This window comes from Zingiber officinale, chromosome 6A (assembly GCF_018446385.1).
Source record: "Zingiber officinale cultivar Zhangliang chromosome 6A, Zo_v1.1, whole genome shotgun sequence".
NCBI lineage: Eukaryota > Viridiplantae > Streptophyta > Magnoliopsida > Zingiberales > Zingiberaceae > Zingiber > Zingiber officinale.
Window position 1 is genome coordinate 97,293,382 of NC_055997.1, and position 72,089 is coordinate 97,365,470.

Consider the following 72,089-nt stretch of genomic DNA (forward strand, 5'->3'; position numbering starts at 1 on the left):
TAAAAATCTTTTCAAAATCATTTTAAAATCTTTTAAAATCTTTTCAAAATTAATTTTCAAAATCAATTTCAAAATTAATTTAAAATCTTTCAAAATCAATTTAAAATCTTTTCAAAATCATTTTAAAAATCTTTTCAAAATCATTTTAAAAATCTTTCAAAATCATTTCAAAAATCCTTCAAAATCATTTTAAAATCATTTTAAAAATCTTTTCAAAATTCTTTTAAAATCTTTTCAAAATTATTTTAAAATCTTTTAAAATATTTGAAAAATCATTTCAAAATCATTTTAAAATTATTCAAAATCTGTTAAAAATTTATTTCAAAAATCTTTTAAAAATCATTTCAAAATCATTTTAAACTTAATTATTTCAAAATCTTTGAAAAATCATTCCAAAATCATTTAAACTTTTTCAAAATATTAATCAATTAATTTCAGAATATTATTCAATTAATTTCAAAATATTAAAAGGGTTTAAAAATCTTTTCTTCTCAAATCATATTATGACTGCAAATGTTAACTCCAATTAATTTTCACTATAGTCTTCAAGTTTAATATTTACTAATTTGAAATTCAAACTTATATTTTCAATAATCTTAATTGACAAAGTTTATTTTATCTGACACTTACTCATAAGCCAAACATGCCTGAAAACCTAGAATGGGTGAGATGAAAAATTCAACAAAATATAAAAGACCCATTATATTTTTGGACTCTAGGAATCTAGGACTCATTATAGGGATTCATGTTTGCATTAGTTAAGGGGGAGTGAACGGAGTCAAACTAATTATCAAGTTTCTATTGAAGAGCTTTTCAAATTTAATTAAATATCTTTTGAAAAAACTTTTCAAATAGAAATATTTAGATTTAGCATGCTTGTAATTTAGGGCTCTGATACCTAATCAAATCAAATTTAAAATTTAATTAACTTGACTCATACTTGGACTTAACGACAAACTGAATTTAACTTAACTAAACATTTAGCTACTCCCTCTTTGCTAACAAAAGACTTTAAACTAAATATCTTTCAAACTTGAGAATGTTTTTAAGCTAAAATACTTAAAACTTTAGCTACATTTTCTAACTTTTACATCTTTTCAAAATCACCCTTGAAGACTCCTTCAAAAGTCAAGTTTGCAAAAGGCTTAGCTAAGTGATTTCTATGAAAATTAAAAGCTAAGTCAATGTTTCAAAAGAAAAATTCTTATTTTTTAATTTTTATTTCACTTAGCAAAAAGTTAAACAATGAAAATTAATTATAACAAAGCTAAGTGTTATAAAAGCTATTTCAAAATTTTCTAAGTATTACTAGTGTTTAAAAATTTCAGATTTTTTTTAAAAAAAAGGGTGATAAATTTTCAAATGTTGTCTACTCTTATCCCTCTTTAAAAAGTTAAGCATCAAACTAACTTGCTCTTCTGAAAAATTCAGACTTCTTTCACACTGGTATATTTTGATATATGGCAAAGGGGGAGAGTAGGAAAATTCAAAAGTAGGAAAATTCAAAAAACAAAAAGGAGGGCTTTTATTAAGGGGGAGTTTAGTATTACAAAGTTAAAAGTTTCCAGCTTAACTGTGCTTGCATTTAAAGTTTACTTACTTAAGCTTGGTTAAAACTTAATGCATCTATTTGTTATCGCATGTTTTTTTACTTAACTTTGAATTTGGGTTGTCATAATCAAAAAGGGGGAGATTGTTGGTGCGGGAAGCATCTAACGATCGAACCTGAGTTTTGATAATGACAAAGGATTCAAAGTTAAGGTGTATTGTGATCTAACATGTTGAATGAGTATTTCAGGAAAAGTCCTAACTGCGGTTAGGCAGGTGAAAAACCCTAGGGGGTGGTAACCCTAGGTCCTAGGGGGTGGTAACCCTAGGTGGAGAAAAGTCCTAGCTGCGGTTAGGCAAAGGGAAAAACCCTAGGGGGTGGTAACCCTATGCGGAAAGTCTTGGCAGGTCGGTGGCTTCAGGCAAAAGTCCTAGGGGGTGGTAACCCTAGGTGGAAAGTCCTGGTGTCGCGAACCAGGTGAAAGACTGGACTAGCCGGGAAGCGGATGTCCAGCAGAAAGTCCGGAAGCGTCGAATGCTGATCAAAAGTCCAGTCGATCTGGAGGATCGCACTGGCAACAGGTAAATCTCCTGAGTGGAGTAGGTGAGGACGCGTTCCCCGTAGAGGGAACAGTAGGCGTCGAGTCGACCTAGGGTTTTCGGTTGGAAACCCGAAGTCAGGCTCGGATAGTCCGGAGACTATCATTATCACTTCTATTATGTTTCTGTGCTAACTTTGTTTTGCAGGGTATGTGTTTGGGACTAACACATTTTGCAGGAACAAAGGAGCAAGTTACAACTCGGATGAACAGTGTCCGAGGCGCCTCCATGGAGCTTGGAGGCGCCTCGGGTGGAAAAGCTGAGGGTTGGAGGCGCCTTAGATGAAGTTCAAGGCACCTTGGGTCGAAGGTTGAAGGCGCCTTGGGTAGGTGAAGGCGCCTTGAACTGGATGAAGTTCAACCAAGTCTGTGCTGATCTCCGCGGGTGACTCGGCTGTTTAAGGCGCCTTGAACTTCCACCAGCAGCTTTGTATAACGAATTCCAAGTCTTCTTTCTTCAACGTGCTGCTCCGAAAGACTCCCGGAAGTGCTGCTACAAGTCTCCGACGACCCAGAGCTCCAAGATTTCTCTTTTCGTCGTCGGTATAGATTTCTTTTATCGCATTTCTTGTAATACTTAGTTTGTAATAATCGAGCTTATAGTTGTTGCCCACTGGAAGCGATCAAGGATCGCGGGCCTTCGAGTAGGAGTCGCCTTAGGCTCTGAACGAAGTAAAAATCTCTTGCGTCTTTGTGTGTTTGTTTTTATTCCGCTGCATTAACTCTTACGCTTTTTACGATTCCGATAATCGAACGAAATAGCCACGAGCGCTATTCACCCCCCCCTCTAGCGCGTCTCGATCCAATAGTTTGATCCAAAACTTAATCTATTCGTTCTTTTAGGTTTTGACTTGGGTCTCCTGCGGAACTTAACACATTCGACCCAAATCACCTTAAGTTATTAATTCCATTAAATATTAATTTCCATAATTGGTTCCCAGTACTGACGTGGCGAGGCACATGGCCTTCTTGGATATGGGAGCAACCACCACCGACTAGACAAAACCTTTTATAGAAAGCTAATATTTAATTTCCTAAAATAACTTTAGGTTAACTGAAAAGAACAATCAAATCACAAGGAAAAATAAAACAAAAGAACACAACATCAAAAAACATATTCGAAATACTAGAACGTAAGCCTCTTGTATTTGGTATTATTTCCATAAATAACTAGTATGATGCGGAAAAGAAAAAACTACTAGTTATACCTTCTAGAAAGACATCTTGATCTTCTACCGTATTCCTCTTCTAACTTCGGACGTTGTGTGGGCAACGATCTTCCGAGATGAGAAACCACCAACCACCTTCTTCTCCTCCTAGCTAGGTTCGGCCACAAAAAGCTTTACCAAGGATGAAGAACAAAACACCAACCAAGCTCCAAGAGATGCTAGCTTTCTCTCCTTCTTCTTCTTCTTCTTCTCCAAGTAGTATCCGGCCGCCACAAGAGCTCCAAGCCTTTGAGAGTTTCGGCAACCACAAAGAGGGAGAGAGGAAGAGGATGGCCGGCCACTCCAAGGAATAAAAGAGGGAGAGAAATAATAGAGGTTGTCTTTTGAAGGCACCCTCACCCCTTCTTTTATATTCCTTGGCCTAGGCAAATTAGGAAATTTATTTACAATAAAATTTCCTTAATTCCCTTGAAATGATTTAATTGAGAAAAATAAAATAAAATTTCCTCAATTAATCTCTAATGGCCGGCCACATCAAAAGAGATAAATTAGACAAGTTTTAATCAACAAATTAAAACTTCCTAATTTGTTTCCGGAAATTTTAAAAATAAAATTTCTCTTCAAAAATCTCTTCATGGTTGATAAAAAGAAATTTCTATAATTTTAATTTTATCAACATGTGGATAATTTTTAAAGAGAAAATAAAATATCTCACCAATCTACAAATAAGGAAAGAGATCTAATCTCTTTCTTTAATCTTTTGTAGATCTTTTACAAGAGAGATATTTTAATTTTAATTCTCTTTAATAAATTATTTCTTCCACATAATTAAAATTAAAATTCTTTTTTAATTTTATTTGGCCGGCCCCCACTAGCTTGGGTTCAAGCTAGGGCCGGCCACCCCAATTTATACCTAGGCCGGCCCTAGCTTGGTTCCCAAGCTAGCTTGGTCGACCCCCTATTGGTGGGTATAGAAGGTGGGTATAGGTGGGTATAGTACTCTATAAATAAGAGGCTACGATAGGGACCGAGAGGAGGAATTGGTTTTGGTCTCCCGATAAAATTAAGCATTCCGTGTTCGCCCCGAACACACAACTTAATCTTATCAATAATAATTCATTCCACTAGAGAACTATTATTGAACTACCGCACCAATCCCAAATTACATTTTTGGGCTCCTTCTTATTATGAGTGTGTTAGTCTCCCTGTGATTAAGATATCGAATGTCCACTAATTAAGTGAGTTACTGACAACTCATTTAATTAATATCTTAGTCCAAGAGTAGTACCACTCAACCTTATCGTCATGTCGGACTAAGTCCACCTGCAGAGTTTAACATGACAATCCTTATGAGCTCCTCTTGAGGACATTATCAACCTAGTATCTCTAGGACACAGTTTCCTTCTATAATCAACAACACACACTATAAGTGATACCATTTCCCAACTTATCGGGCTTATTGATTCATCGAACTAAATCTCACCCATTGATAAATTAAAGAAATAAATATCAAATATATGTGCTTGTTATTATATTAGGATTAAGAGCACACACTTCCATAATAACCGAGGTCTTTGTTTCTTTATAAAGTCAGTATAAAAGAAACGACCTCAAATGGTCCTACTCAATATACTCTGAGTGTACTAGTGTAATTATACAGTCAAGATAAACTGATACCTAATTACACTATGACCTTCTAATGGTTTGTTCCTTTCCATTTTGGTCGTGAGCTACTGTTTATAATTTATAAGGTACTGATAACATCATCTTCTGCATGTGACACCACATACTATGTTATCTACAGTATAAATTAATTGAACAACTACAACTAAATGTAGACAATTTGATCAAATGTGATTCTTTATTCATAATGAATGTTTACAAAGCTTAGACTTTCAGTATACATTCCAACATTATATTCTTTGGTGAATCCAAAAAAGGAAAGTTTTATAACAAAAATAAAACTTCCTTTTATTCCTTTATATTGGCCGACCACCTCTTGTAAAACCAAACAAGGAAAGATTTTAAACAAAAATTAAAATCTCTCTTTTATAAATCCCTTTTGTGGTTGGCTATAAAATGAACGTTTTATAAATTAAAATGTTTCTCTTTTAAATCCTTTTATGGATATCTATAAAAGATAAGAGATAAAAATAAAACTCCTTTTATATCATGGTTATAAAAAGGAAAGTTTTGTCAAAAAATTAAAATCTTTCATTCACATTATAGGAAATATATATAGTCTCTCTTTTAATCCTTTATAGAAAATCTATAAAAGGAAAGATTTTAAAATTTAAAACTCTCTTTTAAAACCATGTGGATGAAAACATAAAAGGAAAGATTTTATCAAAATTTTATTTTTAATAAAATCCCTCTTCCCTTTTCACACTTTTCCGACCCCTTGCTTGGGCACCAAGCAAGGCTTGGTCGACCCTAGCTCAAGCACTAAGCTTGGCTTGGCCGGCCCCTTGCTTGGGCTCCAAGCAAGGATAGGGGCCGACCCCTAGCATGGGCTAAGAAGCTAGACTTTGGGTGGATATAAGGCTATATATAAGAGGCTACAATAGGGATCGAGAGGAGGAATTGGTTATGGTCTCCCAATGAACTTGAGCTTCCCGTGTTCACCGCGAACGCCCAACTCAAGTTCATCAATAATAACTCATACCACTAAAGAGTTATTATTGAACTATCGCTGTGAGATCTCGGAAAATTTAAATAATAGGGTTATTTGGGAAATAGTCTTATAAAATTTTTCCGGAATTTTAGGAATTTTCTGAGAATTTTTCGGAGCTCGTACGATGGGTTTTGAGGGGATCAATTACGGGTACGGATAAAACCTGTTTGGAATACCCGTTTAAGTGAGGAAAAGTTTTAATATAAATACTTTTCTTTTCTTATTTCTTTTCCCTAAACCTATCGCCGAACCCGAGCTTCCCTTCTTCCCCGTTCCCTTTCTCTGTTCTCTCCATCTCTCGCGGATGAAGCAAATCCGATGGACTTCCGGCGATCGTCGATCTCGACCCAGGGGAGCAGTCGCCAGTACAGATCCGGACATGGGTGATATTCTCCAGCCCTAGGTGAGAGCGCTGATCTTCTCTCAGCGTCGTCGGCGCAGATCGGAGCTCGGAGCATAAGGGTTCCGATCCTCTCCTCCTCTGGTTTCCTTCAATCTCCGATTTCTTTCTTCTCAGCCGAGTCTGCCGATCCTTTTCTTCCCCGATCGACGCCACTGGATCGACTCGGTGCCAACCCGATCGTCGACGAGGGGCTTCTACCGAAGGTTCAAGATAGGGGCTAGCTTCACCTGAGTCATATCCCTTGCATAACCGTGCCCTAGAGCTCCTCTGTCAGCTCCGATCAGTCATCGCGAAGGCAAAGGTGTGCCCTAGCCATAATCCTGAAGGTAAGGCATCACCGATTTTTATTGATCCGATTGATTCCAATCTTGATCTCACCTTGATCCGAATGGTAGGGGAGAAATCCAGCAGGGAGGTTGTGTTCTGGAGGTGAGCGATAGGGATCTTGGACCTTATCTTCCTTGCTGCTGATTAAGGTCACGATTAAGGTAAGATTAGGGTGTGCGATCTTTGATTTCCATGGTTTGATCTACTATTTGATCCAAATGAATCTACCAGTGAGGTGAAGTTCTGGATTGTGAAGTGAACCCAGCAGAGAGGATCAGTAGGCTGTGAGCTATCCTGTTTCTGTGGATTTAGAATTGGGTGCTGTGGTGTTCTTGATCCAACATCAACAGGGGCTGTGAGCTTGAGGTATGGTGTAAGGATTTTCGATCTTAGTTGTAGATCATGGTGTGATTTGAATTCTAGATGATCTTGTTCTAGATTGGAATTAGGGTTTTACTTAGTTATTTATGTGGAGGGATTTTGATACATGTTGTAATTAGTTGTTAAATTGCGTAGATGTAATTGTGTAGAATAAATCCAATGAAATGGTTAGGGTTAAGGTAATTAACCCTAATCAACCTTTGGATTTCTAATCTAATTGGTGATTAGGGATTAGGTAACTAACCCTAATCGACTATTAGATTTAAATTGGTAAGTTGTGATTGTGGTGATTAGGATTTTGCCCTAATTTAGTTTTGGAAATTTTATTTAGCTATTTCATTTGAATTTAGCTAAATAATATATATATATGGTTTGTTTGACACAGGACTCTGATTCGAGACGGGCGTCTCGACTTTGGATCGCTTGATTGTACCTTCTATTTGAGGCGGGTACCCTCTGACTTATCTTTTGATAATGTCTTATGATATGTGTAGCTTATATATATTTACTAGTGGCAGATAGTAGATTATTTTCTTCCCTGGTCTTAGCTAGTTGATACCTATCGCATGCTTCATCTGCTAGTTGCTTTACTTCAGGATTGGATACTTATCTCTTGCCATGTATATATCTGTTCATAGAGATGCATATCTATAGTGCGCTACTCTACTGGATTAGTTGCTTTACATGTGTGATACATGCTCTTGGATTCATGATACTTACATCATTGTTATATGTGATGTCTTTGGATTTATGCTGTTATATCATGGTTATATATATGCGTTTACCTTTTGGGCACACACATATATGGAGGAGGCTATGTTCAGGTATGACATACTGTAGCATCATGCACCATCCTGCATGATTGCATGCTGGGCGATTGACGACTCCATTATTGTTGAGCTCGTCGGCTGGCTACATGGACCTCTGACCCCTGCATGGGTAGTGGCACAAGACGAGGGTGTGTATGGCAGTAGCTCTGTAGTGCTCCACTGGTCCGCTCATGGGTAGTGTGCTGCGTGGTAGCAGACAGGATCCCTCCCCTCGTACCGGGAGTTGAGAGCATGCGCTCCCTCACTATGTTTGAGGTAGGAGGATAGGTGTACTCCGACAACATCCCGCCCACTCGGTCACTCTTCAGGGGTAGTGATGCACGGTTGTCATCACCCTACCCACTCGGTCTCACCATTGTGTGTGAGATGGTTTGGGGTGACCATGTCATATTGCATCATATGCACGGATTGCATTCGTTATGATTGATGCATTTTGGTGATTGCATATGATTGACATGCATACAGGATACATGCTTTTGCTCTGACTATTTTTATCTCTGTATGTTGACAGTCAGTTGCCCAAGCCTCGCAGGTGAGCACAGTTTATTTCAGTTATGCATTTCTTATTATTCTTGCTGTAAACTGTATTACATGCTTCTGGTTACTCATTATCGTTTATTCAGCTATGCATACCTGTTATATTGTTAGGAGACTGTACTGTAGGTCCTATGGTTTAGGAGATTGTACCTTAGGATATTACTGGTAGTTATATGTTGCTGTACATATCTATTGGATTACCAGCTGAGTTCTTTGAACTCACCCCGTTGTTACTACTTTTCAGGTTGAGGCCGTCAGGAGAGATCCCAGTCGCTAGCCCCGTTATCGCGAGGATTTTCTTTGTCGGATTATATTTTGCTTTTGCATCTTATATACTTGTATTGTGGGTTTGTATTGTGGACTTCACATTGAACATTAGGGTTTGCTACTTTTGTTTTCCGCTGCGGTTGTATTGTCATTACTTCGTGGATTTGTTTTCTTCGTTGTAGTGGAGTAGGCTGTTTGCATATATCGTCGAGGTTCTATATCGTCTTTCCTTATTGAACTGTGTGGATTGATCATATATTATATCTGTGTGGAATGTTGATATAAACTGCGTGGCTTGTTCTTTTGTATTGTATTATTCCAGCCGTGTGTGGCCGAGGTATGGAGATGTATGTATACTGAGCTTCATATTGTCCGCCGTACAGGGGAGATGCTGCCGAAATTTCTTCGGACAGGGACTACCTGGGGCGTGACAATTTTTGGTATCAGAGCTAGGCTCACGATACTTGCTCTTCGTTTTGGATTTTCGAGGTTTATCTGATACCAATTTATTTGGTATCAGAGCAAAGTTTTGCGATACCTACTTGTCGGGTTTCGGATTGTACAGATTTTCGTCGATTTTATCGTTTCGGAATTCCAAGGTATTTTGACGCGGTTTTATTGGTTCTATTTGGGGCTAAGCAGCGACAGGATATCTCCAGACGGCAAATAGGTAATTTGGGTAATTTTTCAGCTCTTATACTTGTAGTGATATCTGGGTAACATTTTTTTTTACATATATGATACGTGTTCTAGTACTTAAACGTGGTTGCACATGTATGAGGGCGATCGATTCTCTAGAGACAGAGTCTCCAGAGAGTTCTATTAGGGTTGAGCCTGTCCGTCAGGGATAGACTCCTCAGGGTATTGTGACCACGTTAGACTGTCAGATCCTGACGGTTCCGACTTCAGAGGTACTTACCTCGCCTGTATCGCCAGTAGTACCTACAGGGTACTCGGCACCTTCTCTAGTCGTGCCTACTGCGTACTCGGTACCACCACAGACATCTGTGCTGGTTACTACATACTCGGTACCTGCACCAGCAGTACCGGTTACATCTTACCCGGTACCGCCCATCGTACCTTTAGTCGTCCCTACTTATGCCTACTCTGTAGTTCCACTAGTGGTTCCTACCCTGTTTATGTGGCAGCACCAGTGGTACCTCTTCCAACCTATCCATCAGTACCACCCATAAGATCAACTCCAGTGATTCTGCCCAGTACCGCAGCGATATCTACGGATATGGTTGTGGCACGAGCATGGATCCCAGCCTTAGCGGAGTTGGTGAAAAGCCAATTCACGCTATTTCGCGGGAAGACTGATCCGAGCGTGGCTCAATCTTGGATAGAGTCTATGGAGCGGACATTCTTTTACATGCCTGCTCCGAGTGGGAGAAGGCTGAGCTGGCTGCTTACCACTTACGAGACGGGGCAGAGATCTGGTAGGATACGCAGCGCTCGATTATAGGTGAGCAACATATTACCTGGACGAGATTTATGGAGACATTTGAGAGTCAGTATTTTCTCCGCGCTTATCAGATGACACGTCGGCAGGATTTTCTGAGTCTTCGGTAGAATAACCGCTCAGTGATAGAGTATAATACTGAATTTAATCGGTTGGTCAGATTCTGTCCTGAGTTGGTTGCCGATGACAGATCTCGTATGCTTCAGTTTGTCCAGGAATTGGATGGACATCTTCAGGTGAAGATTGTCGGTCTTGATATAGCATCATACACGGAGGCACTGGATATGGCTCATATGATTGAGTCTGCTCAGCAGAAAGTGAATGCAGATAAGACGAGGAAGTAGACCGATCGGACTTCCGGACAGATTCAGCAACCACAGACTACTGGACAGCAGCAGAGCAGTCGCACTCAGACGGGTCAGAGTACTTCTGGGTCATCTAGTCGACCCCAGAAGTCCGGACGATCTTCATCAGGATGTTCCCGGTCTTCTTAGCAGAACCGGAAATAGTCCACCGGTGACTCTCACTGCATCCGATGCGGGTCTCGAGATCACATCATCTCTGCATGTGCTGTGGGACAGTCAATTTGCTATTATTGCAAACTGCCTGGACATTTGAACCGAGGCTGTTCGCTGAAGGCTCAGCATGTAGCTTCCGGAGTTTCTGTTCCGGGAGGACAGTTTGGTCAGTCCGGGACTCAGCGAGGCGGGCCGAAAGCCCAATCTTCGCATCGTCATCAGGGGGCAGCTCCTCCTGCAACAACTGGATATGGTATGCACGGGCAGGAGCATTCCGGTGTCCTTGTGGAGAACGCCATGGTATTCCGCCTTAGTGCTCTCCTGTACTATTCGTCAAGAAGAAGGACGATACTCTGAGGTTGTGCATCGATTATAGGCAGCTGAATGCAGTGACTATCAGAAATAAGTACCCCTTGCCACGGATTGAGGATTTATTTGATCAGCTTAGAGATACATCAGTGTATTCCAAGATTGATCTGCGGTCTGGATATCATCAGCTGAGAGTCAGAGATTATGATATTCAGAAGACAGCATTCCGCACCAGATACGGACATTACGAGTTTTTGGTAATGCCATTTGGGCTTACCAATGCTCCTGCAGTATTCATGGATCTGATGAACCGTATCTTTCTAGAGTATCTAGATCAGTTTGTTATTGTGTTTATCGATGATATATTGATCTATTACCGTCATGATAATAGTTAGAGTGGTGAAACCGTAATCCTAGGATTGTTTTTATCTCTTAATATTTTCGTTGATTTTCGTTCGCTTGAATTGTTGATTTAGAGTTCAATTTCTCATTAGATCATTCGTTTGGATAATTGAAACTCGTACATTTCTAGTACTTGACCCAGTCCCTGTGGGATCGATATTTTATTACTTGACGATAAACCGTGCACTTGCGGATTCAAGCAATCAAGTTTTTGGCGCCGTTGCCGGGGATTGCTTGAATCCGCAAGTGCACGGTTTATCGTCAAGTAATAAAATATCGATCCCACAGGGACTGGGTCAAGTACTAGAAATGTACGAGTTTCAATTATCCAAACGAATGATCTAATGAGAAATTTTACTCTAAATCAACAATTCAAGCGAACGAAAATCAACGAAAATATTAAGAGATAAAAACAATCCTAGGATTACGGTTTCACCACTCTAACTATTATCATGACGGTTCTCCGATAATGACTACTTATACCTAGGTTGGCTTCTTTTGTTTGAATGCAACTTTCTTTATCAAGGTATCCGAATTAGATGATCTTTCATGCTTTGAAATCCTGTCACTAGATTCCTGCAAACCTATCTATACGTCCACCAGATTCGTAAGTTGATTCCTAAAATACCAACGGCCACTTTTGGTGATCACGCTGATGTATCTACTTTGATCCGTCCCCAATCTTATGGCATACGTACACAGATGACTCTTACTTGCATAGGATCCTGTCACATAAATCCCGCAAAGCCTATCTAGTCAATTACCACTTTCACAGAAACCAATCAAAGCATCATTCAACAATTTAAACAACCAACGAAAATATGCATAATCTAAAACCAGAGTTAACAACAAATCATGAACATAGTTAGGGGCTACTCCCTTAACCTAAGATTCAAACAACTACTCCATTACACCAGAGAATTCGACAATAAGATAAGGAAAAGACATTACTAATCGTCCTTGCTGATGTCGTCTATCTCCAAGTCTCAATTGCCGCCGTTTTTCCGACCCCCCAACCACCCCCCATGGTTTTAGGTTTTCTCCCCTTTAATAGAGCCTCCTCTCCTTGATAGTCGGTATCACCATTGGATTGACCCTTTCCATCTTTTAAAATCATCGCCGCAATAATAGCAATCTCATTACACGGCCTGATCATGTCCTCCACTGCTTCCTGCGTCGCTCTTCAACATCTCCGCCACGCCCGTGTTCAATAACACGCCTTGAGCGTGTTGGTCGCTGAAAACCTCGACACGCCCGTGTTTATCAACAACACGGCCGTGTTGTTCTGATACCCTGGGTAATTCGGCTGGTTTTGTGCATCCTGTCATCAGAATTCAACGCAAAGCAGTATCCTTCGTCCAAATATGTTAAACCAAATAAAGACTAACAAATATGCTTCTAACAAGATAAAATGAGATGAAATGCATATATGTTTTATGCTCAAAACTGTACATGAGTTGCACACATCAAAAATCCCCACACTTGAACATTTGCTTGTCCTCGAGCAAAGAAAAATAAAGACAATCTATGTGTGGAAATCATGAAAACAGTTATTGGCAATTCATCCCAAGGTATAAAATTGGTCTTAATTTTCTCAAGTCATTCCCTGCAGCTTAGCTCAAAAGATCCCCGTTTAGTGCATGTGAAGAAATCAACCCCCCAAGGTTTTGGATACCAATCTAGATTCATCACCCCTATTACCGTGTTCCTCTCCTTTCTAGTGTAGAGGCACTTACCTGCCCTAACACTTGGTTCATCCCCTCAATATCACACAAGGTCTCAAAGGACCACCCTCGAGAAGAAAAGAAAGAAGGAATTAGCAGTGGTCATTTCCCCAGTAACTAGTTGACCTCAAAAGGACACCTTCTTTAGGTGTTTCCTTAGTAGCTACCTAATCTCAAAGGGGTGAGCCAAAAGAAATTCCATCTCCTTTTTTTTTTTTTTTTTGTTCAAAAACTCCTAGGAGAAGTGTTTATCCAGTAACCAAAATGCTCATGAAAGTCACCATAGAAAATTGAGTACTAATCCGGTAAAGAAATTTAAATCTTTTTCAAATGCCGCCACCTTAGGGGTTGTGTGAAAAGTGAAACAGGGTTCTTAATGAATAAGCCACAAAGAATTTCCTAGATCCAACTAATAATCAAGTTATACTACAAGAGATGAGAGGGCAACAAAGTATCAAAGACTCTTGAACACATAGTGTCTATATCAATCAAAACAAGAGGTATATATAAAAAAAAATATAAAACTGAAACCGAATTTAAAACAGGAATGCAAAAACTTAAAAACGAACAACCAAAGATAAAGAAAAATAACTAGAAAAGAGGTCACCTAATAGTTATGGCAAGGTAAAGCCTAAGATCTGCGATCATCTTCCTCTTGCCATCTTCTCCTTTGCTCTGCACGAAATTCACTTTCTTCTTGCCAAAATTTTTCCTCACGCTCTCTTCTAGCGGCCTCAACTACAAAATACTTCTCAGTATTAGAAAAAAAACAGTTAGCCCCTTCTATATACCTGTCAACTCGCTCATAATGCTCCTCTGAAGTATGAGCAAACTGCTCCCACATGTTTCTATCCGCAGTATGCTTTTCTCTGAAATCCTCAAACGATGTACGGAATCCTGAAAAATCAAAAACAGAGGGTCCTACAGAAACATCATCAGTAATAGTCCTAGGGGACTCCGGTATGAAGGAAGAAACCTGGGGTACCGGTACATGCGGTGGAATAGATGGCTCTCCTACTGTGGGTAGATCTTGGGTCCTAACATCCTTAAAAAGCCAATTACGTGTATTGCGAATGGTTGTAAGGCTATTATTTGGAAGAGGGATTTTAATATCATTTTGTAACATCAAACAGTATCCCTCCTCTAATCTCCCAATCATCTTCATATTTAAACATGCATCCAAATCCAATCGCGGACTAACCGGGCAAGTCTCCAATCCATCCAACTCACACCCTAAAGCTAATGCAATCTTAGTCAAAAGTCCTCCAATAACAATTACTCCAGTCGAGCTATTCCCAATTTTCACAAAATGTCTAACTAGGTGAGCTCCAGAATCAATTTTAACATCATTAATCATGGCCCATAAAAACTGCAATTCACTTAGCCTGGCTACCCCAACACTGTCCCCTCTCCCAAAAATAGTATTCGCCATGAATCTATGAAGATAGCGAAAAATTGGATTAGGGATATTAGATGATTTGGATCTAGAGGCATCATAGGGCATAGAGTCTAAGGCAATTTCTCTCCAAAATGTATACACACAAAAATTTCGATGTATTTGCCTCTCCCCTCCAACAGGAAAATCGAAAATTTCATTAAACTCCTTCAAATCCATCCTATAATCGATATTCCTCAACCGAAACTTAATCAATCCTTCCTCACAATTTCTTCCTTGAATTATTTCGGCCGACATGGAACTAAGGAATTCTAAAGTTATACTAGGGTAGGTAGGGTAATGGCTAGTCAAAAATTGTCCCCATCCCATCCTATTTGCCATCCAATATATATCTTCCTTAATACCTAGCGCAGCAATTGTATAAGAGTCCATATATCTAGTGGAAACTATTTTTCGTTTTTCAAGCTTGTCAAAACGAGATTTATGAATATCATCACGAAAGATTAAACCAAAAGGGTTATCAGACTGATCACCTTGGTCTTGCGCTTTCCGTTTTCCTTTGTCTTTTGAAGAAGAGGGTGCCTTCCCCGTTTTCACACGCTTGCTCATCTTTGCCGGAGGTAAATCTTCACCGGTGCACGTTTTAGAATTGAATGAGAAGAACGCAGACGATCGGAAACTGCTCTGGAACCAACGGCGAAAACTTCGAAGAGTCACGGGCGTGTTCTGACCTAAAACCCGTCGCGCCTATTTAAAAACCCTACGGCACGCCCGTGTCTCCTGACACGCCTAGAGTGTGTTGGTCGCTGAAAACATCTCCACGCCCGCGTTTCCCGACATGCCCTGGGCGTGCTGTCTTCTGGAAAACCCGACAGCCACCCACATACCTGACAGCAACCAACACGGGCGTGTTTGAAATTTGCACGGCCGTGTTCTCCTCTGTTACCTGGGCAGTTGTTCTGCAAATAAAATGAAAAATAAAATGAAAAAGAAAATAAAAGATAAAAGTATAAGGTAAGAAATTGGGTTGCCTCCCAACTAGCGCTTGTTTACGGTCATTAGCTTGACCAATATGATGTTACTCAAGTGGACTCGAGGAGGTTCTGCTCTCCTCCCTTAGGAGTTGGTTCGCTCAGATATGTTTTTAGCCTTTGCCCATTCACTTTGAAGACTCCGGTGGTTTCATTCGATATATCCACAGCTCCATAAGGATAAACTTTCTTTACTTCAAAAGGACCCGACCATCTGGATTTAAGCTTTCCTGGAAAGAGTTTCAATCGAGAGTTGAACAATAATACAAGATCACCCTCTTGGAATTCCCTACGCATAATGTGTTGATCATGCCAACGCTTAGTCCTTTCTTTATAGGATTTTGCATGCTCATAAGCGTCAAGTCGGAGTTCTTCTAGTTCATCAAGCTGGAGCCTTCTTTTCTCTCCGGTATTCTTTAGATCGAAATTCAATAATTGTATTGCCCAGAAAGCCTTGTGTTCCAACTCTACAGGAAGATGACAAGATTTCCCATACACCAAGCGAAACGGCGTCATACCAATAGGAGTCTTGTAAGCTGTCCGATATGCCCATAGAGCGTCATCCAATTTTTCTGACCAATCTGTTCGTGAATGCTTCACAGATTTCTCTAAAATGCTTTTGATTTCTCTATTTGATACTTCCACTTGTCCACTGGTTTGGGGGTGATACGGAGAGGCAATCTTATGAGTTACTCCATACTTTTTGAGAAGATTTTCAAATTGTCTTTCAATGAAGTGTGAACCTCCATCGCTAATCACCGCTCGAGGAATTCCAAATCTAGGAAATAAGATTTTCTTAAAAAGTTTTATCACAGTCTTCGCGTCATTCGTTGGAGATGGTATAGCTTCAACCCACTTTGATATGTAGTCCACTGCTACCAGAATGTAGATATTGTTATGAGACGGGGGAAATGGTCCCATGTAATCAATCCCCCAAACATCAAAAAGTTCAACTTCTAGAATTGAATTCAGTGGCATCTCATGTCTCTTGGAAATGTTCCCCGTTCTTTGGCATCTATCACAAGTCAATACATAATCACGAGCATCTCTGAAAATATGTGGCCAATAAAATCCTGCATGTAAGACTTTAGCAGCTGTCTTCGAAGTACTTGCATGACCGCCATATGATGAAGAATGACAATGATAAAGTATATCTTTTATTTCATCCTCCGGTACACATCTCCTGTAAATAGTATCAGCACACTTCTTGAAAAGCAGTGGATCATCCCATACATAGCTCTTGACATCGCAAAAAAACTTCTTTCTCTGTTGGTAACTCATCTGATGAGGTAAAATTCCACAAGCAAGAAAATTTGCGTAGTCTGCGTACCATGGAGAATCAATCCTTTTTATAGCAAGGAGATGTTCATCTATAAAACAGTCATCAATTGGAAGATCTTCCTCCTTGGTCCCACTCTGTCCCTGATATAGTCTTGATAAGTGATCCGCTACCACATTCTCAGTTCCCTGCTTATCCTTTATTTCTAAATCAAATTCTTGCAAAAGAAGTATCCATCTTATGAGCCTTGGCTTAGCATCCTTTTTGCTCAATAGATATCTTATGGCCGCGTGATCTGTGTAAACAATAACCATAGAGCCAACGAGGTATGATCTGAATTTATCCAAGGCAAAAACAATTGCTAAGAGTTCCTTCTCCGTAGTTGCGTAGTTCATCTGAGCATCATCCAGAGTTCGGCTAGCATAATAGATCGCATGTACCTTCCGGTCTCTTCTTTGTCCCAAGACTGCTCCCACTGCATAGTCACTCGCATCACACATGATTTCAAAAGGTAAAGTCCAATCGAGAACTTGCATTATCGGAGCTGAGATCAAAGCTTCCTTCAACCTGGAAAAAGCATCCAAACAATTTTCATCAAAAAGGAATTCAGTTTCCTTAATTAACAAATTTGTCAAAGGTTTAGAGATCTTTGAAAAATCTTTGATGAATCGCCGGTAGAATCCTGCATGTCCTAAAAAACTTCGCACTCCCTTAACGTTTGTCGGTGGAGGTAGATTTTCAATTACTTCCACCTTTGCCGTGTCTACTTCAATTCCTCGTTCTGAAACCAAATGTCCTAGCACAATGCCTTCTCTTACCATAAAGTGGCATTTTTCCCAGTTTAAAACCAAGTTTGTTTCTTCGCATCTCTGCAGAACATTAACCAAATTGGACAAGCAAGTATCAAAGTTAGTACCATAGACTGAAAAATCATCCATAAAAACTTCCATAATATTCTCAATCATATCAGAAAAAATAGCCATCATACAACGTTGAAAGGTAGCTGGTGCATTGCAAAGACCAAAAGGCATTCTCCTATAGGCAAAGGTACCATAAGGACATGTAAACGTGGTTTTTTCCTGGTCATTTGGATGTATAGGGATTTGATAAAAACCGGAATACCCATCTAGAAAACAGAAATAGGAGTGTTTTGCCAACCTATCTAACATCTGATCAATGAATGGAAGTGGGAAGTGATCTTTCCTAGTTTCTTTGTTTAATTTCCGATAGTCAATACACATTCTCCACCCCGTAACCGTCCTAGTGGGAATCAACTCATTATTTAAATTTCTAACTACTGTCATCCCACCTTTCTTTGGCACAACATGAACCGGACTTACCCATTCACTATCAGAGATTGGATAAATTATTCCTGCATCTAGTAATTTCAAAACCTCTTTCTTGACCACTTCTTTCATGTTAGGATTAAGCCTCCTTTGTCTCTCAACTGAAGGTTTAAAATCTTTCTCGAGCAAAATTCTATGCATGCATAATGAAGGGCTAATCCCTTTTATGTCTTCAATGGTATATCCTATGGCTTTAATATGCATTCTAAGCACATGGAGCAGCTTTTCGGTATCTACTTCATTTAAACTTGCATTTACAATCACGGGGAATGTAGAATTATCACCAAGAAATTCATACCTGAGTGTTGATGGAAGAGGTTTAAGTTCTACCTGCGGTGATTCATGGTTTTCACTTTCCAATGATTTTTGTTCTAACCTCGCTTCTTCAGTCATATGCCGCACAAGGTTGATTTGTCCTCCATCTTCACTGCTCTTTGCAACGTCTTCATCATCCGAGTATGCATCCAGTGTATCGCTGAATCCGAGAAACGGTTCTTCCTCTTCTTCAACCATCTGCACCTCATCAATCCTGCAACACACATTCTGCAGGAAGGGTTGTTTAATAGCTTTAGACAAATCAAACTCAATTTTTTCGCTACCTACGGCTAACGACAGCTTGTGATTTTTAACATCAATTACGGCTCCTGCAGTGGCCAAGAAAGGTCTTCCTAGTATAATAGGTATGTATGGATCTTCATCCATTTCTAGAACAACAAAATCTGCAGGAACGACAAATTTCCCAACCGTGACAGGTACATTTTCCAATATACCTAAAGGATATCTCACAGAGCGATCAGCAAGTTGCAAAGCTAGTGTTGTAATTTTCAATTCACCCAAGTTTAATTTCTTACACAGTGAAAATGGAATAAGATTGACACTAGCTCCTAGATCACAAAAAGCTTTATCAAAGTTATGATTCCTAATCATGCATGGGATTGAAAAACTACCTGGATCCTTGAGTTTAGGAGGTAACCTGTTTTGAATTAAAGCACTACATTCCTCCGTCAGTGCCACCGTTACGCTCTCCTCAATTTTCCTTTTGTTTGTCAATATGTCTTTCAGAAATTTTGAGTATGTGGGCATTTGCTGCAAGGCTTCTGTGAATGGAATGTTAATATACAACTTCCTTAGGACATCAAGAAACTTACCAAATTGTTCATCAAGTTTGGCCTTAATTATCCTCTGAGGGAATGGAATCGGTGGTACGTATTTTTCTAAGTGTGGGGATTTTTGGCCTTCAGATATTTTTTTTTTTCAGAAGTAGAGAATGACACGGGCGTGCTGTTCATTCCAACACGGGCGTGCTGTTCGCTGGAGGATCTCTCGCTAATTGGCACGGGCGTGCTAATCACCACGTCCTGGTCGTGTTCTTCTCTGTCCGGAAATAGCTTTGGGTTATCCTTGAGCTCATTTACTCTCTTTCCACTCCTCAAGGTAATCACATTACAATGCTCCACAGGATTTGTTTCTGGTCTTCCCGAAAATCTCCCTGGTACTCTCGAGGGCGAATCGGCGACCTGCGCAAGTTGATTTTCCAACATTTTAGTATGATTCGCTAAATTATCTATCTTACCGGATATTTGGGAGATTGCTTCGGCTGTCTCTGAATGCTTCCGATTAGATTCCACCATGTGTTGTCGATATTCATCATTTTGTTTCGATTGGGTAGCAATGAAGTTTTCCATCATAACTTCCAAGTTAGACTTCTTCTCTTGCTGAAATCCTCCAGACGCTCCATAATTATTCTGCCCGGATTGATTTTGATTATTTCTGTAGGAAAAATTTGGATGATTTCTCCATCCTGGATTGTAGGTATTTGAATACGGATTGTTGTTTGGCTTTTGAGCATAGTTATTTATCGCATCAACTTGTTCTACCTGCGCTCCAGTAGGTTGCGTGACCATTATTTGGCAATTCATAGCTGAATGTCCTGTCACTCCACAAATCTCACAGATGATACTAGAAACAGCATTAACATTAAAATTTTCAAATTTATAGGTTAATGCATCAACTTTTGCCGCAAGACTATCTAAAGCGCTCACCTCATACTTACCTGCCAATCGAACAGGATTCTCTCTCTCTATCGCCCATTGGTGATGATTCAATGCCACGCTTTCGATAATATCGAATGCCTCCTCTAAGGTTTTGTTCATGAGCGCACCACCTGCAGTAGAGTCTAAAGAGACTTTAGTAGAGTAGGAAATTCCGTTATAAAAGGTATGGATTACGAGCCATTTCTCCAGTCCGTGATGTGGGCATTGCTGCAGTAGTCCTTTAAATCGGTCCCAAGCTTCGAAAAGAGATTCTCCATCTTTTTGCGTAAAATTTGTGATTTGGTGACGGAGTGAAGCAGTCTTGCTTGGTGGAAAATACTTATCTAAAAATTTCTGCTTGAGTTGCTCCCATGTTGTGATACAGTCCGATGGAAGCGAATGTAACCAAGCTCGTGCTTTGTCCCTTAAAGAGAAAGGGAAAAGTCGCAATCTGATCGCATCTGCAGAGGCTCCATTATATTTAAGAGTTTCACAGAATTCCAGAAACACTTCCATATGAAGATTTGGATCCTCCGTAGGTGCTCCTCCAAACTGATGTTGTTGGATCATATTCAGTAAAGCAGGCTTCAGTTCAAAGTTATTTGCTTCAATTGGAGGCCTTCTAATACTAGATCTCAGGCCTCTAGCACTTGGTGCAGCATAGTCTCTCAACAGCTTGTTCTCTACCTGATTGTTCTCTTCTTGATTGGCCATTTCTCGTTGTTTTTGAAGTCGTCTCTGAGTGTGAAAGGTTCGTTCTATTTCGGGATCAACTTCAAGAAGGACTCCTCCTTGACCTGACCTAAGCATTCAACGAGAAAGGAATACTTCCAAATATAGAAAATCGAGTTGCAAAATTGGAAAACACAATTATGGAAAATGAATAAGAAAAATTACATAGAAATCTGGATTAATCAAACTGCAATATTCTAATATTGACACAGTCCCCGGCAACGGCGCCAAAAACTTGATTGCTTGAATCCGCAAGTGCACGGTTTATCGTCAAGTAATAAAATATCGATCCCACAGGGACTGGGTCAAGTACTAGAAATGTACGAGTTTCAATTATCCAAACGAATGATCTAATGAGAAATTTTACTCTAAATCAACAATTCAAGCGAACGAAAATCAACGAAAATATTAAGAGATAAAAACAATCCTAGGATTACGGTTTCACCACTCTAACTATTATCATGACGGTTCTCCGATAATGACTACTTATACCTAGGTTGGCTTCTTTTGTTTGAATGCAACTTTCTTTATCAAGGTATCCGAATTAGATGATCTTTCATGCTTTGAAATCCTGTCACTAGATTCCTGCAAACCTATCTATACGTCCACCAGATTCGTAAGTTGATTCCTAAAATACCAACGGCCACTTTTGGTGATCACGCTGATGTATCTACTTTGATCCGTCCCCAATCTTATGGCATACGTACACAGATGACTCTTACTTGCATAGGATCCTGTCACATAAATCCCGCAAAGCCTATCTAGTCAATTACCACTTTCACAGAAACCAATCAAAGCATCATTCAACAATTTAAACAACCAACGAAAATATGCATAATCGAAAACCAGAGTTAACAACAAATCATGAACATAGTTAGGGGCTACTCCCTTAACCTAAGATTCAAACAACTACTCCATTACACCAGAGAATTCGACAATAAGATAAGGAAAAGACATTACTAATCGTCCTTGCTGATGTCGTCTATCTCCAAGTCTCAATTGTCGCCGTTTTCCCGACCCCCCAACCACCCCCCCATGGTTTTAGGTTTTCTCCCCTTTAATAGAGCCTCCTCTCCTTGATAGTCGGTATCACCATTGGATTGACCCTTTCCATCTTTTAAAATCATCGCCGCAATAATAGCAATCTCATTACACGGCCCGATCATGTCCTCCTCTGCTTCCTGCGTCGCTCTTCAACATCTCCGCCATGCCCGTGTTCAACAACACGCCTTGAGCGTGTTGGTCGCTGAAAACCTCGACACGCCCGTGTTTATCAACAACACGGCCGTGTTGTTCTGATACCCTGGGTAATTCGGCTGGTTTTGTGCATCCTGTCATCAGAATTCAACGCAAAGCAGTATCCTTCGTCCAAATATGTTAAACCAAATAAAGACTAACAAATATGCTTCTAACAAGATAAAATGAGATGAAATGCATATATGTTTTATGCTCAAAACTGTACATGAGTTGCATACATCAGGCGGGTACCCTCTGACTTATCTTTTGATAATGTCTTATGATATGTGTAGCTTATATATATTTACTAGTGGCAGATAGTAGATTATTTTCTTCCCTGGTCTTAGCTAGTTGATACCTATCGCATGCTTCATCTGCTAGTTGCTTTACTTCAGGATTGGATACTTATCTCTTGCCATGTATATATCTGTTCATAGAGATGCATATCTATAGTGCGCTACTCTACTGGATTAGTTGCTTTACATGTGTGATACATGCTCTTGGATTCATGATACTTACATCATTGTTATATGTGATGTCTTTGGATTTATGCTGTTATATCATGGTTATATATATACGTTTACCTTTTGGGCACACACATATATGGAGGAGGCTATGTTCAGGTATGACATACTGTAGCATCATGCACCATCCTGCATGATTGCAGCGATTAGCGACTCCATTATTGTTGAGCTCGTCGGCTACATAGGCTGCACACAACGTGTTTCATGCATGGGTAGTGGCACGGATGGGGTGTGTATGGCGGTAGCTCAGAGTGCTCCGGTCCGCTCATGGGTAGTGTTGCGTGGTAGACAGGATCCCTCCCGTCATCAGCGTCGGGAGTTGAGAGCATTCGCTCCCTCACTATGTTTGAGGTAGGAGGATAGGTGTACTCAACATCCCGTCCACTCGGCCACTCTTCAGGGGCAGTGATACGGTTGTCATCACCCTACCCACTCGGTCTCACCATTGTGTGTGAGATGACTGACTGGTTGACAGGGGTGACCATGTCATATTGCATCATATGCACGTATTGCATTCGTTATGATTGATGCATTTTGGTGATTGCATATGATTGACATGCATACAGGATACATGCTTTTGCTCTGACTATTTTTATCTCTGTATGTTGACAGTCATTCGCCCAAGCCTCGCAGGTGAGTACAGTTTATTTCAGTTATGCATTTCTTTCTGTAAACTGTATTACATGCTTCTGGTTACTCATTATCGTTTATTCAGCTATGCATACCTGTTATATTGTTAGGAGACTGTACTGTAGGTCCTATGGTTTAGGAGATTGTACCTTAGGATATTACTGGTAGTTATATGTTGCTGTACATATCTATTGGATTACCAGCTGAGTTCTTTGAACTCACCCCGTTGTTACTACTTTTCAGGTTGAGGCCGTCAGGAGAGATCCCAGTCGCTAGCCCCGTTATCGCGAGGATTTTCTTTGTCGGATTATATTTTGCTTTTGCATCTTATATACTTGTATTGTGGGTTTGTATTGTGGACTTCACATTGAACATTAGGGTTTGCTACTTTTGTTTTCCGCTGCGGTTGTATTGTCATTACTTCGTGGATTTGTTTTCTTCGTTGTAGTGGAGTAGGCTGTTTGCATATATCGTCGAGGTTCTATATCGTCTTTTCTTATTGAACTGTGTGGATTGATCATATATTATATCTGCGTGGAATGTTGATATAAACTGCGTGGCTTGTTCTTTTGTATTGTATTATTCCGGCCATGTGTGGCCGAGGTATGGAGATGTATGTATACTGAGCTTCATATTGTCAGCCGTACAGGGGAGATGCTGCCGAAATTTCTTCGGACAGGGACTACCTGGGGCGTGACAATCGCACCAATCCCAAATTACATTTTGAGCTCCTTATCATGAGGGTGTTAATCTCCTTGTGTTTAAGATATAGAATGTCCACTAATTAAATGAGTTACTAACAACTCACTTAATTAATATCTAGCTCCAAGAGTAGCGCCACTCAACTTCATTGTCATGTCGAACTAAGTCCACCTGCAGGGTTTACATGATAATCTTTATGAGCTCCTCTTAGGGACATCATCAACCTAGATTCCTAGGACACAGTTTCCTTTTATAATCAACAACACACACTATAAATAATATTATTTCCCAAGTTATTGGGCCTATTGATTTATCGAACTAAATCACACCCTTTGATAAATTAAAGAAATAAATATTAAGTATATGTGCTTGTTATTATATTAGGATTAAGAGCACACACTTCCATAATAACAGAGGTCTTGTTCTTTTATTTAGTTAGTATAAAAAGAAGATACCTCAAATGGTCCTGCTTAATACACTCATAGTGTACTAGTGTAATTTTATAGTCAAGATAAACTAATACCAAATTACATTACGACTATTCCAATAGTTTGTTCCTATCTATCTTAGTCGTGAGCTACTGTTTATAATTTACAAGGAACTGATAACATGATCTTCTGTGTGTGACACCACAGAACATGTTATCTACAATATAAATTAATTGAACAACTAGACTTAGCATATAAATGTAGCCATTTGACCAATGTGATTCTTTTATTTCAAAAATAAATGTTTACAAAAAGCTAGACTTTTAGTATACATTCTAACAAGATCTACACGGCTTGTGCTGCCTCTAGTTCTGGAACTCATGCACGGTCGTGTCTGGGATACGACCAGGGCTTGTTTGGCTTCTGGGAAAATTGCACGGCCGTGTAGATCTACACGGCCGTGTATTGCTTTGGCTCTGGAAGGCTTGCACGACCGTGTAGATATACATGGCCATGACTCTCTTGGCTTCAAAATTGGCACGACCGTGTGATGCACACACGACCGTGACCTTCTCCTTTTCTGCAGAAACTACACGGGTGATCATCACCACATGACCTGGGCATTGCCCTGCTCTGCCAATGCTGCATGGGTGAGTATCACCACACGGCCTAGGTCACTCTCCCAGACATGGTCGTGTGACACTCCAAGATGGTGTCTTCCTCCTTTCGTTAGCTTGCAGATTTAGCCTTGATCATAAATTCTTCTCCAAATATGACTCCTGCATACAAAAAATACACAAAAGCAGATCTCCGAACAAAAAGAGTAAATATGCTAAAAGTAAAGCTGGAAGTACGAAAATGCATAGATAAAGCATACGTAAAATATGTGAATGTGCGTCAAAACATGCTAAACAAGTGTATACAATCTACGCACATCACACCCCCAGACTTAAACTTTTGCTTGTCCTCAAGCAAAATGCTGCAATCTTAATTCATATTCTCTACAATGCATTCATAATCCCTAATGTACTTTCCTAACTCTATCAAAAAGTTTCATTAACAAGCATGATCATAGAAACAAGTCAAGTTTGGCTCAAGCATAAGTCTCTTGTGCATAGTGCAAAAAGTGACCCAAACTTTTCAAGTTTCAATCTATATCCTAGTCAAGTCATCATCCAGATGAGTTCCTAATGTTTTCGGTGATAGACACTTACCTGCCACACACTTTGTTCATATTTCTCAATCAACCCAGGGTCTTAAAGGCGTGCTCAATCTCAAGAGAAGCTAAGCAGTCATTTCCCCAGTAACCTAACTCGGTCTCAAAGGGGTGACTTACTAGATTCTACTCATGACAACTATTTTTTATATCCCTTATTCATTTTTTTATATATAAGAATTTGTATTGTGCAAAACTTATTTACAAATGTACTTTAGCACAAATGTTGGGATATTTTGATTTTTCCAAATGAGCTTATATGATTTGAGCATCATCCAATAACCAAAATGAAGTTTGAGAAATCACCATGGAAACCAAGTACTAAACAAACAAGATGAATCATGACTATTTCAATGATATCAACTATCCAAGCTCAAGTATAGTGAAGGTAAGATCCTTAAGGTCAAGCTAAATTTCAAACTTATCTCCATATGATACTTAGCTTATTTCATGCTACTCAAGATAGAGAAAAGAAATATACTAAGCATACTACTAGCATCATTTAAAACATCATGAATCAAGATAATAAATGTGCTAACATTTTTACTAAAAGACAAGAAAGCATATAAGTGAAGTTTGATGTTCTCAAGATGTATGCCACAAAAAATCAAAACAAAATGCAAGACATAAGCAAAAACAAAAACAAACAAAGCAAATCAAATGCATCTAACGCATCCCCCCAAACTTAAACTTTTCATTGTCCCAGTGAAAACTAAAAACAATGCAGAGGAGATTAAAAGTAAGAGAAGTTACCAAATGACGCGTGTCAAATGCCCATGTTAATAACTTCTCTATCATGTAGTTGCACTCCTCCTTTCCTTAGAATCCTATAAAAGAAGATAGACAAAAAAAAACTCAGTAGAGGATACAAGTTTATTATAACGAAAGAAATAAAATTAGAAAGAATTAAAAACATAAATGAAAACAAAGAAAATGAACTTGGGTTATCTCCCAAGAAGCACTTGTTTAAGGTCATTAGCTCGACCACCTGATAAGATTCATCTAAATCTCGCTCTTGGAGGGGTAAGATATCTCAATACCCTCCTACCGAGGGCTCTTATTATGGAGAGAGCTTCCAATATAGGAATTACAAAATGAAGTATTACTCTCTCCATCTTCGTCTTCTTTGAAGTTCTCTCAGGTGGTCGAAGACGGTTCAGTGTGAGCTTCCAATTATTAGCCCAAGTGAAATCTGCACATGCAAAGAAAATACAAATCTCCCACAAACATATTAGATAAGATAGAGTCATAACCATATTAAAATAAACAGAATAAGAAATAAAAACTGAATCACATCCAACAAAGTCAATGATAGGTACCTCTATAAAATTTTCCAAAAGATCACAAGAAATACTAACCTTACTTTGTTGAGAGATACCTAAAATTTCTAAACATGTAGATGTGACTTCTTCTTAATCAAATGATGATTTTAGCTCTGGCTTAGGTGTTGATGATATCAATGATGGTGATTCTTGAGACTCTGCTAGCTTTGCAAAAGTCCCTACACATTGTTCCACAACATGACCAATTCTTACAACCTCTAAGGGTTTTGTGGACAAAGGTGGTGATCCTTGAGATGATGCTTCCACAACACAGCTCCCTACATATTCTTCTATATCATCATCATCAACACATAGATCAACAAATAAACCAATATCTATATCCTCAATAGGAGAATCAATAACAAGAGGATCAATAACTTCACTTGCAGTTTTAAATTGATCTACCACATCACATTCATCATCTAAAAATTTAATATCACTATAACACCTTATAAAATTTGAAGACAGATCTGAAAACTTATTTACCACTGCATTATCAATAAAATCCTCATCTGAAGAGTCCTCATCTTCATATACATTCAAAAATCTGCACTCAACCATATTAGTATCACCGGATTTGCCAAAATCTTTATTTTCATTGACCCCCACTAACTTTTGTAGAAAAGGAACCCTTAGTGAAGGTCCTGGGAAAGATTGAACTTCCTTTTTCCCAAATTCCCTTTGAGCTTTTGGAGGAGGTCCAACTTGCTTATCTAGTGTTGGTGTGATCAATAACCCAACATCATCACACTTTTCACTAGATCTTGTCTGTGAAAGAGGGAGATCTCCTTTAAACCATTTTGAAATAATACTTTCAATCTTTGCCCCCAAATGTTTGAACTCCCCATTCTGTGACTTGTGATTCTCAAGACTCATAGATGGTTGAGTTACAATTTGTTTGACAGGCTCTATAGCATTTATGGCTTGCACTTCATGAATGTTTGAGGAAAATTTCATCCAACTTATGTTCTACCATTCATGTAGGTTCAATGTCACTTGATCAATTAACATATATGCTTCATCTACACTTTTGTCCATAAAAGATCCTCCAGCTGATGAATCCAATAAACTCTTGTCTGAGAAAGAAATTTCCCCATAGAATATGTGTAGAATCAATCATTTTTCAAAACCATGATGAGAGCACTGTCTTTGAAGACTCTTGAATCTATCTCATGCTTCAAATAATGATTCTCCATATGCCTGAACAAAATTTGTTATGCAATTCCTCATATACACTGTTATGCTTAGAGGGAAAAAATGATTCAGAAATTACTTCTCCAATTGCTCCCAACTTGTGATACTTTGAGGATGGAGAGAATATAACCAAGTCCTTGCTTTATCCTTGATACTGAAAGGAAATGCCATCAATCGAACTGCATCTACTGACACTCCTTCACATTTCACCATATCACAAATCTCTAAGAATGTTTCAAGATGCAGGTAAGGACTTTCTGATACTTCTCCTCCTAATTTATGACATTATATCATGAAAATTAACTCTGGGTCTAGTTGGAAACTTTTTGCTTCAATTTGAGGTTGCATAATGAGAGATAAAAATCTTGCAGAAAAGGGTGTAGAAAAATTTCTCATGGGTCTGCTTGACATGTTAGTGTTCATGGATATTCAAGAAAAAATTATTAGAGGACTTTTTTTTTTTGAAGAATCAAAGACAGAAATAAAATGCAATATAAAAAGCAAGAAAGAAAATGTAGAATTTAAATTGCAAGAAGGAAAGTGCATAATGAAAACAAGAAAGAAAAGACAAAAGCAAAAAGAAAAATGTCTAGAATAATTCATATGCTAATCAACTAATGTGTTTATAAGTTATTGTTATTCTTGATGCTTTTACGAAGTTTGATCTTCTCATACACAAGAACAATATTGCAAGATATGTTTACAAAAGAAAAGTAGAGAAAAAAAATTTAAATTAACAGAAAAATAGAGAAAAGCTAGACTAGAATGCTAGAAATCAAGAATGCAGAATTAGAATTAGAATTAGAATTAGAATTGCAACAAAATAGATTGTCAAGAAGTAGAAAGATATGCAAAAAAAAAAAAAAGAATTGTAAAGATTAGTTATAACTATGCTAATGAAAAGAAAAGTTATGTTTAGTCTAACTCAATTGATAATCTCTAATGTTATAAATGCAGCCCCCTGCAACGACGCCAAAAACTTGTTAACGTTCCGCAAGTGTACGGATACGTCGTCAGTAATAAAGAAAGATATCGTATCCACGGGGACTGGTTATAACCACTAAAGATATCTCAACACGAATTAGCTAAACAACTAATCAATTGATTTATAAAAACTAAGTGCAACTATGAAAAATAAAGCATAGAAGTAAAAGCATAGAAACAGGAATAAGGGCTATGATAAAAGGATGTTCTAGGAATTTTGGTTTCTTTGTAATGTTATTCAATGTAAATGATCTACCAAATCTTATTTCTCAATTGTCCATCATTTGTAGAAGGTTGCCGATTCTCTCTTGTAATAGACAACCGGCTTAGGATTAAAATCTATATCTAAATGTGATCAATTAGAAATGATTCCTATGATGTCCTTACACGGGCTTGCCTGTCACGTGCGCCCCTCGGATAATCAACATAGAAATTCATTACTTCTCAACCCATATCAAGATATAAATGATTAATGCATACAATCTATCCTACCCCCTTGAATGACCTTATTTCACCTTCAAGATTATCCCTCAATCGTCCTTACACGGGGTTATCTGTCATGTACGTCCCTCAGATAATCGAATGAGGAATTACCTCTACAAGATCCACAAGATACTCAAACATTCAATCAAGTATGTTAATTAAGTCCAATCATAACAATCCACACAAGATCAAATAGATACAAACAAGACAAAATCATAGAAATAGAAAATTGGCAAATCCACAAGAGTTTACATCAAATCATATTACAAATACTCCCTCCATCCTAGAACAAGAAGATCTAATCCATAGAACAAGAAAAGAAACCCAAAGACAAGAATATCATAAGCATCTTGATCACAAAATCCAAGAAGAGAAAGGGAAGAAAAGCTTATCTACGATGAAGAAAGGTCTTCAGATCCAATCCTCGATCTCAGAGTCGATTCGTTGAAGATATGCCCTTAGATCGTCGGAAGATCCCTCCAAGAAGGTGAGAAATCGTCCAAATCTTATTTTCTCCCAAAAGGGAGAACCTCCCTTTTAAATGATGAAAGAAACCCTTATATAGAGCAGAGATTTTGGGCACCACACGTCCCCGAGACCCGGCCGTGTGTGAGACACGACCTAGGTCATTCTCTTCACTGCCCATCTCACACGGTCGTGTGATGCACACGGCTGTGAGATGTTCTGCCACTGCCATCCTTGCACAGCTGTGTAGATCTATACGGTCTGTGCTACCTCCAGTTCTGAAACTCATGCACGACCGTGTTTGGGACACGGCCAGGGCTTGTTTGGCTTCTGGGAAAATTGCATGGCCGTGTACTGTTTTGGCTCTGGAATCCTTGCACGGTTGTGTAGATATACGCGACCATGGCTCTCTTGGCTTCAAAATTGGCATGACCGTGTGATGCACACATGGTCGTGACCTTCTCCTTTTCTACAGAAACTACATGGGTGATCATCACCACATGGCCTGGACATTGCCCTGCTCTGCCAATGCTGCATGGGTGAGCATCACCACATGACCTAGGTCACTCTCCCAGACATGGTCGTGTGACACTCCAAGATGGTGTCTTCTGTTGGTGCGGGAAGCATCCGACGATCGAACCCAAATTTTGATAATGGCAAAGGGTTCAAAGTTAAGTCTTGTTGTTATCTAACATGTTGAATGAGTGTTTCAGGAAAGTCCTAACTGTGGTTAGGCAGGTAAAAACCCTAGGGGGTGATAACCCTAGGTCCTAGGGGGTGGTAACCCTAGGTGGAGAAAAGTCCTAGCTGCGGTTAGGTAAAGGGAAAACCCTAGGGGGTGGTAACTGTTAGAGTGTATACTAAAAGCCTAGCTTTTGGTATAAACATTTATTTAGAAATAAGAATCACATTGGTCAAATGTCTACATTTATGATAAATGTAGTTGCTCAATTAATTTATATTGTAGATAACATGGTGTGTGGTGTCACACACAGAAGATCATGTTATCAGTACCTTATAAATTATAAACAGTAGCTCACGACCATGATGGAAAGGAACAAACCATTGGAAGGTCGTAGTGTAATTAGGTGTTAGTTTATCTTAACTATATAATTACATTAGTATACTAAGAGTGTATTGAGTAGGACCATTAGAGGTCGTTTCTTTTATACTGACTTTATAAAGGAACAAAGACCTCAGTTATTATGGAAGTATGTGCTCTTAATCCTAATATAATAACAAGCATATATATTTGATATTTATTTCTTTAATTTATCAATGGGTGAGATTTAGTTCGATGAATCAATAAGCCCGATAAGTTGGGAAATAATATCACTTATAGTGTGTGTTGTTGATTATAGAAGGAAACTGTGTCCTAGTAATCTAGGTTGAGAATGTCCCCAAGAGGAGCTCATAAGGATTGTCATGTTAAACCCTGCAGGTGGACTTAGTCCGACATGACGATGAAGTTGAGTGGTACTACTTTTGGAGCTAGATATTAATTAAGTGAGTTGTCAGTAACTTACTTAATTAGTGGACATTTGTTATCTTAAACACAGGGAGACTAACACACTCATAATAAGAAGGAGCCCAAAGTGTAATTTGGGATTGGTGCGGTAGTTCAATAATAGTTTTTTAGTGGAATGAATTATTATTGATGAAATTAAGTTGTGTGTTCGGGGCGAACACGGGATGCTTAATTTCATCGGGAGACCAAAACCAATTCCTCCTCTTGGTCCCTATCGTAGCCTCTAGTATATAGAGATTTATACCCACCGCATACCCACCTTCTTACCCATCCAATGGGGCCGGCCAAGCTAGCTTGGAACCCAAGCTAGGGCCGGCCAAGATCAAGTGGATGAGTCATGTAGGTGGCCGGCCAAAGCTTGGGTCCCAAGCTTAGGTGGCCGGCCATTAGAATATTAAAAAGGATTTTTATTAAAATTATTTCTTATGTGGATATCATGATTTTAAAAGAGAGTTTAAAAATTAAAAATTTCCTTTTATAGCTTTCTACAAAAGATTAAGAGAAGAGATTAATCTCTTTCCTTATTTGTAGTTTAAAAGGATGGTTTTAATTTTTGGTAAAAACTTTCCTTATTTGTAAATCATCTACATGTTTAAAAGAGAGTTTAAAATTTGAAATCTTTCCTTATTTGTTGATTAAAGGAGGATTTTAAATTTTTAAGAAAACTTTCCTTTTTAATCATGTTCATGATTTAAAAGAGAGTTTAAAATTAAATATTCTCTTTTATAAGTTTCTACAAAAGATTAAGAAAAGATTTGATATCTTTCCTTATTTGTAGATTAAAAGAGATTTTAATTTATAGAGATAACTTTCTTTTTATCCACATGTTTAAAAGAAAGATTTTAATTTATTAAATTTCCTTTTTATAAACCAATCATGAAGGGATAAAAATTATTGAGAAATTTTTATAAATTTCCGGAAGCAAATAAGGAAGTTTTAATTGGTGTTTAAAATTTTATTTGCTTGGAGATTTGTATAATGGCCGACCATTGTAAATTGAGAAGAGAAAAATTATTTTCCTTTTCATGGCAAAAGAATTAAGGAAGTTTTTATTTACATTTCCTTATTTGCCAAGACCAAGGATTATAAAAGAGGGGGTAGAGGTGCCTTCATGGTAGAAGAACTCTATTATTTTTCTCCCTCTTTTCTTCTTTGGGTGTGGACGACCCTTTCTTTCCTCTCCTCTCCTTTGTGTGGCCGAAACCTACTTATGGTGGAGATAGCTTTGGTGGCCGGATCTAAGAAGGAGAAGAAGGAGAGAAAAGAAGCCTCTTTTCTAGCATCCCTTGGAGCATGGTGGTGGTGGCCGAACCTCTTCATCCTAGAAGAAGTTTTGATGGCCGAAATTTGCAAGGAAGAAGAAGGTGCTTGGTGGTTCTCATCTCGGAAGATCGTTGCCCACACAACGTCCGAGGTTAGAAGAGGAATACGGTAGAAGATCAAGAGGTCTTTCTAAAAGGTATAACTAGTAATTTTTCTTTCCGCATCATGCTAGTTATTTATGGAAATAATACCAAATACAAGAGGCTTACGATTCTAGTGTTTCGAATATGTTTTTCGAAGTTGTGTTCTTTTGTTTTATTTTTCCTTGTGATTTGATTGTTCTTTTCGGTTAACCTAAAGTTATTTTAGGAAATTAAATATTATATTTCTATAAAAGGTTTTGTCTAGTCGGTGGTGATTGCTCCCATATCCAAGAAGGCCATGTGCCTCGCCACGTCAGTACTGGGAACCAATTATGGAAATTAATATTTAATGGAATTAATAACTTAAGGTGATTTGGGTCGAACGTGTTAAGTTCCGCAGGAGATCCAAGTCAAAACCTAAAAGAACAAATAGATTAAGTTTTGGATCAAACGTGTTAAGTTCCGCAGGCGATCTAAAATTTAATTTAAAAAAACACATGGTAGCTAGGAAAATGTTCAGACCTTTGTACAAAATTTTTGTACAGTGGAACCTCTAGGCTTTCCGAGTAGCAACCAACAGTAACCCTAGGTCATAGGGGGTGGTAACCCTATGCGGAAAGTCTCGGCAGGTCGATGGCTTCAGGCAAAAGTCCTAGGGGGTGGTAACCCTAGGTGGAAAGTCCTGGTGTCGCGAACCAGGTGAAAGATTGGACTAGCCGGGATGTCCGGAAGCGTCGAGTGCTGAGAAAAAGTCCAGTCAATCTGGAGGATCGCACTGGCAACAGGTAAATCTCCTGAGTGGAGTAGGTGAAGACGCGTTCCCCGTAGAGGGAACAGTAGGCGTCGGGTCGACCTAGGGTTTCCTTTCGGAAATTCGAAGTCAGACCCGGACAGTCCGGAGACTCTCATATTATTCTTTATAATATTCATACTGTTGTTTTATGCTAACCTTGTGTTGCAGGATATTGTTTGGGACTAACATGTCTTGCAGGTACAAAATAATGAAGTTTTCCCTCGGATGAACAGTGTCCGAGGCACCTCCATGGAGCTTGGAGGAGCCTCGGGTGCAAGGCTGGAGCTGGCTGTGAAGCATCCATGGAGGCGCCTTGAAGGGAGTATAAGGTGCCTTGGAAGGCGCCTTGGGTAGGGTATAAGGCGCCTTAAGCAGATGAACTTTGACCAGTTCAAGCTTGATCCACGCGGAGGACTCGGCAGCATGGAGGCGCCTTGAACAGCCTTCAAGGCGCCTTGAACACCCTTTATAAGGGGGTTTTGACCAGCACTTCAGAACAACAACTTCCAAGTGATTTCTTTGCATCTAGGTGCTAACGACACGATCCAGAAGTGCTGCAACAATCTCCCGACGACCCGGAGCTCTGTTTTCTTCTTCTTTAGTTGTCGGTATAAAGTTGTTATAATACTTTCATTGTAATTAGTTTGTAATTCTTATCGAGCTTATAGTTGTTGCCCACGGAAAGCGATCAAGGATCGCGGACCTTCGAGTAGGAGTCGCCTTAGGCTCCGAACGAAGTAATTCCTTATGTCTCTGTGTTTCTTTATTTTGTTTCCGCTTATTCCGCTGCACGTTTTAAACTCCGATAGTTTTCCGATAATCGAAAAATGAAATAGCCGCGAGCACTATTCACCCCCCCTCTAGCGCTTCTCAATTCAACAATTGGTATTAGAGCGGGGTCGCTTTGAACTGGTGCAACCACCATTCACGCCTTTCGTTTTTTCCCTCCAAAACTATTTTTAAAAAATTAATTTTCATCTTTTCACCATTGGTTGGAATTAACGAAATATTGCGTTTTCAAAAATTTGTGGTAATATTTTTTAATAATATTTTAATAATATTTTAATAATATTTTAATAATATTTTATTATTTTTTTCAAAATTCCTGAATTACTATCTTTATTTTTCTCCCGCACTACTAATCCAAGACTAAGTCTTGGAACAAGTTTTATTGTGTTTATTTTGCGAGATTGTCTTTCTAAAATGGCCCATCAAGAAGGCTACAACACTGCTCGCCCACCGCTCTTCTCCGGAGATGATTTCGGAGATTGGAAGGGTCGGATGGAGGCGTATCTCCAGACTCACTTTGAAGTTTGGATGATCGTCAAAACCGGGCTTCAACTGCCAACTGACGGCGCCGGCAAGCCACTACCGTACGAAAAGGTAGAAGCAAACGCAAAAGCAACGTATACACTTCAGTGTGGCTTAACGAATAAGGAGCTAAATCGCGCCGGCCCATTCTCAAGCGCCAAGGAGCTATGGGAGAATCTGATTGAGCTACACGAAGGTATTCTTGATACGAAAATAGGTAAGCATGTTTTAATAAACAAATTATTTGAGCAGACTAATGCTATTCTGGCCGAGGAAGGTGTTGCGTTATTTGCAGGAACAAGCAAGACGAAGAAAGCACTGAAGACAACTTGGTCCGAGTCATCAGATGAATCTGAATCGGACGAAGAAGAGCAAGCGAGCCTTCTCTCTCTACCAGTACTAGCACATGTTATTGAAACCGAGTCCGAGTTCGAGCCAAATTCAGAAACCGAGAGCGAATCAGACACCGAGTCCAAGTGAAGCCACGGATCTGTATCCGTTTCTGAAGGACCCAAAACCACTGTAAGTGCTCTAATTTCTAGTATTAGCTTAGATGATTTAGAAAATTTAATTCCTTACTTATTAAAGAAGTTGGCTAAATCCAACGTCCGGGTTAAGTCGCTCCAAAAGGAGGTAGCAGCCCTTAAGGAAGCGACTGACTTGAGTTCTTTAACTGAGCCAGTTCAAATTGGAAGTTCGACTCAAGTCCAACAATTGAGGAAGAAAATTCTAATTTGAAAACTCATATTAAAGAACTCAAAGACACGTTGGAACGGTTCACCTTGGGTTTCAAGAATTTGGATCTAATTCTTGGAAAACAGCGAGCCATTTACAATAAATCCGGACTTGGATTTAAGACCAAAACAAAATATAAATCATATCTGTCTCTAGTTAATAGAAACAATAGAAACATAATTCAAGCATGGGTCCCCAAGTCCAAATTGATTAATCAAGTTGGACTTGGTCAATATTGGATCCCGAAGGATCAAATATACTACCTCGATAGACCATATCGAGGCTATGATCCAGGGAGAGCAACAAGAAAAACGATCTTAATAAAACAAAATTCAAAATTCAAAATTAAATTATAAATTCAAAATTTAAAATTCAAAATCAAATTAAAAATTCGAAATTAAATTATAAATTCAAAATTCAAAATCAAATTAAAAATTCGAAATTAAATTATAAATTCAAAATTCAAAATCAAATTAAAAATTTGAAATTAAATTATAAATTCAAAATTCAAAATTCAAAAATCAAATTAATAATTCGAATATAGATGGAGGATCCAGAATAGCTGTCACCCCCAAACTAAACTACTCGACTGGGTAACTGAACTTAATCTACCCGAAATGGGTAAACAAGAGTAGACTACCCGGCTGGGTAATTAAGGTTAGAAAAAATGGGCTAGGTTTAACTTGACCCACGGTACTGGTGAAGCTTTTGGATGATAGTACGCTAGGGAAGCTTGGGCATCGCATGTCTAGGAAGATATGGCTTCGACCTGGTGCATTTGGCCAAGTGGAACTGACCGAAGCTACCCTTAAATGGATCCTAACTAGTTAGACCAAGGTTTAATATTAAGTTTAATGGGTAGGACTATTTGGAAAACCTCGAAGGCATGGTTACTTTAATGAGTTCCTTGTGACTCACCATAGCCTAGAATTTTATCCAAAGAATACTTACTTGTTGAACCCAAAGCTAAACCTGAATCTAACACAAAGCTAAACCAAACCCTTAAATTGAACCTCAATTCATCTCACTAAAATTATAGGATTCCCTAATTAAAAATTTAGATCGGGTGAGATGACTAAATAATTAAAATCAAATTGATAATTAATTCAAAATCATATTAATTTCAAAGTTATTATAAAACTTAATTTCAAAACTTAATTTCAAAATCTTTTCAAATTTAATTTCAAAATTATTTAAAAATATTTTCAAAATTTAATTTTAAAATTATTTAAAAATATTTTCAAAATTAATTTCAAAATTATTTAAAAATCTTTTCAAAATTAATTTCAAAATTATTTAAAAATCTTTTCAAAATTTAATTTCAAAATTATTTAAAAATCTTTTCAAAATCAATTTCAAAATTATTTAAAAATCTTTTCAAAATCAATTTCAAAATTATTAAAAAATCTTTTCAAAATTGATTTCAAAATTATTTAAAAATCTTTTCAAAATTTAATTTCAAAATTATTTAAAAATCTTTTCAAAATTATTTAAAAATATTTTCAAAATTATTTAAAAATCTTTTCAAAATTAATTTCAAAATTATTTAAAAATCTTTTCAAAATTAATTTCAAAATTATTTTAAAAAAAAACTTTTCAAAATCAATTTTAAAATTATTTTAAAATATTTTCAAAATTAATTTCACAATTATTTAAAAATCTTTTCAAAATTAATTTCACAATTATTTAAAAATCTTTTCAAAATCAATTTCAAAATTATTTTAAAATCTTTCAAAACTTAATTTCAAAATTATTTGAAAATTCATTTCAAAATTATTTGAAAAATATTTTAAAAATCATTTTAAAAATATTTTCAAAATTAGTTTCAAAATTATTTAAAAAATATTTTCAAAACCAATTTCAAAATTATTTAAAAAATCATTTCAAAATCATTTTAAAATCTTTCAAAACTTAATTTCAAAATTATTTGAAAAATCATTTCAAAATCATTTTAAAATCTTTCAAAACTTAATTTCAAAATCATTTTAAAATCTTTAAAAAAAACATTTAAAAAAAAATTATTTGAAATTCAAAACCTATGTTTTATATCAACTGATCCGGCGGTTAGAACAGGGGACCCCCATTCTGAGGGGTCAATGCCACGCTGGAGTCAAAAGGCCAAGTGACCGACCGGAGAGGGAGGGGCCAACCTCCCGACCGGCCCCTTCAGACCGACGGGTGAATAGCCAAGGCAATAGGTGCCCCCACTGAAGTCGTAGTTCCGACGCTCAATGGGACAGTAGCAGGGAGCCGAGCGGAAGCCCTAAGAGAATGTGATATACTGCTAACAGGCCTTGTATAGTACCCTACCGAAAATATCCCCAGCAGATCGATGCATACGGCAGGCCGGCGAGAGGGGAATTCCGTCCGGCTGGCGCATAAAATGAGGGCCGTCCGGACATCACTCCCCGTCCGGACGGACGTACCGGCCTGTGGGGTAGGGAAGGGCAAGGACATCTTCTGACAGCTGTCAAGTCCTATGGCTAGGCCATACTCTAAGTCTGACAGCTAGGTGTTCTATTGTCCCATCGAAGACGTGCTTGGACTGTAGCAGTATGGCGTCAAGTAAGTTTTCTGACAAACACATACCGAGGTATGGGCTGCAGACACGTAGGCGCCTCGGTGGATGTGCAGGAGCTCTTTCACCGCTCTATATAAAGAGCCTCATACTTCGCCGGAGGTACGCGTTTAAGACCTTTGGAGCTACTTTTTCCACCACCTGCTTACCTGACTTGAGCGTCGGAGGGTCGCCGCCGGGAACCCCTTCCCGGCCCGACTTCTGTGCAGGTTCGCCGGAGCTTCGTGCCACCAGTCGAAGATCCACATCAGCAGTCGAAGAGCGCCCCGTGCCCAGCGTCCGTTGATTCAGCATTCGGACAGGATCATCAACTGCAAAGACAACTCCATCTCACGCTCACTCATATGCTAAACATGCTTGTTAATCTAAAATGAGTGAGATGGAAAGATAGAAAAATAATTTTTTTTAACCTCTCATGCTTGGACTCCTAAACTCAAAGAATTTATTAAGGCATTAATTAAGGATGAGTGATTTTGAGTTAGTTTTAAAATTAGTTTTCCTTTAAAATAAAATTTTGACTTGACCTCAAAATTAAAAACTATTTTTTACTTATCTTCAAAAATCTAGGTTATTTTTAACTTAACTTTAAAATTAAAATTATTTATGACCGGACTTTTAAATTACAACTCTTCTAGAATGTTTTCAAAACTAAGTCTTTATGTAAAACCTCTTTAAGCTAAGTACTTAATCAAGTCTTCTTTAACTAAGCTTAATTAGACTATACTCTAAACTTAGCTATTTGGCAAGAAGTCTTCTCAAGGAAATCATTTTTAAGCTGAATATATAACTAATTATTTTCAAATTTAGCTAAGTACCTTTTTAAGTTTTTTTTTTTTAAAAAAAGGGACAAAAAGGGAATTTAGCTAAGTGTCTCTAAAAGCAATTGTTTTCAAATGCTAAGCTTTGCTGCAAATGCTAAGTATTTTCCAAAGCATTCTCAAAATTTCATCAAAATAATTTTTTTAAAAAACTAAGTCCTTTTAAAGTTAAATACTTAACAAAGCTATTATCTTCATAAGTTTAGCTAAGTCTTTGATAAAAGTATTTTAAAAGTAAAAAATCTTAGCTAAATTGAGTCTTGATCAAACTTTTTCCTAAACTCCCTCTTTAAAAACTAAGAATTTAAAGTGTTGTGATATCACAAAAATTTGCTTAGTTACTTGTTAAAGACAAAAATAACCTTATCTCAGCTAAAAATCTCTCTCAAACTAAAGGAAATGGAAATATTAAGATTAAGCATGTTTGTACTTTAGGGCGCTGATACCTGATCAACACCAATTAAATAATTTGAAATCTATTGAACTTGACTCATGCTTGGACTTAAGAACCAACTAAATAACCTAAACCAAATTTTTAGCTACTTCACTCCCTCCTTGTCCTAAAATTTAATATTGTTTAAAATTATACTAAGTTTTTTTAACCTAAGCTATAGTTTTCAAAATACAATACTTGCAAAGAGATTAGCTAAGGTTCAATCCTTATTTTCAAAATTTTAAAACTTAGCCCACAAAAATATTTTCTTAAAAATCACTTAGGCTCCAAATATTTCACTAACAAAATCTAAACAAGTACTTCTCTACATATAGTGTAACTAGATTTTTCAACTTAGTTAAAGACTATCAAAAGGTTCCACCTTCTAGTGGTTTTCTAATTTTAACTAAGTTTCCAAAGAGCTAACATCATCCATTCACTTAGCTAAAAGTAAGAAATGAAAATTTGTTAAGTGTTTTCAAAATCTTGTTATCAATCTTTAAAAATCAACTGCCTATTTTTGCTTATTTTTTTGATATATGGCAAATGGGGAGAGTAGGAAATTCAAAATCAAAGGTAAAAAGTGTTTTATTAAGGGGGAGAGTAGGTAATTCAAAAATAAAACTTTATTTAAATTAAAAAAGGATACCCTGTATTAAGGGGGAGCTTCACAAAAGTTTAAGTGTTAGCTTAAGTTAGGCGTTCATTTGAATTTACATACTTAAGCTTGCTCACTTAAAACTTTTAATATACTTATGCATTTGTTTTACTTAACTTTGAATTTGGGTTGCCATAATCAAAAAGGGGGAGATTGTTGGTGCGGGAAGCATCCGACGATTGAACCCAAGTTTTGATAATGGCAAAGGGTTCAAAGTTAAGTTTTGTTGTTATCTAACATGTTGAATGAGTGTTTCAGAAAAGTCCTAACTGCGGTTAGGCAGGTGAAAACCCTAGGGGGTGGTAACCCTAGGTGGAGAAAAGTCCCAGCTGCGGTTAGGCAAAGGGAAAACCCTAGGGGGTGGTAACCCTAGGTCATAGGGGGCGGTAATCCTATGCAGAAAGTCTCGGCAGGTCGATGGCTTCAGGCAAAAGTCCTAGGGGGTGGTAACCCTAGGTGGAAAGTCCTGGTGTCGCAAACCAGGTGAAAGACTGGACTAGCCGGGAAGCGGATGTCCAGCAGAAAGTCCGGAAGCGTCGAGTGCTGAGCAAAAGTCCAGTCGATCTGGAGGATCGCACTGGCAACAGGTAAATCTCCTGAGTGGAGTAGGTGAGGATGCGTTCCCCGTAGAGGGAACAGTAGGCGTCAGGTCGACCTAGGATTTCCGGTAGGAAATCCGAAGTCAGACCCGGACAGTCCGGAGACTGTCATATTATTCTTTATAATATTCATACTGTTGTTTTATGCTAACCTTGTGTTGCAGGATATTGTTTGGGACTAACATGTCTTACAGGTACAAAATAATGAAGTTTTCCCTCGGATGAATAGTGTCCGAGGTGCCTCCATGGAGCTTGGAGGCGCCTCGAGTGCAAGACTGGAGCTGGCTGCGAAGCATCCATGGAGGCACCTTGAAGGGAGTATAAGGCGCCTTGGAAGGCGCCTTGGGTAGGGTATAAGGCGCCTTAAGTAGATGAACTTCGACCAGTTCAAGCTTGATCCACGCGGAGGACTCGGCAACATGGAGGCGCCTTGAACAACCTTCAAGGCGCCTTGAACACCCTTTATAAGGGGGTTCGACCAGCACTTCAGAACAACAACTTCCAAGTGATTTTTTTTGCATCTAGGTGCTAACGACACGATCCAGAAGTGCTGCAACAACCTCCCGATGACCTGGAGCTCTGTTTTCTTCTTCTTTAGTTGTCAGTATAAAGTTGTTATAATACTTTCATTGTAATTAGTTTGTAATTCTTATCGAGCTTATAGTTGTTGCCCACGGAAAGCGATCAAGGATCGCGGGCCTTTAAGTAGGAGTCGCCTTAGGCTCCGAACGAAGTAATTCCTTGTGTCTATGTGTTTCTTTATTTTGTTTCCGCTTATTCCGCTGCACGTTTTAAACTCCGATAGTTTTTCGATAATCGAAAAACGAAATAGCCGCGAGCGCTATTCACCCCCCCCTCTAGCGCTTCTCGATCCAACATCTTCCTCCTTTCGTTAGCTTGCATATTTGGCCTCGATCATAAATTCTTCTCCAAATACGACTCATGCGTACAGAAAATGCACAAAAATATATCTTCGAACAAAAAGAGTAAATATGCTAAAAGCAAAGCTGGAAGTACGAAAATGCATAGATAAAGCATACACAAAATATGTGAATATGCGTCAAAACATGTTAAACAAGTGTATACAATCTACGCACATCAGTATACTTACAAGAGTGTGGCTTGATCATAAGGGATTGACCCTTAGGTGGTAGACTTAGAGGAGGGATCTCTAAGCAAGAGGTAAGCCTAGTAGGTCAAGTAAACTTATAGGATTAAGGCTAAGGTTGCTTGTTTGTGTATGTATGTTTGTCTTATAGGAATCTGGAGCTGGAAGCAAGACTTGGGGAGCAAGCAGATGCAAACGGAAGGCAATATGACCTGGACTGGTCAAGTCCAAGCACACGAAACTTAAACCTAACCCCGATTTGGAACCGACAGTTTAGAACCGTCAGTTCGACGGTTCCTAGGGGTCGACTCTTAAACTTAACCGTTTAAGACAGTTATGGTTCATAACCGTCGGTTCACAGTTCACCACGATTTAAGATTATTATATTATTTTTTAAAAAATTATAAATTTATCAAATTATTTGATATCGTTGGACTTATTAATAATAATTATATATAACAACAACAACCAAGTCTTATCCCACTAGGTGGGATTGGATATATGAATTCTTTTATGCTATTGAGCTCTATCTCCTACTATATGATCGTCTATATTTAAATAAATTTTATCTTATTTTATTGTTAATAATAATTATATAGTAAAAAATATTAATTAGTTACTAAATAATTAATTAATATACAATAAATGATTATCAATTAATTAATAAATAAATATACATTTTGTTAATTATTAAAATAATTATATAACAAAAGAAACTAGTTATTAAATAATTAATTAACATACCAAAACATTAATAGCTATAGTGTAGTTGGTTAGGATGCTTGTTTCTTAATTGGTGTTGGTCCGATTATGATTCTAGCTCGGGAATCGGGTCAACCGGAACTGGTCCAGGCGCAGGCACTTAGACCAAAATGGATTAAGTTAAGATAAAGCGTACGACAAATGTGGATCAGATAATGCCGAGTTTAAGGCACTTGGAAGGCTTGTGGATTAGATAACGCCGATCTTAGGCACCTGGAAGGCCTTCTAGGCCAAACTTGATTAGAGCATTCAAGATACCAATTCTATCATCCTACTCTTCGGCAATCAGACAAACGTGTTGCTTCATTTTATTTGTATTTATTTCATAAGTTATACTTAGTTGTTATACTCTTTTATGCTTATGCTCGCTAAATTGTAAGACGAGTTTCTCCGCCTCCGAAAATCTTTCGGAAATAGACTACTAGTGGACTCACGTTTGAGTGCATAGGTCTTAGACGTCCTGACCCTGAGGGGTTGGGAACCAAGTAAAAAATCACGTGTCTTTTCTTTCTGTTTGTTTATTATTTTACATTTCACTACGTACTAACACACTGTAGAAAGAACGAACGACATTCACCCCCTCTATCGATGCTACCGATTCGACAAGAAGATGTGGATAAAAGATAATGCTTGATCCAGATAAGATTTAATCCAAATAAGGATATGATCCAACTCTACAAAGGAGATGAAAGCTTTACGTTCAAGAACAATAATTCTCTACTCTACGGCTCTTCGACTTTGCGCTCAAAAGATAACAAGAGTCTACTCGTGCGATTGGGGAAGCGCAAGAAGGAGTGTGAGACACTTGAAACTTCCAGAACAATCAATAACACTTTGTTAGAATTTTTCATTACAAGCTTGTTATTATTTTTATATTCTTGTGCTTGTACTTAAACTTGTAAGCGATTTCTCCGACTCCAGAAAAGTTCTGGAAAGGAGATCTAGTGGATATGCATCTCCCACAATTAGACCTTGGATGTACTGACCATAAGAGATTAGGAACCAAGTAAATCGCTGGTGTCATTCTGTTTGTTTATTCCACTGTGTATTAACTCTATTAGAAAGAATGAATGAATGATGAATTTGAGAAAACAATGGTTTGATATTCACCCTCCTCTATCAATCACAATGATCCTACAATATGAACATATCATGTTTATATCAGGACCAATGTAGACTTGATATAAATATTTATGCATATATGCATGTATAACGAGAGAAAAGAGAAGAAGGGAGAGGAAAGAGAAGAAAAAATAGAAAAGAGAAAGATAAAAGGTTAGATTTGATAAAAGGGGTAGAACAGAAAATGTACATTTAGTATGTCCTTGGATAACTAATAAAATAGTGTGTACCTTTTATCAATTTTAAAATCTTCATGGTGGCAAAAGGTGAATACGCTCGCCCTCAGCGACCCCGCCAATCCATCCCAGGGCCAACACGGAGGAGGTAAATCACGGGCAGCTACTAGCCTTTGGAATAGTGACTAGCACATAAGGGAAGCATTTACCTCGACTTTGCCAAAATTTAAACCCCAGACCTTATGGTGGCAACACTTCATGCGCTAGCCACTAGACCCATCCAAGGGGATATTTTTTTTTGTCCCCGGGGCCATGGTGTCGTGGTAAGACATTCATGTTATTTCCCAGGCATCCATGGTTCGAACCCCAGCTACGACATATTTGCATAAATTTTTCCTCCAAATGGGGGGGGGGGGGGGGGGTAATCAAAGGATGTTGTGCTTTTAGGTTGGCTGCCACGTGCGCTTCCCGATTTATCCTGATGGTCGATGGGAAACTTTCATGGGGTCGGATTGATCACCCTACGCTCGACGTTACTCAACCTGATTAATCAATTTTAAAACCTTTGTGCATCCTTGATAAATTGCTGAAAAGGAATGTATTAACTCAATTAAGATAGAAAATTTAGATTTATATGTAATAAAAATTAAATCATAAAAAAACAAAAATAATATATTTTTATTTATGATTATTTTCTTTATGAGTGAGTTATTTTTTCAAGTCTCTTCTTTTCAAATAAATTAAGAAATACTTCATCAATCCAACGTCGTAAGATCAATCACTCTCGAGGCCTTTTTCTATTTTCTTTGATACATGTAATCCGGTGGTGAGGTGGGGCCCATCCGACAGAAGGTCAAAGTGGTCAACGTCCTAGGCAGGCGTTCGATCAGGTGAACTATCTTCCCGATCAGCAGGAAAAGTAGCCAGTCCGATACTTCGACTGCTCAATCAGACACCGAGCTTCCGGTGCTCATAAAGCTCAAGGCAGGGAGGAACGAAGGTCGAGCGTCCGTCCCGCTCAGCTAAGCAGTGGACGCAACACCGACCCGACAAACAGGGCTCCCTCGCCCGACAAGGTGGAGCTGGATAGCAAATCATTGGCCAAGCGGATGCTCGACCCGGCCATGGTATCACCCAGATGACAAATTAGCCGAGCGACTCTCCCGCTCGACCCAATAACAGACAAAAGGGGCAGTTGGCGATATCTTCCTAGGAACCAGTATCACCGATGGACTGCATAGTTGGCGGCATGGTCGGGCAGAGAATCGTACGGGGGAAGCTTCCACTGTCACGTCAAGGATATGCTCGGGTTGTTCGAGTATGGCGTCAGACACACTTTTCTGACACGCCCTTTCCAGATATACTTTGAGAAGCGTGCATGCATTGGAAAGCATGCACGCGCCTCCTGGTAGCCCTATATAAGGACCCCCCAGGCTTCGACGGAGGTATGTTCACTACTGTAGCTACAGTTATGCTGCTGCTCCTTTCTTCTTCGTTCACTTATCGCCGGTAGCTGACTTGAGCGTCGGAGGACCGTCGTCGGGGAACCCCTCCCTGACTTGGCACTAACGACTTGTGGTTGCAGGCTCAGCCCGTTGGAGGTCCGCGTCATCTTCAGTCGACATCCAGTCAACGTGAGCGTCATCTCCCCAGCGCCCGTCGACTTACTCTCGGACAGGATCAAATTTGGTGTCATCTATGGGTACACACCTGAATCCGAGCGAGAAGATGAAAGAAGTTGGACGTCTCCATGCCGTGGCGCTCACACAAGAGGAGCACGACGCGCTCATACAAGTACGAGTGGCGAAATTAGTCGAGCAGTAGCAACAAAAGGTGCTAGCCGATCGGCTGGCGCAGCAAACAACATCGACCTTAGGAGGCCGAGCGGCGCAGGAAGATCGGCTGGAGCAACTCTCAATATGGGGACAGAATAAGCTGCCGACCGACACTCCTGGAGAAGCTCCTCCCGCACCCATTCTGTTTCACCGGGCGTTGTTTCAAACGCCCTCCGAAATAGCGGAAGCAAATCAAGAGCAAGGATCTACATCAGATGAAGCTCCCGTGCAGAACGTGCGAAAGAGCAAAGCAAGCCGAGCTGGTCTTTCTCCCGAGCGGATCAATAGGCAATTCTCTGAGGCAATCCTGCAAGATCCATTGCCAAGGCATTACGCCCCCTTGGCGATCGGAGAATATAACAGGTCAGCCGACTCGAATGATCATCTCAGTAAGTTTGATAATGCCGCTACTCTTCATCAGTACACAGATGGATTCAAGTGTCGAGTTTTCCTCACTACGCTCTCCGGCTCGGCCAACGGTGGTTCAGAAGGCTGCCAAACGGGTCTATACGAAGCTTCAAAGACTCCGAATGGCCTTCCTCCAACACTTCGCAAGCAGCATGCGCTATCAGAAGACAATTGTCAGTCTGTTCTCCATGAAGCAAGGGCCAAAAGAGACTCTCCGAGCCTACATCCAGCGCTTCAACCAGGTGGCGATGGATATCCCCTCAGACTTGTTTGAGACCATGATAAACGCGTTCACACAAGGGCTCGTGGACGGGGACTTCTTCCGATTGCTCGTCAGGAAGCCACCCCGCGACTACGACCACATGCTGAAGAAGGCCAACGAGTATATCAATGTAGAGGAAGCTCAGGCAGCAAGAAGGAAGGAGGCACTGTCCGAGCCGCCCTCGGCGGTCGAACGAAGGTCGCCGGTCAGCCATCAGCCTCCGAGGGGGCCCTGAGCCGAAGGAGTATGCCCACACCAGGAAGCAAGGTCACACGCCGTCCAGCATGTTGCCGCCGAGCGACCGAGACCCAAGGGGAAGGTATGGACCCCTTTGTTCTGCTCATTCCATCAGTCTACAACTCACAACATTCGCAACTGTCGCAGATTCAATCCGGTCGCCCAACCATCGCCTAAGAGTTATCGTCGCCAGTCCCCCTCTCCTGATCGGTGACACGAGCATCATCGTTCCGATCGGCTAGAGGACACAAGAAGATCACCGTAGCAACCTCGTCGGAGAAGCGTTGGTCCGCTAGAGCCACACGCGACCGAAGCAGGTCGTCTGCTCGGGAGGAAGAAAATAGAAGTAACACTACACGGGGCGAAATCAGCATCATCGCTAGTGGGCCGACCAACGGAGACTCCAACCGGGCCTGAAAGTCCTATGCTCGACGGTTGGAGATCCATGCTGTAGGTTGCAACAGGGAAAAGGCGAGCGGACCAAAGATCAGTTTCGGCCCCAGTGATCTTGAAGGAGTTGAAGTGTCGCACGACGACACCCTCATTATCCGAGCAGTAATCGCCAACTATACCATCCATTGTGTATTCGTTGATACTGGTAGCTCGGTCAACATCATCTTCAAAAAGGTGTTCGATCAACTCCAAATCGATCGCGGAGAGCTGCTGCCAATGACAACCCCACTGTACGGGTTCACTGGCAATGAGGTCCAACCGATCGGCCAAATCAAGTTGGTTATATTGTTGGGGACCTTTGTGCTCGCTAGAGGGGGGTGAATAGCGTTTCGTCGCGCTTGCTCGTTCTTGCTTCGTCTTGATAATGTGCAATGGAATACAAAGACAAAACAAAAAAAAAAACACTCACAACGCTAACACCTAAGGTTTACTTGGTATCCACCTCAAGAAGAGGTGACTAATTCAAGGATCCACACACACGACACAATCTCCACTATGAACACCTCCTTCTCGGTCACAGCCGAAAGCGGAGAAGCCTCGTACAAGCTCATACAACAACACAACACCACTACAAGAAGAGAATACAGAAATACAAATAAAATACACTTCTTCTTGCTTACTTGTTGCTCGTTGTTGCCTCTTGAACCTTGGAAAAACACCTCCAAGTGCCTTCAAGAACTGGCAGTGAAGATCTGAAAGCTCGCGTGAAGAATCGCAGAAAAATCGCAGGAGAAATCGCAAAGATCTACGGAGAAAATGCTCCGCCAAGGCTTTAAACAGTGCTCCCAATCGATCCAATCCATCCCCAATCGATTGCCACGTCGGCACCGCTTCATCCTAGCCGTCCATCGCTCGTTTCCTGCCCAACAGTCACTTCTCAATCGATCGACCGATCGATTGGGACCATCTGAATCGATCGACCGATTGATTCAGAACCATTCTGTACTCTCGCGTACGCGCGAGAGCTTCTCCTCCCCAATCGATCGACCGATCGATTGGTAGCTCCCAATAGATCGACTGATCGATTGGGATGACCTCTGTGCTCACGAGTAATGCTCCCAATCGATCGGCCGATCGATTGGAGCCAGCCCACACTCGTAGCACACTCCAATCGATCGACCGATCGATTGGAGCCCGGTTTAATCGATTGCCCGATCGATTAAACTGCCTGGACTTGACTCAAACTCAAGTCCAAAGCCCCCAACCCAACTCCAGGTTAACCGTGACTTATTGGGTCTCCATGCCTAGCATTTGGTCACATCCGACCAACCTCAAACTAGCCTTCTAGCCTCCTCCATCAGCCTTGCGTCCTTCGGATATCTCCCATCCTTCACGCCTTGCCTTCAGGAGTTTCCTTCGGCCTCATCCTAGTTGTCAGATTATACATCACACTCAATCAACCTCGAACTAGCATTCTAGCCTCCTCCATCAGCCTTGCGTCCCTCAGATATCTACCCATCCTTCACGCCTTGCCTTCAGGAGCTTCCTTCAGCCTCATCCTAGTTATCGAGTTCTCCTTGCCAAGTCACACTAGGACTTACCTTGCCAAGACCACATGCTTGGACTTCCCAATTGACTGGCTCCTTACTAGGGCTTTCTCCTTTGCCAAGATCACACTTGGACTTTCAACCTGTGCCAAGATTACACTTGGACTTTCCAAATGCCTGGCTCCTCACCAGGACTTTCCACATGCCTAAAACCCAGTTAGGACTTTCACAATTGCCTAAACTCCTGTTAGGACTTTCCCAATTGCCTAAACTCCAGTTAGGACTTTCCTAATTGCCTAAACTCCAGTTAGGACTTTCCCAATTTCCTAAACTCTAGTTAGGACTTTCACAATTGCCTAAACTCCAGTTAGGACTTTCCCAGTCAAGTCTCTTGTCATCCCTAACCTACTTGACTTGTATTCTCATTATCAACTTGGTCAACCCTTTGACCATTTCCACAACCGGATGATTGCCCTAGCAATCTCCATATATTGTCAAACATCAAAATTCAAACATCACGACTCAAGCTTGACCCAACTCAAGATTAGTCAAACTGGTCAAACTTGACCAAGGGAAATTGCTCCAACAATCTCCTCCTTTTTGATGTTTGACAATACCATTAAGCTAGGCTAAATCCCATAGCCTTAACCTCTTCTTTATACCAAGGATAAATCTCATAGCCTTAACCTCTACTTTATCATAAGGCTAAATCTCATAGCCTTAACTCCTTCTTTATCACCAAGGCTAAATCCCATAGCCTTAACTCTTCCATGACAAATTATGAATGAAAGCCTAACTCAACCTCCAATTCTCCCCCTTTGTCACACATCAAAAATAGAAACCCAACTCTTCTCCAAAAGAGTTAACTTTACAATGAAGATCACATACCCTTCATTGTCTCCAAAGCTCCCCCTTAAGCTCTACTTTTCTCCACAATGCTCAACCTAGAGCATTCACCATTTGACCAATGAAAATCCCATTCATTGTATCCAATGCTCCCCCTTGAGCAGTAATCTTCTTCTCAATGCTCATCCAAGAGCATTTTTCACTTTACCAATGAAGGTCTGATCCCCCTCATTGAACCCAATGCTCCCCTTTGAGCAAACATCTACTCCAAAATGCTCATCCAAGAGCATTTAACATCCTAGCAATGAAGATAACCAACCTTCCATTGCTCTCCAATACTCGACCCTGAGTATTAATTCATCATGAAGGTTTAACCCACCTTCCAAGGTCTTTGAAAATATTTTTATATTTTCAAAGAGTAACTCCCCCTAAAAACATGGTCAAACTTCTATTATTGCACTAACAATGACTTGGGGTTCCTAAATAATTAGGAAAACTAAAACTCGAAGTTTTGAGGTTCAAAATTTAATAATGAAACTAACCTCAACCTAAACTTCGCCTAAGTTGACATTAACCAAACTATGTTTGTTTTCATCATGAAAACTCCCCCTAAGTATATACAAATATATTCCAAGGGGTTTGGAATGGTTAACGGGACTCGAAGTGACTTGAAGTGCTGAAATCAGGCTTTTCCAGCCAAAATCAGACTTCCCAATTGATTGAAGTTGGGACTCAATCGATTGAAATCACTTCAATCGATCCATTGATCGATTCTGCAAGCTACTGCTCACAGAAATTCCCTTTGAATCGATCGACTAATCGATCCAGACTGGGTCAATCAATCGGCTGATTGATTCACTAACCTTCTGTTCACGGGAATTGGCTTCCTAATTGATCGGTTGATCGGTTGATCGATTGAACCCAATCCAATCGATCGACTGATCGATTGGGTTTCTGATTTCCTAAAATTCAATTTCAGCGAACTTTAGAAATTCTACAAAAATCATGAAAATTCATGTAGACACTACTTAGGGTATATACTATCAAGGAAAAATAGTTTTCTATGAAAATACTTCCTATTTTCAAAGATTGACACAAACTTTGAAACTTGTAAAAACTCTAGTATTTTCTTCCAAGTTTGTGCTCAACTATTCAATGATGATTACTATCAAAATATAGTCTTCACCAATGTTTTCCAAAACCTTTTTAAAAGATTTTCAAAACCAATATCCAACCATATTCTTTTCTTTGGGCTCAATGCACATGACTTGTACATTAGCTTTCCCAATGATTAGAAGACACATAACTATGTGTTTTGATGAACCTAAAACTTAACAAGATGCACTAAATCAACATCTTGAGTTTTGTTCTCCATCCAAACATCTCACTTGTATCTAATGTATACTAAAATACATACAAGTCACCTTATGATTCTTTGTGAGATGTATATTTGGTTTTGCCCTAACTAAGGGATCATGCATATCTATCTAGGCATTAAGAGACTTATGATCATCCACCTAGGATGTCATTTGGTATAATCCCACTTGTTGGGATATTTACCATTCTTAATAAATGTCTTTTGTCCTTAATTACAAGAAAATTAATATAATGCATGATGGTCAATGGCATACATCAAAATAAGCAATTTTCAAAAGAAAATCATGTTATAGCTATATGATGTATGTATGACATGACATGATATTTTTATATTTTTCATAATAATCATAAATGCAAAAATAAATATGATGTCATGACATATGATGAGCAAGCAATCATGACATTTTAGCATAAATAAAATATACCTAGATAATCTATCTAAGTATCCTTAAACCTTAGATAAGCCTTAAACTTAATCCTAGATTGCCTATGCCTTCCTTAAGAGAATGCCAAAACCAACTTGGCATTTCTTTTGCCTTTATTCTATTTGTGTCAATTGAAATTAAGACTTCAATACTCAAGTATTTGTTTGTCACATATTACTCCTTTTAAGGATTAAATGTTTAGATTGAGACTTAAATTTTCCCTTAATCCCTTAAGAACATACTAATATCTCAACTAGACAATTCCTTATCCTGTTTCCAAGTGTGCCAACTTACATTAGATGTGATTCCTCAAAGTTTGGCACAACTTACTCTTCCAAGGAGTAATTAATTTGATTAAGGTTTAAATTTTCCCTTAACCCCTTAAGAGAATACCACATTTCTAACTTGGTTTTTTTTTTTTGCATTTATGCCAATTTAAATTTACGTCCAATTCCTCAAGACTTGGCACATTTTACTCCTCCAAAGAGTAAATGAAATCAAATTAAGGCTTAGATTTACCTTTAACCTTCTAAGAAAATGCCAAAACCCCAACTTGACATTTCTTATCCTTTTCTACATTGTGCCAATTTAATTCAAACATAATTCCTTAAGATTTGGCACATGTTACTCTTTTCAAGAGTGACAATTTGGATTAAGGTTTACATTTCCCTTAATTCCATAAGAAAATGCCGAATTCCAAATTTGGCATTACTTTTGCTTCTATTTAATGTGTCAATTTAAATTAGATTTAACTTCTCAAACTTTGACACATTTTTGCTCTTCAAGGCCTTAATCACATTTGATTAAAGCATGAGTTTCTCTTAATTCCTTAAGAAAGTATCAAAGTTCTAACTTAATTTTTCTTATACTTTTCTTAAGTGTGCCAAGTTAGATTAAGTTCAACTCTTCAAATTTTGGCACATATATTACTCTTTCAAAGAGTAACCCTACAATCCTTTTCATTTTCAAAGGTTAACAATAACCTTGAAAATGCTCTCAAGTGTCAACTTTAACAAGGTTGGGTTAACTACCCTTCTAATTGGAGTTGACATCCTCTAAACCCATCTAGGGTGTAGAGAATATGCTCCTAGGAACCCAAAACCTATTGGTGCTCCTTGGATGCTCTAGGTACTCACTAGGGATAACTTCCCTAAATACCTTCCTAAGGACCTTTCTAGGCTTCTTAGAAGCCTTGGTTACTTCTACTAGGTCACTTCTAGGGCTAACTCCCCTTGTAACCTTATTTATGACTTTGTTTGGCCTCTTTGGAGCCTTAGTCACCTTTACTAGGTCAATTCTAGGGATGATCTCTCTTGTGACCTTCTTTGTGACTTTGTTAGACTTCTTAGAAGTCTTAGTCACATTGGTCTTGCCAAAAAGACCTTTAGGGATTCCTTCCCTAGTGTCCTTGACTTGACCTCTAATCCTAGGATTGGTCCCATAACTATATGGAACCTTATGAAAGGAAGTCACATCCTTCTTGGCTTTAGGTTTGTATCCCAAGCCGCTATAGTCATTGGATGATTCTTGCCTAGTTTTCCCTAGAGTTTGCTCATTTTGACCCTTAAGAATATTTTCCATTCTTGCTAGGGTCCTTTCTAAGTTATCAAGTCTTGACCTCAAGACTTGGTTTTCCGTCATTAAATCCATAGATTTGGATTTTTGTTGATTCCTATGAGCATTGCTAGCCTTAGACTTATATCTAAAGTCCTTAGAATTGTTGCCTAAGTAGTTATCTACCTTCTTAACCTTAGGTATGGTAGATCTAGCATGAGGAGGTAAATATTTGTCCTTAGGTTTATCATGCATTCTATTTTCATGATAAATAGCATTATAATGATTTAAATTTGAACTAACATGCTTTTTATCATTTCTATGAGAATTTGCATTAATAAAATTTACCTTGGGTTTGCTCTTATAAGCTCCCCCTAGATTTGTGCTTCCTCTAGTTACCTTGGTTGACTTCTTCCCTTTAGGATATTGACTTCGGTAATGTCCTCTCTGATTGCAAGAGAAGCACACAATGTGCTCCTTGCTTCTCTTTATTGTGGGGTTGGTCTCCTTGAGCTTTTCTTTGCCCTTTGTTGCTACTTGGCCCTTCTTCTTAGCTAATTTGGGGCATTTGCTCTTGTAGTACCCATACTCCCTATACTTAAAGCAAATGATATGATGTTTGTTATTTACAATTGAATTTTCTATACCTTTGCTTGTAGGGATGATGCTTGATTCTCCATTTGATGTAGCTTGAATGGTGGAGGTTGCATCATCTTCTTCTTCTCCTCTTTTTGAGAGTGTGGGTGCTTCCACCTCTTCAACTTTTGAGGATGTGGATGCTTCCACCTCTTCCTCTCTTGAAGATGTAGAAGATCTCTTATCTTCTTCCTTCTCCTCCTCTTCCTTCTTCTCCTCGAATGTTGACCTTATGTCAACATCGGATTAGTCCTTCTCTTCTTGGACCAATGAGTCTTTCTCCTTGGGCTCCTCCACTCCTTGAAATTGAGTGGGGTTCTCATGATAGGCAATGATCTTTTTCCAAAGATCATTTGCACTCGTGCATTCACCTACACTCAAAATTATATTAGAAGGTAATAAATTAAGCAATATTTTTGTTACCTCCTTATCCGCCTCCGCTAGCTCCTTTTATTCCTCGGTCCAATGTCGAGGTCGGAGGCACTTTCCTTTCTTATCCATTGGAGCTTCAAATGGGTCCTCCAAGACCACCCATTGGTTCCAATCCATTTGGAACCATGTCTCCAATCTTGACCTCCAAAAATTGAAGTCTTCTTTTTCGTATGGCAGAGGAATCCAGATGTCCCATCCGAGTGGACCTCCCAAGTCCATCTTCTTCCTCTAGCTTCTTGCTCTCTTGGCGGTTAGTCCGTAGAAGAGCGACCTCGCTCTGATACCAATTATTGGGAACCTTTGTGCCCGCTAGAGGGGGGTGAATAACGTTTCGTCGCGCTTGCTCGTTCTTGCTTCGTCTTGATAATGTGCAGCGGAATACAAAGACAAAACAAAACAAAACACTCACAACGCTAACACCTAAGGTTTACTTGGTATCCACCTCAAGAAGAGGTGACTAATCCAAAGATCCACACACACAACACAATCTCCACTATGAACACCTCCTTCTCGGTCACAGCCGGAGGCGGAGAAGCCTCGTACAAGCTCACACAACAACACAACACCACTACAAGAAGAGAATACAGAAATACAAATGAAATACACTTCTTCTTGCTTACTTGTTGCTCATTGTTGCCTCTTGAACCTTGGAGAAACACCTCCAAGTGCCTTCAAGAACTGGCAGTGAAGATCTGAAAGCTCGCGTGAAGAATCGCAGAAAAATCGCAAAGATCTACGGAGAAAATGCTCCGCCAAGGTTTTAAACAGTGCTCCCAATCGATCCAATCCATCCCCAATCGATTGCCACGTCAGCACCGCTTCATCCCAGCCGTCCATCGCTCGTTTCTTGCCCAACGGTCACTTCCCAATTGATCGACCGATCGATTGGGACCATCTGAATCGATCGGTCGATCGATTCAGAACCATTCTGTGCTCTCACGTATGCACGAGAGCTTCTCCTCCCCAATCGATCGACCGATCGATTGGTAGCTCCCAATCGATCAGTTGATCGATTGGGATGGCTTCTGTGCTCGCGAGTAATGCTCCCAATCGATCGGCCGATCGATTGGAGCCAACCCACACTCGCAGCACACTCCAATCGATCAAACGATCGATTGGAGCCTGGTGGGTTGCACGGATTTTGACTTCTAAACAAATAGGGACAATAGTAAGTCGACCTCGGGGTTTTGTGTTTACTTTAGGAGGTGAAGTCATAACTATGGAAGAGTGATAAGCAAAGGTACTTTTTCGGACTCCACCATAAGAAGCTGAGTAAGTGGCAGCCTCTGAGGCAGTCATAGAAGCTGAATGACTCAGTAATCTCAAGATGTACTTAGATATGATTTCTGGTTTGTCCAAAGATTATTACAATTTATTGTAATAATAGTGGTGTAGTAACAAACTCGAAGAAACCATGAATCCATAAGGCAAGTAAACACAATAGAGCGCAAGTACCACCCAATACGAGAAATCGTATAAACGAGGAGAAGTTGTTGCTGCCTAGATTGAATCAGGTGATGACCTATAGATCTTTTCACTAAGGTCCTTAAGGCAAGAGCTTTTTATAGACATGTTGAAGGGTTGGGAATCAGATGCATGACAGTTTTAATGGCAGCATAGTCTTTTAGTATAAGTGGGAGATTGTTGGAGTGTATACTAAAATGTATACTAAAAGCCTAGCTTTTGTATAAACATTTATAAGAATCACATTGGTCAAGTGTCTACATTTATATATACCAAATGTAGATGTTCAATTAATTTATATTGTAGATAACATAGTGTATGGTGTCACACACAGAAGATCGTGTTATCGGTTCTTTATAAATTATAAACAGTAGCTCACGACTGAGATGGAAAGGAACAAACCATCGGAAAAGTCGTAGTGTAATTAGGTATTAGTTTATCTTGACTAATAAATTACACTGATACACTCCAAGTGTATTGAGTAGGACCATTTAAGGTAAGTTCTTTTTGTACTGACTTTATAAAAGAACTATATCTTAATTATTATGGAAGTGTGTGCTCTTAATCCTAATATAATAACAAACACATATATTTAGTGTTTATTTCTTTGACTTATCAATGGGTGAGATTTAGCTCGATAAATCAATAAGCCCGATAAGTTGGGAAATGATATTACTTATAGTGTGCGTTGTTGATTATAGAAGGAAACTGTGTCTTAGTAATCTAGGTTGAGAATGACCCCAAGAGGAGCTCATAAGGATTGTCATGTTAAACCCTGTAGGTGGACTTAGTCCGACATGACGATAAGGTTGAGTGGTACTACTCTTGGACTAAGATATTAATTAAGTGAGTTGTCAGTAACTCATTTAATTAGTAGACATTCATTATCTTAAACACAGGGAAACTAACACACTCATAATAAGAAGGAGCCCAAAATATAATTTGGGATTGGTACGGTAGTTCAATAATAGTTCTTTAGTGGAATGAATTATTATTGATGAAATTAAGTTATGTGTTCGGGGCGAACACGGGATGCTTAATTTCATCAGGAGACCAAAACCAATTCCTCCTCTCGGTCCATATCGTAGCCTCTTAATTATAGAGTATTATATCCACCTATACCCACCTTCTTACCCATCCTATAGGGGTCGGCCAAGCTAGCTTGGAGTCCAAGCTAGGGTCGGCCAAAGGCATGGTTCATGGGTTCATGAAGTGGTCGGCCCTAGCTTGAACCCAAGCTTAGGTGGCTGGCCCTCTTAAAATAAAAAGTAATTTTATTTTTTTAAATTTTCTTATGTGGATTCCATGGTTTTAAAAGAGAGTTTAAAATTTAAATCTTTCCTTTTATAGCTTTCTACAAAAGATTAAGAAAAGATTTGAAATCTTTCCTTATTTGTAGATTGAAAGGTAGATTTTAATTTTGAGAAAACTTTCCTTTTTTAACCATGTTCATGATTTAAAAGAGAGTTTAAAAATTAAATATTCCTTTTATAAGTTTCTACAAAAGATTAAGAAAGGTTTTGATATCTTTCCTTATTTGTAGATTGAAAGGAAATTTTAATTTTTAAAGATAACTTTCCTTTTTGAAAATTATCCACATGTTTAAAAGAAAGATTTTAATTTATAAAAATTCCTTTTTATAATCCACCATGAAGGAAAAAATTCTTGGAGAAATTTTTTAAATTTCCAGAAACAAATTAGGAAGTTTTAATTCTTGTGTTAATTAAAACTCTCCTTATTTTGGGGATTAAAGTGGTCGACCATTACAATTGTGAAAAGGATTTTAATTTTAATTAATTAAATTTTCATTTTCATGGCAAAGTAATAAGGAAGTTTTATTTAAATTTTCCTTATTTGCCAAGACCAAGGATTATAAAAAAGGGGGTAGAGGTGCCTTCATGGGTGCTAACTCTATTCTTTTCTTCCTCTTTTTTTCTCCTTGGTGTGGCCGGCCCTAGAGGTTTTCCCTCTCCTCTTCTCTTCTTTTTTAGTGGTCGGTTTTATCGCCTCTTGGAGCTCTTAATGGTGGTCGGTTCTAGCTAGGAGAAGAAGGAGAGAAAGGAGGTTTTGTTTCTTGCATCCCTTGGAGCTTGGTGGTGGTGGCCGGACCTCTACTTCTCTTGGAGAATTGTGGTGGTCGAATCTTGCTTGGAGAAGAAGGTGGCTTAGGTGGATTTTCATCGCGGTAGATCGTTGCCCACACAACGTCCGGGATAAGAAGAGGAATACGGTAGAAGATCAAGAGGTCATTAAAGTTTATAAAGAAAGGTATAATTAGTAATTAATTTCCGCATCATACTAATTATATTTCTTTTATATGAATTACAAACACAAGAGGCATTAGATCTAGTTTTTCGAATTAGTTTTTCGAGTTTGTGTTTTCTTCTTTTTCGAATTTATGATTCGATTGTTCTTTTTGGTTAACCTAGAGTTATTTAAGGAAATTAAATATTAGCTTTCCTTAAAAGGCTTTGTCTAGGCGATGGTGGTTGCTCCCATATCCAAGAAGGCCATGTGCCTCGCTATGCAGTCCTGGAAGCCAATTTTAGAAATTAATATTTAATTGAATTAATAACATAGGTGGATTTGTGTTAAGTTCCGCTTGCGATTCAAATCTAAACCATTAAGAAAAGATAAATTAAATTTGGAATCAATGATGTTAAGTTTCGTCTGCGATTCCTAATTTAACTTCTAAAGAACACAATAGGTTATTTAAGGAAAGGTTCGACACTTGTACAAAAAAATTTTATACAGTGGAACTGGTACGTTTTCCTAGGACTAACCAACATTGGCCACATCCAACCAACCTTGAACTAGCCTTCTAGCCTCCTCCATCAGCCTTGCGTCCTTCGGATATCTCCCATCCTTCACACCTTGCCTTTAGGAGCTTCCTTCGGCCTCATCCTAGTTGTCGGATTATACACCACACTCGATCAACCTCGAACTAGCCTTCTAGCCTCCTCCATCAGCCTTGCGTCCCTAGGATATCTACCCATCCTTCACGCCTTGCCTTCAGGAGCTTCCTTCAGCCTCATCCTAGTTATTGAGTTCTCCTTGCCAAGTCACACTAGGACTTACCTTGCCAAGACCACATGCTTGGACTTCCCAATTGCCTGGCTCCTTACTAGGGCTTTCTCCTTTGCTAAGATCACACTTGGACTTTCAACCTGTGCCAAGATCACACTTGGACTTTCCAAATGTTTGGCTCCTCACTAGGACTTTCCACATGCCTAAAACCCAGTTAGGACTTTCACAATTGCCTAAACTCCAGTTAGGACTTTCCTAATTACCTAAACTCCAGTTAGGACTTTCATAATTGCCTAAACTCCAGTTAAGACTTTCCAAGTCAAGTCTCCTGTCATCCCTGACCTACTTGACCTGTATTCTCATTATCAACCTGGTCAACCCTTTGACCATTTCCACAACCGGATGATTGCCCTAGTAATCTCCATATATTGTCAAACATCAAAATTCAAACATCATGACTCAAGCTTGACCCAACTCAAGATTAGTCAAACTGGTCAAACTTGACCAAGGGAAATTGCCCCAACACATATCACTTGGGGAGGAGCCACTCAGAAGGACGAGGACCACAAACTTCATCATGGTAAGTGCCCCCTCTGCCTACAATGTCATTCTGGGCCAACCGGCCCTCAATGAATTTCGAGTGGTCGTCTCAACCTTCTGCCAGAAAATCAAGTTCCCAGTGGAGGATCGGGCCGGAGAAGTAAGAGGAGATTAGTTAGCCGCTGGACACTGCTACGTCGAGATGGTCAAGACGGAAGCAAAGTCCACTCGGAAGATGCCCCGGCTGGAGGTAAGTGCCATAACTGAGAAGCCTCCTTTAGTTTATGAAGAAAAGGAGGAAGTACAGATACATCCGGGTCGGGCAAAAGCGACGACCTTCATAACGTCTGACTTGGAAGCCGAGCAGAAGGCTGAGCTGATTAGATGCCTTCGACAGAATCATGATGTCTTTGCAGGGTCAACGCATGAGCTGCCCGACATTTCCCCGAGCGTCGCGCAGCATGAGCTCCACGACCGACCGACGCTCGGTCGGTGATGCAAAGGAAGAGAGACTTTAGTGTTGAGCAGAATCTGATTATCCGACCGAAGATTGAGAAGCTACTGGAGGCCGGCCACATACGCGAGGTTTAGTTCCCGAGCTGGCTCGCTAATATGATGTTGGTCTCCAAGCCAGACAATAAATGGAGGGTCTGCATTGACTTTCGGGATCTTAACAAGGCGTGCCCAAAGGACATCTATCCCTTGCCGAGGATAGATTAGATGGTAGACTCCACGGCCGGGTGCGAGCTGATATGCATGCTGGACGCATATCAAGGGTATCATCAAGTGTCGCTCGCCCGTGGAGACCAAGAGAAAGTCAGCTTCATCACTGGCGACAGTACGTATTGCTACAACGTAATGTCGTTCGGCCTAAAGAATGCAGGAGTCACCTACCAAGAGGCTGATGAACAAAGTGTTCCGACGGCAGATCGGCCGCAACATGGAGGTATATGTCGATGACATATTAATTAAATCCCTTCTAGCCGCCAATCTCTGTGCAGATATCAAGGAGACCTGCCAGACCCTCTAGGTGTACGGAATCAAGTTAAATCATCAGAAGTGTATGTTCGGCGTGAAAAGTGGGCGCTTCCTGGGATATATCGTCACCGAGCGGGGCATTGAGGCAAACCCCAGCAAGGTGAAGGCACTTCAAGATATGCTACCACTGAGAAACTTGAAGGAAGCTCAACGCCTCACCGCCAAGGACTCTTCAAGATTCGGCGCCGAGCCACCAAGTTTCAATGGGACGAGAAGTGTGACCAAGCCTTCGAGGAACTCAAGGCGTATCTGAACTCACTACCCGTACTAATTAAGCCTACTGCCGGTGAACCACTCCGAATATATCTGTCTTCAACCGAGCACGCTGTCGGCTCGGCGCTGGTTCGGTCGAACAGTGAAGAACAGCCAGTGTACTTCTTGAGTCATATATTAAAGGATGTTGAATCTCACTACACCGGTCTTGAGAAGCTCACATTTGAATTGGTACTCGCTGCTCGGAGGCTCCGTCCTTATTTCCTCGCTCACACTATCATTGTGATGATCAACAACCCTCTGGGAAGAGTCCTACTTAACCCAAAGGCGTCCAGTCGGTTGATTAAATGGACAACAGAGCTCAGCGAGTTCGATATCCAATATCAACCCTGAACGACCATCAAGGCACAGTCCTTGGCGGATTTTGTCAAGGAGGTACAAAACCCTGAACCTGACTCGATCTAGAAGGTATATGTGGATGGGTCATTCACCCGGCAGGGCAGTGGGATCGGAATACTGCTTATTGTTACGCTTTCGCAAGTATACGGATTCATCGTCAATAATATAAAAGATTGTCGAACTACAGGGACTGTTGATTAAGCACTAGAGATATCGCAAAGTAAGTTATCTAGACAAACCTAAGATTGGTGAGAAAGGAGAGTAAGAGAGAGAGAATAGATCTTAGAGGGAATGAGCTTTGGGATATGGATTCTAGGATTTCAGTTTCAGTATAATACTAGGAGATACTACATAGATTGCTTAGTTTCTATCCTCTATGTCAATGCTCTTGCAGAAAGTTAGATTGGTCAGTATCCCTAAGTATCACGTAGAGACGATCCCTGTGAAATCTTGTAATGGTTAACTCCCTTGTCACGAGGGCACCTCGGTAGATCACTGGGATACATATCTAGTAAAGAACAATAAGGATAAGGGTAGAGGTTCGGTACGGTTACCTACTTCCTTATGGACGAATTGTCTTTCCTTTCAAAAGAATATCCTAGACGTCCGTGAACGGGTTACCCTTGTCACTAGGGCCCCTCGGGTATACGATCTAGAGCACTCTCTTTACGAGAGCAGCAGTTCCTAAGGGATTGTCTCTCCTTTTGAGGGAACGTCTTAGACGTCCAGAAAGGGTTACCCCTATCACAAGGATACCTTGGTCAATACGCTCTAAGGTATCCCCTTTGCGGGATCAACAATCCTCCACATTAATCAATCAAAGAATAAAAATATAAACATCTCACACAAGAATGAACAAGACATTAACAAGTCATCGTATAGAAACAAAGTGAATCTACATAGTTCTACATCTCCATTGCATTACAAATACTCCCTAATCCTAGAAGAGGACGTCTACTCCATTGTGGGGGAAGAACAACCCCAGAATATAAAGAAAAGCATACTTACAACCCTAGGTGTGAGAAGAAAGGGAAGAAGAGATGCTTGCAGATAATTCCGATGTCTTGGGGATGCCTCCTTGCTCCGGAGATGGACGGATCGTGAAGGGATGGCGGTGGATGAAGCTCTACGACTTTCCCCGAGGGGAGGGACGAAGTCCCGAACCAAAAGAGATTCCCAAAAATAGGTTCTTGACCCTTTTATAAGCTAGGGTATGGGCGCCGCACGACCCGTGGCACGGTCGTGCAAGGTTGGCATGACCACGCCCATCCTCTCTTCTGGCGAAGCCGCACGGCCGTGTCTTCCTTTTGCACTGGTCAAGTGGCACAGTCGTGCGATTCTGCACGACCATGCTCTTCCACTACACTGGTCAAGTGGCACGGCCGTGTGATTCCGCACGGCCATGCTCTTCCGCTGCTCTAGTTATGTATCAAGGTCGTGCCTCTTCTTGTAAGCCATTTTAGTGCCTCTTAGTGTGGTATTCTTGAGATGTGGTCTTCATAAAAGTTGTAGATCTTGAAGTTATCTATATTTTTATATTTGGAACGGCTCATAACTCCAACCGAGTAGAAAGTTATGGTCATTTTACTTTTGGTCTACAGTGCTAAAAATTCCACACAGCCTCACACGCCCCCCCCCCCCCCCACACGGCTGTGTGGGTTCTACACAGCCAGAACATAAAGAAAACTTAGTCTTCGCTTGCCTGTGACACTCTGGAAGCTCTAGACTTCATGTAGGCTTCGTTTTTACTCCAAATCACGTCCTATCAATCAGAAAACACACAAAAGAGCATATCTTCGAACAAAAAAGTATTTATGATGAATATGTACTAAAAGAGGTGAACATGCATAGAATATACGTGAATAAAGTAAGTGAATGTGCGTCAAAATATATATAAATGATCATAAGATATACGCATATCACTTATCTCCTTGCAAGAAGAGCGGGTGCAGTTGTTTGTTCGGTTAGAATACCGAGCAACTAACAATGAAGCTGAATATGAGGCGCTTATAGTCGGACTACAAGCCGCTCGGCATGTCGGCGCCGACAAGGTTCTTATCCACTCTGACTCACAATTAGCCGCTCAGCAGCTGATTGGAGCATTCGAGGTCAGTAACACATAACTCAAGTTGTACGCTGAAGCCTTCAAAAAGCTGAAGGTAAACTTTCAGGAGGTGATCATCCAGAAGATCCCCCGGGCAGAAAACCAAGCGACGGACGAGCTGACCAAATCGGCAAGCTCACTCTCGTCGGTCGTCATTGTGCAGTCGATTGAGCAAGTATCTTTGGTGACGCACGTCGATAGGATGGAGGGCCTCACTTTCCCTAGCGATTGGAGAACAACCATAATCGAGTTTCTACGATCGGGAGCTACGCCGTCCGATCGGGAGGAAGCTCGCTTATTGAGAAGAAGAGTTGGTCATTTCACCTTAGTTGGGGACCAACTCTACAAGAAGGCCTTCTTCAGGCCATTTCTTAAATGCGTTGGATCGGGGGATACCAACTATATACTGCAAGAAGTACATCAAGGCTCCTATGGAGGGGATCCGGGCGGTCGATCGCTAGCAAGGAAGATTCTGTTGGTCGGGTACTTCTGGCCGACTCTATAGGAAGATGCCTCTCGGACAGTAGCTAACTGCCTGTCCTGCCAGAAGTACCACCACCTCTCCCATCGATTGACCGAAGAGATGAGGGCTTCCACTGTGTCATGTTCGTTCGACTAATGGACCATGGATATTGTGGGGCACTTCCCCATAGCGACCGGGGCAGTGAAAGTTTTTGCTCGTCATAGTTGACTACTTCTCCAAGTGGGTTGAAGCCGAACTGCTGGCGAGAATAACCGAGCAGATGGTCCAAAAATTCATCTGGCAGCATATCATCTGTCGGTTTGGCATTCCATGTCAACTCGTCTCAAACAATGGTAGACAGTTCGCCGAACGGAAACTCAAAGAGTGGTGCGAGGAGTATGACATCCAACAGGCCTTCACCTCTGTAGCATACCCTCAGAGCAACGGACAAGCTGAGGTCGCAAATCAAGAGATCTTACGGATTTTGCGAGTTCGACTCGACCACGTCGGAGGGAGCTGGGTGGACGATCTCCCCGACGTGTTATGGGCAATCCACACAACCCCCAAGGAAGGCACGGGGGTAACCCCGTTCCATCTGGTGTACGGCTATGAAGCGATCGTTCCGGTCGACGTCGGAATCGAATACAGCACTACAGCGAAGACAACGCCGAGCGGAGGCTTCTGGAGCTGGACTTTGTGATGAGACGCGCGACAAAGCAGTCGTTCGGCTGATGGATTATAGGCAGAGGATGAGACAGAACTACAATCGACGAGTGATCCTGAGGTCATTCCAGGTCGACGACCTCGTGTGGAAGAAGGTGAAGCCGGTTGGCGACGTCACTAAACTAGAAGCTCCGTGGGCCGGACCATTCAAAGTCGTGGAGAAGCTTCGCTTAGGCGCCTACTACCTAGAAGACAAAGATGGGCGGCAACTAGAATTCCCTTAGAGCGCGATCCATCTCTAGCCGTACCGAGCTGGATGAAAGGTGCGCCAATGTAATTGAGGTGTACTCTCCATTTTTTCTTGTTTCTTTTGAGCGCAGGATTGGAATGAAAAATGAAAGGTTACCAAAATTCTTGTTGAGCGGTGACGTTAAACCCAAGTCTCCACCGATGGTCGAGCGACGACCTTAAACCCCAATCTTCACCAAATCGTCGAGCGGCGACGTTAAACCCAGGTCTCCACCGACGGTCGAGCGGCGACCTTAAACCCCGGTCTTCACCAAATCGTCGAGCGGCGACGTTAAACCTAGGTCTCCACCGACGGTCGAGCGGCGACCTTAAACCCCGATCTTCACCAAATCGTCGAGCCACGACGTTAAACCCAGGTCTCCACGACGTTAAACCTAGGTCTCCACCGACGGTCGAGCGGCGACCTTAAACCCCGATCTTCACCAAATCGTCGAGCCACGACGTTAAACCCAGGTCTCCACCGACGGTCGAGTGGCGACCTTAAACCCCGGTGTTCACTAAATCGTCGAGCAATGACGTTAAACCCAGGTCTCCACCGACGGCCGAGCGGCGACCATAAGCCCCGATTTTCACCAAATCGTCAAGCGACGACGTTAAACCCAGGTCTCTATCGACGGTCGAGCGACGACCTTAAACCCTGCTCTTCACTAAATCATCGAGCGGCGACGTGAAATCCCAGAGTCGAGTGGCAACTATAAACCCCCGGGTCGAGCGGCAACCTTAAACCCTGGAGGTATGATCCTAGCAAATCTACTAATAATGAAAATACGGTCGTAGCATCCGATTGGGACTATACAGCCAGATACTAGCAAAAACACAGCATATGAAGAAAAATCACAAAAGGATTTCATTGATAATAAGTCAAACACTGTCGAGCGGTAGGAATACATTCAGAGCTTCCAAAAATATTCTCTACAGGCCCCCGCTCACTTGATATAGTCGAAGGCTTCGTCGGGAATGGAGTCGAGGAGTTGGACGCGGTTAACATCGTTATCAAACAAGGCTTCAGAGACGTGGTCGTTCGCCTTCAGCTGGCTGAGCGTCGTGTCGATGGCCATCTCAAACGATCCGACAATCTGATTGGCCGCATTTTCCAGGAATTTGTCCGAGCGGAGGTATTGTTGCCTCAGGACCACGAAGTGGCCCGGTTTAGCCTCCTGGTAGGCTGTCAGTGCAGCACGGGAGGCCTTTAGATCCTCTTTGAGGTGCTTCACCTAATCCTGGAGCTCAGCCTCCTTAGCCGAGTGGCTCTCCCGCTCGGCAACCAGGGAGTCATCCGCATTCTTAAGCTTCTCGGCCAACTGACGAGCCTCCTAGTTCTTCAGTTCCAAGTCGGCGATGACCCGCTGTTTCCTTTTGGAAGCTAGCTCGAGCTTCCGGTCATAAGTCTTCAGTTGCGCCTCGATCTAACCCAACCTACTGGCTTGGTCAGTCGACTTCTGCTATTCCGCCGCGAGAAGTTGTCGGGCCTTTTCCAGGTCGGCCTGCACCTGAGCGATTGGTGGCCCCTGAGAGGAAGAAACACCTCCAGAGATCTTGAGTCTCTTCAGCTCGTCCTCCACTTGAACCAACCATTGGCACATGACAATGTTCTCCACCCAGAACTACAAGAATGTATTAGTGTCGATCGGAGGTAACTCATGAATTGATAGTTGAGAATATTAACCCCAGTGGACATTTCCAAATGACTATCGGCGAGCGCGCCAGGGGGTTTCACCGCCGCTCGTGCCCTTGCTTCCTCCCAGATACGAGCGAGCCGACCATGAATATAGACCTGATGCTGGGGAGAGCTGGGCTGGTCGCCCGGCACAAGAAGGTCTTTCGTCGGCAGGCGAAGCGTGGCAGTGATGGATCGTTGCTCGCTCGGCGCCGATTGAGAAGAGGCTGTCGGGCCGAAAGCCTGGGCGAGAGGGACTGGAAGAATAGCGGACCATTTTATTCTCCGCTTAGCGGGAGGCAAGGAAGTGATTGGCTAAACGGCGAGCGGCTCTGGTAGCTCAGCCAAAGACGGAGTCCGATCAGAGGAAGTAGCCTCCGTTGTTTCGGGGACGGCGGGAGACGGGGTGCCTCCCCCTGCGGAATCTTGTACGACCGAAGTGGCGGAGCGAGAGGGCACGTCCGTTCGGCGTCTCTTTCGAGTCAGCAGTACCTCATCGCCCGAAGACCCCGAGCCCTAAGTATGGACGGCGGACAACACTTCTCGGACCGGGCGCGGGCCAGCCGCCCCTCCTACGCTGGGCGACCATTCGGCGGTCCCCTCATCTACAGTTGGGGTCTCCCCACCTACCCTCCTATGAGCCGACAGGGGTTAAGTCGAGCCGTTCCATCTCCTTGGCTGCAGCTGCGTCAATCTCAGCTTTCTTGGCCTTCATTATGCCGGTTACCCAAGCGCGCATCATGATGTCGGCTGCAAAAGAAGAAAAGAATCAGTTAGACTCAAGGGAAGAAGGTTGAGAAATTTCATATCTAGGCTGCTCGGGAGTTTCGTTTGGATCGGACTCAGCCCGGACACGTACATCACACCCTCCGACAACAACTTATGGATGTCGAACTTCAGGCCGGCCAGCATGTTTGCAGCATGGAGGTAGTTTGGCCGGGTCTTGTACTTCTTCAAATCGGGTTGAGGAGGAAGCCCGACCTGCCATTTGGTGCTGAAGCTTGGTCGCTCGGGGAGTCTTAGAAAGAAAAAGTACTCATTCCAGTGTTTGTTGGAAGTGAGCATTTTGTCAAAAAAGACCAGACCGATCCGGGATTGGAAAAGGTAAGTGCCCAGCTCGGACTGTTTGGGATAACAGAAGTAGTGGAAGACCTGAGGGGTTAGTGGAATGTTGTGCACTCGGAACAACATTACCACGCCGCACAGCAGGAGGAAGGAATTAGGGACAAGCTGGACGAGCGAGACACAGAAGTAGTTGCAAACCTCGGTTATGAAATGGTGGACGGGAAACCAAAGGCCGACCACGAACTGATCTAGGAAGAAACAAATCGTGCCGATCGGCGAATCATTGGGTCGATCGGCGGATTATTGGGTCGATTGGACGAGGAGGCTAGAACTATTTCATGGTCAGAAGGGATGTCAAAGGTGTTTATCAGACTTGCGGCATCGCCCGCGTCGAACCGGGTCTCCATGGTAGCATACCAGAGACCGGGAGCGAGGTCGGACGGTTGCAAAGAGCTCGCCAATGCCAGAAAACGAAAAGGCAAAAGGTTTGACGGGAAAGATGACCGGAAAACACAGAAAATTGAAAGCTACGGAGGCGGGAAGAACAGTGAAAGATCAGGCAAGGAGGAGGAGCTTACAGGAAGGGTGAATGTAGTCGCCGTTGAAGGAACCTGGTGAGCGACGGAGCACAGATCACTCAAGAGATCGCCGGCGATTAGCAGGGAAAAAGCAGCCAAGTAAGCGAAGAGGAGGAAGCGACGGCTTTATAAAGAATGGCTCGACCGACCGGAGCCGTCTGATCTACTGCACGGGAATTGGAGCGCACATCCAGTCGCTGAATGCAAACCGCCAAATGTCATATCAGCAGCTGTCACCTCAGACGTGCGGCGACTGCGGCGGCGACACGTGGTGCCCCCCCCCCCCCCACACACACACAGGGCAGCATTTAATGGGCATGGACGCGTGCTTGGCCTTAATGGGGATGATTTGTGCGTATCCCGAGGAGATACAAGTGGCGTCAGCATTGACTGCCTGATTCGCATCCCTCTAGGTGTTGGGACCAAAAGTAGCTAGAGGGGGGGGTGAATAGCTCGTCCCTCGCTCGTTGCTCGGCGTTGCTTGTTTCTTCTAAGATGCGCAGCGGAAGTACAAGAAATAAATCACACAACGCTAACACGGTTGGTTTACTTGGTATCCACCACAAGAGGTGACTAATCCAAGGATCCACACCAACACACACACCCTCCACTAATAAAACCCTCCTTTATGGTAACTACCAAAGGCGGAGAAGCCCTACAAGACTCAATACAAGAAGAGAGGAAAGGGATACAAGAAATACAAGCTTACAAGCTTACAATGAGTGCAAACCCTAACCCTAGTTTCTTCTTCTTGGCTTTGATCCGCCTCTTGACTTGGAGAACTTCCAAGATCCTTCAAGAACTGGCGATCTGAGCTTTGTGAGTGCTGTGGAGGAGCTGGCGAGAGATCTGAGATGAATCTGAGAAGAGATGCCGAAGGATTCGGCGTCTGCGGCTTTATCGACGCTAACGGTCGTATCCCGATCGATTGGATTGCTCCCAATCGATCGGGAGGCTGGATCGATCCATGGATCGATCCAGCGCTCTGGGAAAAACGCCTGGATCGATCAGTGGATCGATCCAACGCTTATCGCGCGAAGCAGTCGCGTCCCAATCGATCCACTGATCGATTGGGACCTCTGGATCGATCTGTGGATCGATCCAGAGGCTCTCTGTTCGCTGGGAAAGACCTGGATCGATCCGCTGATCGATCCAGCTCCTGGATCGATCCACTGATCGATCCAACTCTTGGTTTTTGCCCAAAACCAAGTCCTAAGCCTCTCAAACCAACATCCGGTCAACCTTGACCTGTTGGTACATCATGCCTAGCATCTGGTCATTCCTTTGACTTGCTAGGACTTCTCACCAAGTGTTCAGTCAATCCCTTTGACCCACTTGGACTTTTCTCTTCGTGCCAAGTATCCGGTCACTCCCTTGACCTACTTGGACTTCCACCAGATGTCTGGTCAACCTTGACCCAACTGGTTTTCCTCATGCCAGGTATCCAGTCAATCCTTTGACCTACTTGGACTTGCCAACACCAGATGTCCGATCATCCTTGATCCATTTGGATTTTCCCTTGCCTGGTTTCACTCACCAAGACTTTCCATCTGCCTAGCTTCACTCACTAGGACTTTCCTTCTGCCTGGCTTCACTCACCAGGACTTTCCTTCTGCCTGGCTTCACTCACCAGGACTTTCCATCTGCCTAGCTTCACTCACTAGGACTTTCCTTCTGCCTGGCTTCACTCACCAGGACTTTCCATCTGCCTGGCTTCACTCACCAGGACTTTCTATCTGCCTAGCTTCACTCACTAGGACTTTCCTTCTGCCTGGCTTCACTCACCAGGACTTTCCAGTCAAGTATTCGGTCAACCTTGACCTACTTGACTCTTCTTCAATCAATATCTTATTGTCAAACATCTAAACCCAAACCAAGACTCAGCTTGGTTAACCAGGTCAACCTTGACCTGAGGGATGTTGCACCAACAATCTCCCCCTTTTTGATGTTTGACAATACCACAATAACACTTACAATGCCACATGTAAGTTAGGCTAATCCCATAGCCTCATTCTTCATGCCATTAGGTAATGAAAGCATAAGTTAAGCTCTTCATTCTCCCCCTAAGAGGGCAAACTCCCTCTTAGATAATGACAGCCTAACTTACTCCCTTTCCCAAGTCCTTTCATTCTCCCCCTATTGGCACACATCAACCCATCTTTGAGCACACATCAACCCATGCCTCAATTTTGGGCACACTTCAACAAATGCCCCAGTGTTGAAAACTCTCCCCCTGAAGAGTTGCTCATCGTTGTTCACAACTTCACTTGTTATGATCAACACGATAATGAAGGTCCCATACCCTTCATTCTTCATGATCCTACATTCTCCCCCAATGTAGGCAAATGCCTATCCTTGAGCATTACCCACTTGAACCCACGTGAACAATGAGGATATCCACTCCCCATTAAAGTTCAAACGCTCAACCTTGAGCTTGTTCTTAACAGAAGGTTAACCACCTTCCAAGATTCATGAAAATAATTTTCATGTCTTTAAAGAGTCCCTCCCCCTAAAGACATGGTGGTAACTTCTGTCATTGCACCAACAATGACTTGGAATCCCTAAAACTTTAGGAAACCCAAATTTTTGAAGTTTTGAGGTTCAAATACTCAAAATTTGAAACAAACCTCAACCCAAACTTCAACTTAGTCTTCCTTAACCAATCCATCCTTGTTTTCAACACGAAAACACCCTTTTTATGTATACAAATGTATTTTGAGGGGTTAGGAATGGTTACATTGACTAAAATAGGTTTAGAGTGCTGAAATCAGGCCTTTCCAGCCAAAATCAGCATCCTGGATCGATTGGAGTTGGGTTCCAATCGATTCAACCTATTTGAATCGATCCACTGATCGATTCAGGATGTGTGGATCGATCGGCTGATCGATCCAGCGAGCTTCTGCTCGCGAGAATTGCCGTCTGAATCGATCCACTGATCGATTCAGGCACTCCAATCGATCTATGGATCGATCGGAGTTCTGATAGCTGCTGAATTTCAAATTCAGCCAACTTCAGACACCCCTAGAAAATTCTACAAAAATCCAAAAATCTTGAAATTTTGTGTAGACATTATTTAGGGCATACTTTATCATGGAAAAATAGTTTTCTATGAAAATACATTATATTTTCAAACATTGACACAAACTTGAAAACTTGCTAAAACTTTTGTGTTTTCTTCAAGTTTGTGTCTAACTATTTAATGGTGATTACTATCAAAAGATAGCCTTCACCAAGGTTTTCCAAAAGCATTTTTTTTAAAACATTTTTCAAAACCAATATCCCACCATGTTCCTTGGGCATAATGCACATGACTTGTACATTAGTTTTCCCAATGATGGGAAAACACATAACTATGTGTTTTGATGAACCTAAAACTCAAAAGAATGCACTAAATCAACATCTTGAGTATTGTTCATCTTCCTAACATCTCACTTGTATCTAATGTGCACTAAAAACACATACAAGTCACCTTATAATCCTTGTGAGATGTAAGATTTTGATTTTGCCCTAATCTAGGGATCATGCATATCTATCTAGGCATTCTAGAGTTATTAGACATCCACCTAGGATGTCACTTGTTAAAAAGTGTTGTTGAATGCCATTTGTCCTTAAGTACAAGGAATTAAACTTAATGCATGATTATGTTATGGCATACATCAAAAGGAGATAATTTTCAAAAGAAAATATCTATAACTACATGATGTATGAATGTCATGACATGGTATTTTTGGATTTTTCATAATAAAACAATGAATGCAAAAATAGACATGATGTCATGGCATATGATGGGCAAACAATCATGGCAAGATTTAGCATAAATAAAATATACCTAGATTATCTATCTAAGTATCTTTAACCACTTAGCTAACTCAAAATACCACTAGTTTCAACTTAAACCTAGATTGCCCTAAAGTGCTTCAAGACAATGTCAAACCTTAAATTGGCATTTCTAATTCCCTTGATAAATTTATGCCAATTGAAATTAAGCATATTCCTCAAATGTTGGCATATTTCATTTTTCCACAAGAGCAGCACTTTTAAATTAAGGCCTGGGTTGCCTTACATTTTAAGAGAATACCAAAATCCCAACTTGGTATTTCTCTATGAATTTCCAATTTGTGCCATTTTAAGATAAAATCAATTATTCCACCAATAGGCACATTTTACTCTTTCAAGGAGTAAATATTAGTTCCATTTCATTTTCAAAGGTTAACAAAAACCTTGAAAATGCTCCTTGAGTGTCAATTTCCTCAAAGTTGGGTTAACTATCCTTCTAATCGGAGTTGACACTCTCTAACCCATCTATGGGGTAGAGAAGATGCTCCTAGGAACCCAACACCTATTGGTGCTCCTTGGATACTCTAGGTACTCACTAGGGATAACTTCCCTAGATACCTTCCTAGTGACCTTGTTAGGCTTCTTAGAAGCCTTAGCCACAA

At 40.7% G+C, this 72,089-nt stretch overlaps 1 protein-coding gene and 2 non-coding genes across 3 annotated transcripts; 2 read left to right on the top strand and 1 right to left on the bottom strand.

Moving 5' to 3' along the window:
• Positions 1-12,565: 12,565 nt before the first annotated feature.
• On the bottom strand, positions 12,566-20,949 carry LOC121995075. Its single transcript, XM_042548912.1, has 10 exons — positions 19,485-20,949; positions 17,751-19,437; positions 17,705-17,715; positions 16,737-17,637; positions 15,702-16,601; positions 15,434-15,505; positions 14,352-14,586; positions 14,136-14,195; positions 13,942-14,047; positions 12,566-12,747 (listed from the first exon to the last, which is right to left on the bottom strand). The coding sequence occupies exons 1-10, from the start codon at positions 20,947-20,949 to the stop codon at positions 12,566-12,568; spliced, it is 5,619 nt and encodes a 1,872-aa protein (XP_042404846.1).
• LOC121998827 lies at positions 20,444-20,550 on the top strand. Its single transcript, XR_006116619.1, has one exon. It is a non-coding gene; the product is annotated as a small nucleolar RNA R71 (small nucleolar RNA).
• A 7,202-nt stretch (positions 20,950-28,151) lies between the features above and the next one.
• Positions 28,152-28,257, top strand: LOC121998847. The gene has a single exon (XR_006116638.1). It is a non-coding gene; the product is annotated as a small nucleolar RNA R71 (small nucleolar RNA).
• Positions 28,258-72,089: the final 43,832 nt, after the last annotated feature.

Excerpts from the sequence above, each read along its gene's own strand:
- LOC121995075 (XM_042548912.1), bottom strand. The coding sequence starts at position 20,949 with ATGGCCAATCAAGAAGAGAACAATCAGGTAGAGAACAAGCTGTTGAGA. Across the intron at positions 19,438-19,484 it reads CGCCCGTGTTGGAATGAACA|GCCAAAAATCCCCACACTTA; the intron begins GCACGCCCGTGT and ends AAATATCTGAAG. Across the intron at positions 15,506-15,701 it reads GGAGTCTTCAAAGTGAATGG|AACAACTGCCCAGGTAACAG; the intron begins GCAAAGGCTAAA and ends TTTTATTTGCAG.